Source organism: Silene latifolia, chromosome 2, assembly GCF_048544455.1.
Source record: "Silene latifolia isolate original U9 population chromosome 2, ASM4854445v1, whole genome shotgun sequence".
Lineage (NCBI taxonomy): Eukaryota > Viridiplantae > Streptophyta > Magnoliopsida > Caryophyllales > Caryophyllaceae > Silene > Silene latifolia.
The window spans coordinates 98159379-98231467 of NC_133527.1; the positions used below are offsets into that span (position 1 = coordinate 98159379).

Consider the following 72089-nt stretch of genomic DNA (forward strand, 5'->3'; position numbering starts at 1 on the left):
AATTAAATTGTTTTCAATGATTTGAATATGGAAATTATGAAGATTGAATTCGTCATTACGAAGGGTTAGAAAACCGTTTTAACCTTTGAAAGACGGTACGCAAATCGAAAATTGTGAGAATTTAAATCGTCATCGTGACGGCTTACAAAATCCAAATTTGATTTCAAAAACAAGATTTGAAATTTGGAAAGTTGCATGGGTTGAAATCGTCATTACGACGGTTTGAAAAACGTTTTTGTTTGAAAACTTGATTTCGAATTTTGAAAATTCGAGGGTAGAATTTTTCATGACGACGGCGTAAAAAGGGCGCTTTGAGAATGCAACGGTCGGCGAGGGATCGAGGTTTGAAACGGCCATTACGACGACGTAAAGGATATTTTGAAATGGTTTGTGAAAACCAAGGATTGAAATCGTCATTACAACGGTACAAAAAGGTGCATTTGAAATGGTTATAAAAACCGGGTTTTGAAATGGCCATTATAACGGCATAAAAAGGTGTATTAGAAACAGTTGTAAAAAACCGAGTTTTGAAAGTCGTCATTACAACGGCCTAGAAAGGCGTGCTGAAATGATTGTAGAAAACCGGATTAGAAAATCGTCATTACGACGGCCTAGAAAGGCGTGTTGAAATGGTTGTAGAAAACCGGATTTGAAAATCGTCATTACGACGGCCTAGAAAGGCGTGTTGAAATGGTTGTAGAAAACCGGGTTTGAAAATCGTAACGGCCTAGAAAGGCGTGTAATTTGAAATGCAACGGTCGGCGAAAGACGTGGTTTTAAACGGTTGTGAAAAACCGGGTTTGAAAATCGTCATTACGACGGTATAAAAAGGGTATGCAAGGGTCGGTAAAAGACCGAGGTTTGAAATGGCCATTAAAATGGCGCAAAAAGTGTTTTTGAAACGATTGTAGGAAACCGGTTTTGAAAGTCGTCATTAGGACGGCATATAAAGGTGCTTTGAAACGGTTGTAAAAACCGGGTTTGAAAATCGTCATTATGACGGCCTAAAAAGGCGTGTTGAAATGCAACGGTCGGTGAAAGACCGAGGTTTGAAACGTTCATTATAACGGCGCAAAAAGGTGTTTTTGAAAGTTTGAAAATGACACGGAAGGACTTATGAGCACATAGCACATAAGCACTCGCAATTTCATTATATTATGCATAATGTTGACACGGGTTTTGGCTTAATAGGGTGGGTTACATACCAACCAATTAAACCCCGATTTTCGAGAGGAATACCAATGCAAACAAAATGTGTAAGGAGGGTGCCCTAGCCTCGTCCTCAAACGTGATGAAAGCTCTTTGACGAAACATAAATGTGTAACGTCAACGGTATGCTTGACTCAATCGGGATTCGAAACGCAGGGATGAGAAAACTCACGCCGATGGAACGAGCTAATTGGTCGGAGAGGTTAGGTTATAGGCCCGGACAAGGAACCCGACTTATGACCGTAGTATCAATTAATGCACTTTAACCACGACCTCGTTCGAGTTTCACCTCTAAGGATCACAAAGACACAAGTGTCCTAGTTTTTTACTCAGCGGAGTCGCCAATCTGTGGACATAGGCCACAGTCCGGTCTGTGGATTTGGGCCACCTACCGATCTGCCGTCACGGGCCACCTGCACGCCAAGCCAATCTGTGGACATGCAGCGGTCTAAAAAGCCACGCTCGGTAACGTAAAAATGCTTTCGACCGGATCGCTTTAGATCGGTCGATTTCGTCTCGGTAAAGGTCTCGAAACGATAAGAGATGTTCGGAGTCGCCACAAAGCATTTGTGGGATTCTTGGAACCCGTTCGAATCCACTTTATACCTAGGTCAACCTAGGCAAAAAGCGGTGTTTGACATAGGTATTAATGATAAGGACTCGTCCCCCTTTTAGCATTATATGCCTAAAATGACTCTCGTACGCCCTGGATAAGGCCATCCACTATCCAAAGGATTTGAGTAAGGGGTGAGGGTATGTATTGGGATGCCGTTTAATCGGACACCCAATCCCGCCCGCGTAAGTGGCCCCTACTGATCGATCGTGGTTTTTTAAGTGCAAAAGTTGATAAAACGGTGTAAATGCATGAATGCACATCCAAAAGTTTAACCTAACATGTGAGAGCTTTCTACATCGGTTGATTTAATCCAAGTATCAACTATAAGATGTCAAGTTTGATTTGGATTGATTTGCATGTGAGAACGGAAATTAAACATCCATTTACCAAATTCGGGTTATGAGGCTTAACACGATCCGTTATTTGAGAAAGGGTGTCAAATGACAAAGTGTAAAAACATAAACTTGTCAATCTGATCCATCACATATTCGGATAAACGGTAATTGGAATCGTCCTAGACAAGTACCAAAATGGGACAGAACAGTGCCAGGCAGCCCCGTTGGGGCGCGAGCCTATTGGCGAGAGAATGGCTCTTCCCGATTTTTAGACAAGAAAGTAGACAGCCTCTTGGGGTGCGAGCAATGAGCCAACCCAAGGGGGCGTCTCCTGGTTCTTGTAAAGGTTATTTAAAACCGTATTTATGATGAAAGATTTGCAAATGTTGTTTGCATGACTCGGAATAATTACTATTGTGTTAGTAACATTCGTTGTTGGATTTGCATGTTTGAAAAGTATAGGTTACAAATAAAAATGTAAAATGTTTGATTTGAACTAATCATGTTCAGTTCATTTCTTTGTAATTAGTCAAATTAATCGTCGTACCCGGATTAAACCGACATGGTATAAACAACCAAGGATGATTATGAATTATGACTAATATATTTACAAATGTAAACAAATGAGAAAAATGGTAAATAAAATAAAAGGGGGTTAAAATACCCTTTAATTTGTAATTAACCAATAATATCATTGAGTCACGGAATAAACCGTCATGGTATAAAGAACCAAGGATGAATTTTGAAATGGTCAAAATATGTTTATCATAAAAATGAATTAGAATGGTAAATAAAAGAAAAGAATTTCCTTTAAAATGTAATTAACCAATTAATATCATCGAGTCACGGATTAAACCGTCATGGTATATGGAACCAAGGGTGATTATGATTTATGGTTAAAAAGTTTGTCATAAAAACGATTTAAAACATTTGAAATGGTAAAAACCGATTGCAAATAAGAAAGAAATAAAGAGGAAAGACATGAACAAACACGGATGAATCCGACCCGGACACCCACAAGAGGCGCGAGCTTCCCTGCATAGCAAGGAGCTCCTGTCTCAGGCCAAAACTCGGTTTTGGCTCGTCTAACCTATATTTGAATCGTGTTATGCATTGTTCGCGCTCATAAACTCATAAAAACAGTAAGTACATGAAATAAATGAGATATTTACACCCTCAAACTTACGTGTATTGATGTTTGCGAAATAGACGACTTTAGAGACGGTTTTCTCGCTGTGACTAATCGCGATCAAAGAAGTTTTAAAAGGTGCCTTAAAAAAGGATTTAGTTTTGAAAATATGTTGAAAATATGTTAATTAAAACATGTTGATTGATGAATTGAGTTGGTCAAATGGGTCGGTCGAATGCACGGCGACTGTACCAACCAAATGTGTAAGGCATGTGTTTACGATCGGTAGGTCGTAAACACGTGTCGATTTTGTGACTTAGGAAGTCGAGTATAGAAGTTTAAGGGAGATGTGAGGGGGCGGACTCTCGCGTGTGTATTATGGGGTGTGATGTTGAGTATTTATATAGAAATGGGGGTGGTAGCAAGTCGGTTAAGTTTGCTTGCTGACCAAGGGCGTGCCTTAAGAAGCGCGAGCTACCTTGAGATACAAGTGGGTGTATTGTCCCTTTCGCAAATTTGGATTTTGCATTTATTCTAACCAATGTTTTGTTGGTTGTGATTTTTGGTCTTTGAGGTTTGCTTAGCCATGTAAGCTTCCTCTTGGGTGATATTTAGGGTAGGTATGTTGTGTCTTTGACTCGGGTTTGACCCGTGTGAGTCGGGATTTGAATTTCGAGTCGGTTTTTGGCTCGGTGTCGGTTTTGACTCTAATTAGGGTCATTTTGATTGAAATGACATGATAAAGACATTCATGGCATTATTTTCGACATTTGAGATTTGGTTTGACTCGTTTGACTCAGGTTGACTCGAGTTGTGGGTTTCTGAGTCGTTTTTGGCCCGGTGTCGGTTTTGACTCTAGTTAGGGTCATTTTAATGGAAATGACATGATAAAGAAATTCATGGTATTATTTTTGACATTCGGGATTTGGGTTGACTCGGGTTGACTCAGGTTGACTCGAGTTGCGGGTTTCTGAGTCGGTTTTGGGTCCGAAGACGGTTTTAACTCTAAATAGTGTTATTTTAATGCAAATGAAGTTAGAAAACCTTTAATGAAATCATTTTTCATATTCGAGTAGTGCATTAAACCGTCTCATATTAGCCAATCCACGCACACATATCAAAAACACGTTATAGTCCGATCATCAGCGGGTGGTTTTTGGAAGGTGCGGATACTGGGCATCTACAAAACCCAACACAGAATTGAAATCCTGAGTATAAGCTAGTCACTCTGATGTGACCATTTTTTGAGCATATTTAGTCCCCTAATTTAGCCTATTTTGCATACTATTATGTCATTCCACGACCATTTTATCCGTTAAATGCTTTCTATTTTGCTTTCCTAGTGCATTTCGTATGTTTTGTAGGAAAGAAGATAATAAGGCCAAAATTCCCGTCTTTCGTGCGTATTCGGAAGCTATTTGACGATGATTGATGGACTAGTATGAAGAGGAAGCGAGAACTAAAGACCAATCCTACAAGAATAAAAAGAAAGTGAAGAAAAAGGATTCTGTCACAGAAGACGAGCGGCTTGCACACAAGACGCCCGTCTTGAAGTGGCAACCCGTGCGTCCAAGCAACAAAGACGCCCGGATTCCTCCAAAGAATCCGAGCGGATTCCCACGAAGACGCTCGTGCACCACCTCATGAATCCGAGCGTCTTCCTCCCTGGACGGACGGACCGCGACATCTTCCGCCGAGATGCTCATCCTTCCAAAAAGACTATCGTTTCCCTGCTCTAAACTCAAAGATGTAATTACTAGTTTAGCCTTAGTTAACCTAATGAAGCTCTACTATAAATACCCCATTTGTAAATAATCAAAAGAGAGTTTTTGGGGGATGGAGTTTTAGATTAGGTTAAGTCTCCATATTAAGAATCCTTCTTAGATTAGATTAGGAGTAGATTAGAATAGACTACTCTTTAATCTTTCACAAATCTCACATTAATCTCTCCTTAAATATTGTTCAAGTTTGTTACTTTTGGGTAATTGAAGATTATTGGGTTATTATTAAAGGATTGACAACCCTTCATCAATCAATCAAGTTTCTTCTATTATTCTTTGCTTTATTATTTGGTTCATCTCAAAGTTTGATATAATTCCTTTACTCTTTAATCTTTATTGTTTATTTCTTCATTCTATTATCATGTTTATACTTATTGTGATGATTGACACCATTAATGACATGTTTCCCATGATGATGAGTGAGTAGTCTTTTAGCTAGGATTAGTGGGTAACTAGGGGAAACAAACATGGGATTGATTAATGCTTAATCTAATATGTTCACATGATTAATTTGCTTGCTTGTTGTAATGTCAACTTTATGCACATGTTATGTTTGATGAAATGCCAAGCCTATGAATCCTTGCATTTACAACAATCTCTTATCTACTCAACTTGACTTGTAAGATATAAACCAACTCGAGTCTTGTTAGACCATGCATTGAAGTTGAATAGGAGGAAAGTAAGTCGACTTGTAGGTGTTGTACAATATAATCAATTCGACTCCGGGACCCAACTCTTCCTATGAACCGTAAGACATAAACCAACTCGGTTCCTCCACAACATTAATTGCTTGCTTATAGTTGTAAACATGTTTGTATGATCAACACCATGAATCCCCTATGGCCCCATGATATCCTATCACTTTTAATTATTTGTTCACATCCTTCCTTTTATTGCTTCTTTTACTATATTGCTTGCATTAGTCTAGACACAACTACAAACCCAAACAAATTGTGACACTAGCATAAATTGGGATAGATAGACTTAGAACCCAAAGCACATCGTCCCATGGATCGACCTCGACTTACCACTAACTAGTTGTATGTTGAGTATTATAAATGTGTTTTGATTGGGTGTACAACGACACGCTCACGTCACACTCGATCGAGGCATTTCATTCCTCTCGATCGAGTGATTCTTCAGCAATTCTTCTCGATCGAGCAACTATGGCTCTCGATCGAACACTTCCAAAATAGCTCAATTCGATCGAGTACAGCAGGGACTCGATCGAACAACTTCAACTACCAAATCTACTCGATCGACCTCAAAACCTCTCAATCGAGCAAATAGCCACTGAAAACAGCACGGACTCGTTTGGTTAGCTTCTAAGGACCTCCTTCACGCTTCCCGAGGTACGACTTTCTGCTCTAAATCTCCATCTCCTCAAAATGCATGCTAAGAGAAATGAATAAGGTACGATATCACCACTTTAAGGTCCATTCCTACAAATGAGACAAGACGAACCAAAGTAACCAATTCAGGGCATTTTGCAATACAAAGCAATGAAATTGATACAGAAATGCGTGCAATAAAAGGCCAAAAAGACTATATAAATTGCACGTATCAACAGGGATCTCCGAAATTCGATCAGTTGAAAGTTGTCTTAAGTTTGTTTTCAAAAGACGGTTTGAATTCAAGTTGGCTCTGAAAACAATGTATTGTTTCCAAAGGCGGTTTTTTGAAATTCAAAATTGTATGTTTTGAAAATCGTGTTCTGAAATGTGTGACAAGGTCTCAGGGACAGTGTATGGTCCTCAGGATTTGAAAATGTTTTGAAAAAGGGGTGTGTGCCTTTCTCGGGTTTTTAAAAAGCCATTGTGTCGGCGCGAGACGGGTTAAAATCCGTTTCTTGATGCGGCGATTATAACGGCGTAAAAAGGTGTTTTTGGAATGGTTGTAAAAACCGGGATTGAAAATCGTCATTATGACGGCCTAGAAAGGTGTGTTGAAATGGTTTATAGGAAACCGGGTTTGAAAATCGTCATTACGACGGCCTAGAAAGGCGTGTTTGAAATGGTTGTAGGAAACCGGGTTTAAAAATCGTCATTACGATGGCCAAGAAAGGCGTGTTTTTTTTCTTTTTCTTTGGTGAAATGTGAAATGTATTAAAATTGATAAGAAGGATTACATCAGTTCAGTCACCAATCATTGACAGTTACATCAAACTACATCCAAACAATAATACACAAACAGCAAAAATAAACAACTATGCTGTCTGCAGTCCTTCCCAAAACTCGTGTAGCTGAAATCTAGATGTCATAAGCTTCCCTTTACACCTGCGATGAATATCAGTTTTGACTTGCTGAATTATGAATCTAAGAGTAGACACTTTGGCTTCAAACAGACAATTGTTCCTAACTTGCCACATATGGTACCATAAAGCAACAATTGCCGCTAGAACAATCTGTTTCTTCATCAAGGACCTGCACCTCCATCTAACACTCCACTGTACCAGCTCATTCAAAGGGACTGTCACACCCAGCCACTCATTTAATCCCTGCCAGCATTTCTGACTATACACACACTCATAAAGCAAGTAAACATGATCCTCTGGTTTGTCTAAACAATATTCACACAAACCATTTGTAGGCATACCAAAAGCTTGTATTCTATCCTTAGTGAACAGCCTACCCTAAACAGCCATCCACCCAACAAAAGAATGTTTAGGCATATTGGTAGTATTCCATATCAAATGATACCAATCACATTTCTCCTGCACCCCTTGTAGCCACTTATATCCCCTTGAGACAGTATATTCACAAGAACTCTTAGTCCAAATGCCTTTAGTGTAAAATCGTTGTAGGAAATCGGGTTTGAAAATCGTCATTGTGACGGCTTAGAAAGGCGTGTTTTTGAAATGTAATGGTCGACGGAAGACCGAGGTTTGAAATGGTCATTATAACGGCGCAAAAAGGTGTTTTTTCGAAAGTTTAAAATGACACGGAAGGACTTATGATAACATAACACATATGCACTCGCAGTTTCATTATATTATGCATAATGCTGACATGGGTTTTGGCTTAAAAGGGTGGGTTACATACCAAGCAATCAAACCCCGATTTTCGAGAGGGATACCAATCCAAACAAAATGTGTAAGGAGGGTGCCCTAGCCTCGTGCTCGAAGGTGATGAAAGCTCTTTGACGAAACAGAAATGTGTACCGTCAACGGTATGCTTGAATCAATCGGGATTCGAAACGCGGGGATGAGAAAACCCACACCGACGAGACGAACCTATTGGTCGAAAAGGGTTAGGTTGTGGGCCCGGACAAGGAACCCGACTATGACCGTAAAATCAATTAATGCATTTTAACCAAGACCTCGTTCGCGTCTCACCATCTAGGGATCACAATGACACAAGTGTCCTAGTTATCCCCGGCGGAGTCGCCAATATGTGGACATGGCCCACCTGCGATGCCCAGCCGATCTGTGGGACGTAGCATCAGTCTTTTTGAAAGCCACGCTCGGCGGCGTAAAAATGCTTTTGACCGGATCGTTTTAGATCGGTCGATTTCATCTCGGCAACGATCTCAAAAAGATGCAAGAAATGTTCGAAGTCACCACCAAGCATTTGTGACGTGGAACCCATTCGAATCCACTTTATACTTAGGTCAACCAACGCAAAAAGCGGTGTTTGACATAGGTACTAAAGATAAGGAATCATCCCTCTTTAGTATCCTATCTCTAGAATGACTCTCGTAGGCCCTGGATAAGGTCGTCCACTATCCAAAGTTTCTGAGTAAGAGGTGAAGGTATGCCCAATACCGCCCGCGGCATCGGCCTCTACTGATTGATCTTGGTTGGTTAAATGCAAAAGTTGATCCAAACATGTGAGCTTTCTATGTCGGTTGTTTAATCCAAGTATCAAGTATTTGATGTCGAGTTGGATTTAATGTTAATTTTCATGCAAGATGGAAATTAAACATCCATTTACCGAATTAGGTTTATGGTGCATAACGTGCTTCATTTGTCTTAGTAAGGCGTTTTGCAATACAATGTAAAGTGGGCAGATTCGTCATCTGATCCATCCTGTATTCTGGTTAACCGAAGTCGGGATCATCCTAGACAAGTGCTGGAAGAAAGCAGGGTATGCATCAGGCAGCCTATATAGGCGCGAGCCATCAGGCGATGCAAACAGGCCTATCCTGATTTTAAAATAAGAAAATGAGTGGCCTGTTTAGGCGTGGGTCAACAGACGATTGAAGGACGTCTTCTGACCATTGAAAAGGTTTGTAAAATGGTTTGAAAGGAGGGTGTTTGAACCCTTCTTGATTTGAAAAGGTCGTTTAGACCACTTTTGTGTTGATGTGATGAACGAGACTTGAATAATCATCATTATTTTGACAATATTCAATGTCGGGTTCGACTTTGCAAGTTTGACATGAATAGTTTTGAAAATGAATATGAACTAATTGTTTTAAGTTCATTTGTTTGTAATTAGTCAATGTTTATCATCGTACTCGGGTTAAATTCGACATGGTATGTAGAACCAAGGATGATCTTGTATTTATGACTAGTGCATTTGTTTTGAAAGTATAAAGAAATGAAATAAAAGGTTTTAAAATGCCTTTTAAGATGTAATTAACCAAATATTATCACCGAAACACGAATTAAACCGTCATGGTATTAGGAACCAAGGGTGAAGAATGTTTCATGGCTAAAACTCGTAAAAAAATGATTGGAAATATTTGAAATGGTAAAAACCGATTACAAACATGAAAACAAAAGGGGAAGAAGAGACCAAACACGGTTGGATTAAGGCTTGAGAGGGTCTTTAGGCGCGAGCCTGTCTGCTATACAAGCAGCCCCTGTCTCGGGCAAAAATCCGGTTTTGGCTCATTTATCCCATATTTGGACCATGTTATGCATGTTTTAGCATGTTATAGTCATGAAACAAGTGAAAAACATGATAGAAGAGGATTTTTACACCCTCATACTTACATGCTAGGCTTGAGACGAGAAATTGACGAAAGTGTATCAACTTGTTTCGTCGGAAAACTTGGTTTGAAAACCGTTTTAGCAATGTAAAAGAGTGTTTTAAGTTTAGTGATGGTGGAGTTGGCCGAGATGGTCGGTCAAGCGATTTAATGCACGATGACGGTACCAAAAAATGTGTAAGGCTTGTGTTTTCGATCGGTAGGTCGGAAACACGTGTCGGTTTGTGACTTGAGAAGTCGAGTCTAGAATTTTAAGGGAGAAATAAGGGGGCGGACACTCGCGTAAGGCATTATGGTGTGTGAAGGTGGGTATTTATAGAGAAATGGGTGGCTGTGTACGTTTTGAGCGACGTGGCCGCATAGGCTGCTCGAAGAGGCGCGAGCCAATTCGCGGGTCTTCGTGGTGTCTTGTCACTATCACGCAATTGTAATCATGATTTGTTCTATCCTCTATTTTGGATGAACTTGATTTGTACTTGACCATGAGGTATTCCGGGAAATACTTAACATGGAAGTCTTGAAAGGTTTGTTTTTTTGTGTTTAACTCGAATTGACTCGCTATTGGAGTCGGGATTTGAATTTTGAGTCGGTTTTTGGTCCGGTGTCGGTTTTAAATCTAGTTATGTCATTGTGACCCCGTCTTCATGCATTAAACACTCCAGGTTCTTTTGAAAAGTTTGAAATATTTTATATTCGAAATCGTTTTAAGTTTTCCGACGTATAGTTGTACAAAACTGTCGATCAAACACTGCGATTCCTAAGCATGTTGTAGTCCGATAATCATCGGGTGTTTGTTGGAGACTCGACAGATACTGGGTATCTACAGTTAGTTGCATCATGGTATGTAGTTGCATTTTAGAAAATTTTTGTGAAAATGCCTATTTGGGAAGCTTGACAAGTGTATATAAGGCCCTTGTAGATAATTTTTCTCCTTCAGACTTTGCTTGCTAGAATACTCTCAAGACACCCTAGGATGTGTCATACTAGTATCCTTTGACCCATGGACTAAGGCCTAGTCAATAGTGCCTTGTGGTGTGATAACTCCTTGGCTACCGTTTATTCCAAGGTGACCCTTGATGTCATGCAACCATCCTTACACTTCTATCATCATATTTTGTGAACAAAAAGGGAATGGGCACAAAAACGTCAAATTGAGTTCAAGTTATCAAATGTCAAATGTTTGCAATTGCATCAAATGAAATGAGAAACAAAAATAAACTCTTATGCTTTTAATAGAAGTTGTAATACCCGCCCTTTTAGGGACCCTTTGACCATCGTTGACCGACCTTGGGAGCGGAAGTAGTCTTAGGAAAGTATGCCAAAACCTGTTTGAGCTGCGTGTTAAGAGTGGTACTCGATAGAGTAGGGGCTACTCGATCGAGTAGCTAGGGTACTCGATCGAGTAGGGGGCCACTCGATCGAGTAGGTTGGGTACTCGATCGAGTCACGGGTTTTCAAATGAGGGTTTTATATCGCGTTTTGTTAAATCCGCAAATCACTTCCGCCACTTTCCTCCTATCCTTCAATCGCCCCTTTCCCTTCCCTTCACCTCAAAACCTCCATGGAAGCCTTTTTGAAGATCTTTGAACCTTGGGAGGGCGTCACCGTGTCGGGTAGCGATCTCTTCTTTGAGTTTTCCCTAATAGGTATGTCACAATCATCATCTGTGTCTTTATCTCTTTAGTTAGGGTTTGCTTGTTAGTAATAGATAATTGTATGGTGGTTATAGGCTTTGCTTGGTCGCTGGATGTGTTATCTGTCGGCATGGATTGGTTGCGGTTGCTTAAAGGTAGGTTCGCCTACTCAGTTTCTGTAGATAGTCTAGTGTGTCGGTCGTTATGGTAGTATTGTGGTTGTTTGATATAGTAATTGATTGTCTTGTGTTTGTGGTTGTGATTGCTTTGGTGATGGTTCTCGAGATGCGTTCTCGGCTGAGTGGGGTCACTTGCGGGAGTGGCTTCACGCCCTAGTTTCGCCCTTCGTGGAACCCGCCACGGAAGGGGATGTGCACATTAATGGACAGGGTTATCGCTCGGTATGATGAGCGGGGCTTAGGTGGGAACGGCTGCGGTCCCCCATCGCAGGATCGGTCCAAAGGGACGATCGATGTGTTTTGGTTGGATTATTGTGATTGCGGTTGGGACTGATATCATTGTTTGTATTGTTGATTGTAGTTGCCATTGTCTTATCTTGTCTCGATCTTGACCTAGTGTGGTTGTTTGTTTGTTGTGTGTGTCCGCCGTGATCCCTTATGGTGAGCAAATGGTCTTAAGCAGTGTTGATGTTGTGGATAGTGAGTCCTGGGCGGGGATGAGTCTTCACGAGATTTGTTTATAGTAGCGAGTAGCTTCTGAGTTGTACCTTTTACATCGTTTGTTGTTTAAACCGCTTGTAATATAACTTAATAGTTTTCTTATTGACGTTTGATAATTACTTTCCTCGGGCAACCGAGATGGTAACGCCCTTATATGCTAAGGAAGGCCTAGTTAAGGCTCCTCTGAATATGGGGGTGTTACAAAGTGGTATCAGAGCGACGATTTTGGAACCTGTAACAAATGAACATAATGAACGTAGAGAGTCTAATAAAATGAACCTGGTGTATGTGTAATGGGAGCCCCTACCGATGTTAGATTTTGGGTGAGTAGGCGCCCTCATTTCAAAATCTTGGCCCCATGACGCTTAAGCCGACACATGGGATGGGAATGTGGAGTCCGTGTGTCTATGTGTGCTATGTATGTTAATTGTGCCGGAGCTACCTCCGGTTAAGTTTTGTTAGAATTAATAGAGGTGTGATAGTAATGTTTGGGCCGAGTATGGTAATTGTTGATGAGATTATGGAGTTCTTTGAATGATTAGTGAGCTTATATGACAGCTATGAGATTCGTGACGAAATTATACGTCATGGAGATGCGTGAAAGTGTGAAATCGAATGTGTAATATGAATAGTGAACACGTGGGTGTTTGCCATAAAATTAATGATGACGGAAGTTGTACGTGAGATTATAGATCCTACCGCGATGACTATAATGATAATTATAGTATAGATGAGTAATAATCCGAATCACGGTATGTGGTAATGTGTTTATGCTTTGCTATTTAGTTGAAATTTTTCCACTGCGTAGTATTTGATTTATGCAAGATAGATTGCTTGGGATGGAATGTAAGACATAATTGAATAAGTGGGTTGCAAAGTGTATAATTATGTGATAAGTGAAAGGAGGAATTAATGTAAATTATACGTTTCAATTTGAAGTAAACACGAGTTTAGTAATAGCACGTAAAGTAAGTTTAAGTGTAATAAAATGACACGACTAGGTTCATAAATGACTCCTATGACGTAGACCGAGTTGGGTAATTTGTATAACGTAACGTGATATGTCTCTTAATTGTTGAAGGGTTGTATTTTGTGTGACAATGGTTATAAAACGTGATTGAATGTGATAATTAGTGTCGAATCCCGAACTTAGTTTGGAATCGACACGCGGCGTTGTTTTGCAGGTATCTTCGAGTTACTTAGTGTTCGGACCGAGTACTTAACTATACTTGACCGAGTGCGAGTGCTTACTTGACCGAGTAGACCTCACTCGATCTAATTAGGAAGCTATGATGTCGGGATGTGGGAAAATTCCTGCAGTTACTCGACGATTTAGCTCCTACTCGATCGAGTAGGGTGGTACTCGATCGAGTACCCAAGGCACTCGATCGAGTAGGTTATTGTCGCAAATAATCCTACGGGTTTTCTTAAAACCCCTAATCTTTCTATTTCTTCTTCTTATTCCTCTATATTTCGACACACCTACACCTAAATCACTCTCAATTCCTTATTTCCTCTCAAATCCTCTCTTTCTCTTGGGTTAGTAGTGATTCTTGGGGTTGATTTCTTAGTTTAATTTCGTTTCTCTACTTTGTTCATCAATCAAGGTATGCTATTCTTCCTAATGTACATGGTTTATTGCTTTGAATGTGCTAGGAAAGTAAAACAATCTTAAATTTTCGACTATAATGACCAATTTGGTGCTTTTAATTGTTGAAACATGATTCACATGCCTTCTTTCCATGTTTGTTGGTAGTTAATTGCTGTAAATTAGATTAGAAATTGCAAAGATGAACCCGAAATTTCTAGGGTTTCCAAAATTGAAATCGATTTTTGGTTGTTTTACAATGGTTAGATGGTAGAATTGAGCCTTAAGTATTGTTTATATCATGTTGGAGGATAGATTTTGATGGTTTTACCCTTAGAAAGTTGCCTTAGAACTCCGTTTTAAAAGTGCCTTAAATGGAAATTCGTGATTTATAACTGAAAAATTGATGTTGTAATTGATAGTACAAGCACGAGTTGAACTTCAATATAGTAATAGAAACGATGCTTGATGAAAATATGCCAAAATTGTCTCAGCTGTAAAGACCGTCTGAAAATTTTAGTTGAGTTGTTGAACATAATATGAAAGTGATGATGATATGCCATAAATTATTCTTTCTCTTGAATTAGTAATATGTAATTAGCAATGTAAATAGAACGACCTTTAGAAGCATGCTAGGATATTCGAATTGCTGAGTATATGTGTTTACATGCCAAATTTTCATAATTGCGGTTTATAAGTGGCTACAAACTGAGACTATATGTTAAAATTGAGGAAACTATTGATGCAATGTGTGTACCTAGCTGAGCATCTAAGTTTAATGGCATGAGTTATGAGCTTCAAATATTGAACTGGTTGATGAGTTAGTGAACTTGCTAAGTATATAGAACTCAAATTGTATGAAGTATATGCCTACATGTTTTATACAAATTGTTTGAACTTATACCTAAAGCGAGATGCCGAGATCGAACCTTGGAACCCGCCAAAGTAAACGGGGGAGGGGTAACCCACCTGAGCTAGGGGAAGGAAGTGGACCTGTGGTACCCGCAGTCCCCGAATACCCTACAGTTGTTTTTGTTGACTTCAAGCAAAGGGAGCGTTTTGTAGCCTTACAAAAACGCAAAATGAGACCTACAAAGTGTATAGACACCAGTGTGTTAGAGGAGTTGGAGATAGAGACGGATGTCCGTCACATATTCGAGACCTTGGGTTTTACGGGTTTGTATAGGCTGAGGAAGCATACTTACCCTTTTCTTACCTTGGAGTTCATGAGCTCTTTTAACTATGACCAAATGGGTCGATCACAGTTTAGATTGATGAATACCGGTTTTACGTTGACCATGGAATTGTTTGCCTCTCACCTTGGGTTGGCCAAGCCTCCCAAGGACTCCATCACCGACATTCCACGGTGAGTGCGGCGTCTGCCGCCTAATGCCTTGCTTGACCGGGAAGCAAGCTCCCACCTCGAGCAACATGCTTTGATTAATGATGTTCAAGATATTACCTTGAGGGTCTTTCTCCGTTCTCTCTCGAACCTCCTCTATGACCGAAAGGATATCAGTAAATTAAATAACCATGAGGTCTTACTTTTGATGTCGTTCCTCAACCCGGAGCGGGCCAGGAAAGTGGTCTTTAATGCTCCTTCTATAGTCTGTGCTGCCCTTGCCTTGATGGCTTCTTCCTCTTCCCGGTACCTGAGTTGTGGTGTTATTGCCACTCGGTTAGCTGAAAAGCTAACCTCCTTTGAGGCTTCTTCGGCGTACGTGCCTCTAGCTACCCCAGTGCCTACCATGGATCGTGAGTACTATCTCGACCTGAAATGGTTGAGGACCTTGGCTGACGGTAGCCTAGCATGGAGGGTGTATGGGATGAGTTGGATGAAAATTCAAGCTCCTGAGCACCTCCCACCCACGGAGCCCTTGGAGCCGACAGTAGTGACGGTGGACTCCGATGACGAGGAGGAGGAGGATGATGACGGACCCCGCCACCCCTACTGACCTATCTCATCGACGACACCATCCTTGAGGAGATGCCGAGCCGACGAAGGGCGAGAATGCGGAAGTTCGGGTGGTAGAGAGACCCGAGTGGTGAGGGGACCCCGTCGAGTGAGGGAGAGGGCCTCGGAGACTAGGCCACGACCCGGTCGCACCACAAAGCAGCGGAAAGCCTTTTCCATGCTACCCTTACCTCGACACCCCGGAGACGCGATCCACTACTTGGCGGAGAGAGTGTCATCTACTCTGACACTCAGGAACATGCACGAGATGGCGTACACTCAGGGGATAGGGACCGAGGGACCCCACCCGGTTTGGTGGAGTGGAGTCGGGGACTACACAGGGGTTTTCCATTCCTACGGGGTGGATCAGTCGACGTGGGGGGCACCTCAGTCCTTCCCCTACGGTGGCTTGACTCCATGGTACGTGGGCCCGGGAGCAGGAGCAGGAGGTGATGCGGGAGTGGGTTCATCAGGTGCGGGTATGGCTGGAGGTGGTGGTGGTGATGATGAGGTGATGTTTGAGCAGCAGCAGCAGCAGCATGAGTGATACTCCTTGTTTCTATCTTCGTCCATGATTGTTAGTGGTAGTTGTTGTTAGTAGCGTGGTTAGATTTTTGGTTGTTTTAGTTGAAACTTTATTTATGAACTTGTATCGTTAGGCCATAAGGCCGGATTAGCTACTTTAACCGTTTGCAGAATGATTGAGAGTCGGGGCGTCATCCCGACTCAATTTATGTGACAGTCATGTTTATATATGTTGGTCTATAACGGGTTGTGTAAGGTACTTGACCTGCAGGTACTCGACAGAGTACCCCACACTCTATCGAGTAGCTGCAGGAAAGGAAGAAAGGAAACATTGTGATCTCGGGCTACTCGATCGAGTAGCCAAGACACTCGATCGAGTAGCATGGCACTCGATGGAGTACCGCTACATACTCGATCGAGTAGCACTGTTACAGGAGGTTTTGAAAATTAAAAAATGTTCAATTGTTTTATAATTGCGAGTTTAATGTTTAAAGTAGTTGTGAGTGCGTAGTAACGCCTTTGAACCGTTAATTTCATATATTACAAGTCGTGATTGAAGTGTTATAAGCATATTTGTCACAATTAGTGAAGCGGTAATGATTTCTGGTTACTTTAACATTCCATACGTCTCATTACGATCTATTTATCGGAGTTGTAACTTCACCTATATTTGTGCATATCATTTTAACGTGTGTTGTCAACGGTAACTAGTTATTCCGGTGACTTGGGTACGATTTCTAATTTAACGAGTATGTAGTTAGCGAGTAATGTCCACAACAAATAATATGGTTTCCTTTAATGTTAAGATACAAATAATAAGTAATACGCGTTGATATTTGGGTGGTGAACTTCGGGGACGAAGTTCCTTTTTAGAGGGGAAGAGTAATGTCGCGAAATAAAAAGGTCGCCTTTGAATAATGTTTTGCTTGTTATAACGTTGTTGGTAGTTGTTTATAATGTTGTTGGTATTATGTTCTGCTTTAATATAACGAATTACTTTAGTTATTTAAAGTGAAGGGGTTGTATGTTTCAAGAGACGGTCATGAAGAATAGTTATAGTGTGATAAATCGTATTCGAATCACGTTGCCAAGTAACATGGTGGCATTAGTTGTACCACGTGAAAGTTGATATGAGACATGTTCTAGATCGATAGTTTGATAGTTGTCACTGTACGTCGGGTGATCGTGGGTGGTGATTCGCATTGCGGGTTTGATGTTTATATGTATATAAAGTAACGGTTAACGGTAATAGTGCTTGCATGATAGTAGTAAAAGTCATTAGATATAAGTATAGACGGTGATGATGATGACATGGGGGGGAATGATATTTCCAGGGAGTAATGGGTTGAGCGGGAAGATGAGTGAGGACGTTTTGTTCTCGTGTCTCGAGCGGGAGATGGGTGAGGTGAACTTCGGGGATGAAGTTATTTTTAAGGGGGGGAAGACTGTAATACCCGCCCTTTTAGGGACCCTTTGACCATCGTTGACCGACCTTGGGAGCGGAAGTAGTCTTAGGAAAGTATGCCAAAACCTGTTTGAGCTGCGTGTTAAGAGTGGTACTCGATAGAGTAGGGGCTACTCGATCGAGTAGCTAGGGTACTCGATCGAGTAGGGGCCACTCGATCGAGTAGGTTGGGTACTCGATCGAGTACCGGGTTTTCAAATGAGGGTTTTATATCGCGTTTTGTTAAATCCGCAAATCACTTCCGCCACTTTCCTCCTATCCTTCAGTCGCCCCTTTCCCTTCCCTTCACCTCAAAACCTCCATGGAAGCCTTTTTGAAGATCTTTGAACCTTGGGAGGGCGTCACTGGTGTCGGGTAGCGATCTCTTGCTGAGTTTTCCCTAATAGGTATGTCACAATCATCATCTGTGTCTTTGTCTCTTTAGTTAGGGTTTGCTTGTTAGTAATAGATAATTGTATGGTGGTTATAGGCTTTGCTTGGTCGTTGGATGTGTTATCTGTCGGCATGGATTGGTTGCGGTTGCTTAAAGGTAGGTTCGCCTACTCAGTTTATGTAGATAGTCTAATGTGTCGGTCGTTATGGTAGTATTGTGGTTGTTTGATATAGTAATTGATTGTCTTGTGTTTGTGGTTGTGATTGCTTTGGTGATGGTTCTCGAGATGCGTTCTCGGTGAGTTGGGTCACTTGGGGAGTGGCTTCACGCCCTAGTTTCGCCCTTCGTGGAACCCGCCACGGAAGGGGATGTGCACATTAATGGACAGGGTTATCGATCGGTATGATGAGCGGGGCTTAGGTGGGAACGGCTGCGGTCCCCCACTGGTAGGATCGGTCCAAAGGGACGATCGATGATGTGTTTGGTTGGATTATTGTGATTGCGGTTGGGACTGATATCATTGTTTGTATTGTTGATTGTAGTTGCCATTGTCTTATCTTGTCTCAGTACTGACCTTGTGTTGTTGTTTGTTTGTTGTGTGTCTGCCGTGATTCCTTATGGTGAGCAGTCGGTCTTAGCAGTGTTGATGTTGTGGATAGTGAGTCCCAGGGGCAGGGACGAGTCTTCACGAGATTTGTTTATAGTAGCGAGTAGCTTCTGAGTTGTACCTTTTACATCGTTTGTTGTTTAAACCGCTTGTAATATAACTTAATAGTTCTCTTATTGACGTTTGATAATTACTTTCCTCGGGCAACCGAGATGGTAACGCCCTTATATGCTAAGGAAGGCCTAGTTAAGGCTCCTCTGAATATGGGGGTGTTACAGAAGTACCCTTGCTACAAATGGGGTTACTTTCAAAATGTTCAAAGAAATGCAAAAGTTGAAAATGCCAAACATCAGAAAATGGCATGGAATGTTCCTAACTGTCGAATGCTACAAAAATGGGGGGAAAATAAACCCAAAAGCAAACTACCATCATGAAACTCATATATTTGGAATCCGTTTTATCCTTGATGATCCTATCTTTGTTGCATGCTGGAGAAGGGACGACCCTTCTTCTTGTCTAGGCAAGAGGGAGAATTCCGCGATCCTACAGTGTTTTCTAACACCATGGGGAATTGACTCTTGACAAAAGCATTTAGAAATTATGGACAAAGGTAGCCTAGTTTAACATAACTTGGAGGTGACTTATTTGTATCCTCTTGGACTTAATAACTAGGAGAACTATTATCTATAATGGAGTTTGTGCCCTCGAATTGCTTCCCTTGTAGGTGATTTCCGCCAGTTAGATGATGAAAGTGAATATTCTTTTTGTATATCATCCTTTACTTGTTTTTGTGTGCTTAAATGTTTGGATGCATCGCCATTTTGGCAAGCCCCACCTTGCCTTGCAAGAAGGCATCTTACCTCATGGATGTATTATTGTGAGTTGAAGGGGCAGAGTGATACCCGCTAATTGTCTCACATCGGCTAGTAGTATTAATAAAGGTCATTGTTTTATTCACCTCTTTACTCGGGATGAGCAAAGGTTCGGTTTGGGGATTTTGATGTGACTCGTTTTTACGCACATTTAGTCCCTTAAGTAGCCTCGTTCCTATGCTTCCTAGCATGTATTAGGGTCGTTTTTATCTTAAGCTTCCTACTTTGCATATTCTATGAGGTTTTGTGCCCTTGGTAGGGAAGGAGCTCTAGCCTTACGTATATGGAGCAAAACATAGCTAAATTGATCACATCTAACGACCAAGCATCAAAGAGGAGACCGACACTAAAAGCCTAAGTAGATAGAACAAATAAATGGGCAATGATGAAGGACCCTCACGGCTCCTCAATTATCCTCACGGATCATGAGGCAGCCAAATGAAGAAGAAGGAAATCTGCATGGAAGGACGGGCAACCCAGAGCCGGACCAGGCGTCCCAATACTAAGGACGAGCGTCCCAAAGAACAGCCCAGGCGTCCCGAAGGCAGGTCGAGAGTCCTTTCAAGCAGCATGAGCGGACAATAGCAGCAGGTCGAGCGTCTCAAAGCAAGACTTTCAAGGCGTTAAATTCATTTTAGGGACTTAATCGTCATTTAAACCCTTAGTTAACCTAATACTTGTACTTAGTATAAATACTCTCTTGTAATAGAAGATTGGCATCAAGTCATTATAGTAGATTAGAGATCAATTACCTTAATTATATCTTAATCCTTCCTTAATTATTGTTGAATAATTCTTAGATTTAGTTGGGTAATTTGAAGATTATTTGGGTTTATTGAAGAATTGACAACTCTTCATTCATCAATCAAGTTCTCTTCTATTATCCTTTCCTTTTCATTTGTTCATCTTAAGTTTGGCACAATTTCCTTACTCTTTACTTAATCCTTGTTTTACTTTTTAATCATGTTTAGACTTGTTAAGATGATTGAAAGCATTCTTAGTATGTTCACCATGATAATGAGTGAGTAGTTCTTTAACTATGGTTAGTGGGGGATTAAGAGAGTTAATCATGGGATAGATCTTTACTTAATAAGTTCATATGATTGCTTGCTTATTGTAGTTTCAACTTATGCACATTTTATGCTTGATTGACAACCTAGCATGATTCTCTTATCCATTCAACAAGACTTGTAAGACATAAACTAACTCGAGGCTTGTTAGACCATGCATATAGTTGAATAGGGAGAATTAAGTCGACTTGTAGGAGTTGTAAGGTCTTGACCGACTCGGCTCTGAGACCCAAAACTTCCTAGGAATTGCAACATATAAACTAACTCGATTCCACTACAATAATAATTTGCTTGCATCTATGAAACTTGTTTATGTGATCTCACCATGATTCCCTTATGAACCCTTGATACTCTAGTGCCTTTTATCAATTGTTTACATTCCCATGTACTTTACTTTCTTTGTTACTTTACTTGCTTTGTTTTCAATTTGTTTACATTTAACTTGCCTAGTAATTTAGATAACCATTTCAATCCAAACTAAATTGTGACTCTAAGGCATAACTACTTGCATTTGATAGCTTAATCAAATACCTGTCCCTTGGGATCCGACCTTTACTTTCCGCTCTACTAAGGGTAATTTATGGAGACTATAAATATTTTTTGAGGGCGTACAACGACACGACCCATCATAGGTAGTCGGCCATAATGTAAAAGAGCTAAACCAGTTTCCACAATATGGCGATGACGCCTTTCGGCGTAGCCATTGTGTTCAGGGGTATGGGGGGAGAAGTAAGATGAGAGATACCATTAGATGCAAGAGTAGGTGTAAGTTTAAGGTTTTTGCCACCATTGTCGGAAAAAACTTGGAGAATAGGTTTGTTAAAGAATTTTTCGACGAGGGAACGAAACCGAGTAAAAACATCATGTGTATCAGATTTTTTATTTAAGGGATAAAGACAAGTGTACTTGGTAAAATGGTCAACAAAAATTACGTAATATTTGTAATTGTCATAAGATAGAATAAGGGATGTCCATACATCCGAAAAAATAAGTTCCAGAGGAGACGTAGTATTAAAACTTGAAGTAGAAAAGGGGAGCTTATGGCTCTTATTAATGTGACAAGCACTACAATGAGTATTCTTATTGGAGCTAATAGATAAAGAAGAAATATTATTAATTAAGCTAAGAATGCGAGAGAAGGGGTGACCAAGCTTGTGATGCCACGTTGAGAAGGAAGGAGCAAGGCTGAGGTGAGCAGAGACAGAGGACGAACATTGAGAAGAGGATGATGGACACCACACATAGACACCATTACTATAGTTGCTCTAGAGAATAATCGAGTCCGTCTTGAGATCTTTAACAATAAAAGAATTAGGTAAAAAAACAACATACGCATTATTGTCAATGCAGAAGTTGGAGATATAAATTAAATTATGGGAAATAGAGGGTACAAGAAGAACATTACTAATATTAAGAGTAGTATGAGAAGAAGGAATAGAAAAAGAACCGATATTTGAGATTGGAAGACTGGCGCCGTCTCCTATAATAAGATCATCGACTCCGTCATATATTGAGTGGAGGGCAAGGTTGTTGAGTTCACTGGTGATATGACGTGCAGCTCCGCTGTCAAGAACCCTGGAGCGTGGTGGTTGAGTTGTGGAGGCAGTAACAGTATGGGCTTGTGGTGGGTTATTGCGATGGTTGTTACGGTAGGCAGTAGAAGGGAATTGGAAGTTGGGAAACTTATTTTTGAAGTCCTGGCAAGAGGTCAGGTAGTGCCCCGTCACCTGGCACCACTGACAATGCCCTTTAAAGGGCGCGACAGTGAGGTCAGAGGACAAGGAAGAGGCAGCAGACGGGTTAGGGGTAGTGGAGGGAAGGGGAAGTAAACCAGTAGAGGTAGTAGATTTGGTATAGGGACGAGGGTAATTTGTTTGACGGTGTTGAGCATAGTGGACAGAAGAGGGAAGGGATAAGGCAGAGGATGCAGTATTGTGTGTAATTTCAAAGTTAAGAAGCTTCTCAAGTAGGCCTTCGAACGAGATAAGAGTATCACGAGCCTGAACTACGTCAATTACGGACTTATAGGTATTATAATCTAGGCCATGGAAAACCTTCGCGATGATGTCTTCATCATCCATAAGTATGCCCATGTAACAGAGTTCGTCCGTGGTAGACTTAATGGCCTGCATATACTCACTTATTGTCTGGGTGGACTTAGTGATAGATTTGAGACGTTCATTAACCTGCAATATTTGCCCCCGCGAAGGATTCGTGAAGGTATTAGCAAGAATCGTCCAAACCGCAAGAGATGTCTTGGAACGCAAGATAAGTGGAGACACAACTGTGTCCAGTGTGCCAACAAGAGCACCACAAATCGATTTATCCTGTCGAACTCAGGTTTTATAGGCAAGATTAGTGGTAGTTGTGTCCAGTGTGTCTCCTCTTATTAAGAAAAGTTAGATATTATGTATATGTCGTATATTTTGCCTTGTATCCCAAGCTTGCAATCTTTGTAATTCTATAGTATCTTGTAATTATTTAGTTTCCTTAGTCTTGCCATTATAGTTGTATATATACCGTGTTAATAATCAATACAAATTACGCTTTTCCTTGTACATACTTCTATATGGTATCAAGACCTACAACGATCCCTCTCTCATAAAGTTTCCTGCATACCTTCTCATCTTGCCAGTCATGTTTAGCGGCACTTTGACTTTGGCTAATCCTGCTGATCCAAAAACACCCTTCATCCTTCTAGATATCTCAAATTGTATCAAACTCGCCCCTCTCACTTACCGCTCTTGGGAATTCCAAATTGAAAATACTCTTGATGGCTATGATTTATTCAAGTTCCTTGACGGAACCCACCCTACTCCACCTTCTACTCTTACTTCCGACACAAAAATTTTCCTTAATACACAAATGGGCATTGAAGTTGCACATAATGCCATTGAAGTTACACATAATGTGCAACTTTAGTCGTATTTACAAATAGATTTGAAAAAAATATAAAAACAGAATATAAAATAAATTGGTGTTATAAAGTTGCACATAATGGGCATTGAAGTTGCACATAATGTCATTGAAGTTACACATAATATGTGCAACTTTAGTCGTATTCACAAATAGATCTGAAAAACTAAAAAATAAGACGAATTAAGATCTGAAAAATTACTAGATCTAAAGAAAAAAAATGTATAACAAGTCAAATTTACAAGACGAGATTTGGGAAAATAAATAATAAAACGATATTTGAAATACGAAATCTAAAGTTACACATAATGGGCATTGAAGTTGCACATAATATCACTGAAGTTATAAGTTTAAATACTAAATCTGAAAAATAAATAAATTATATAACAACATGACATTTTAAAATAAATAAATTATATAACAAGACGAATTTTAACAAGACGAGATCTAAAGTACCAAATTTGAAAAAACGAAATCTGAAAATTTGAAAAAAAACGAGATCAAAATTACAAACTTTGAAGAAAAAAATGACATCTAAAATACTTGGAAAAAAATTCTCACCAACCGCCATAAACAACACCGACACACATACCATTCCACCCATCCTTGTTTCCTCCAACCAACAACAACCCCACCACCAACAACAACAACAACAATATCACACAACATACAAACATTAGATCTGGAAAAAGAATCTGAAATAAAAACGACAACCCCAGCACGACACGATAAGACAACCCTACCCCACGACAGTAACAACAACACCCAACAACAACCACACCTACCCCCACAACAATGCGGCCGACCCAGATCTGAAAAGAAAAAAAGAAAAAAAAATTGAAATGAGGAGAGAAGGCGGGAGGGTTTTAGCCGCAGGAGGAGGGAGGAAAGGACGGTCAGTGGCGAAGGCGGCGGTGGCGGTGGTTAGGTCGGGGCTGGGTGGTGGTGGTGAGGTCGCGGCAGGTGGTGTGTGGTGTAGATCGGGGCTGGGAAGTTGTTGGTGAGGCGCGTGGTGGAGGAGGGAGGGCGGAAGGTGGTATGTGGCGGTGGCGGCAGGAGCGATTGCTGCAATTGGTGGTAGAGGCGGTGGTGGAGAAGATTGGTTGAGGTCGTTGGTGGTAATGAGGGGCAGAGGGAGGAAGGATGAGAGGATTTTTTTTTTTGGTTTTTTTTTTATGAGAGAAAAATGAGTGAGAATGAGAAGAATTAGAGAATGACTATTGAATGAGTGAGGTTTATTTGTGGCCATCCATTGAGATGAAATCCCATCTCTTCAGCCCCTTTCATCCAAAGGCCCATATAAGAACTTAGGGACTCAATGAATGTAAGAAAATTTAAGAGAACTCATCTTTCTTTCTTTCTATATATATATATATATATATATATATATATATATATATATATATATATATATAAGGGCGAGATCTCATACGAAGTAGAGTTCAATACGAAACGTACCAGCCCTGCTCATCTCTCATCCTCTCTTATCATTCCGTATCTTCATATAATAGCTTCTGCCGCCAAAGAGCACGAACGACGACAGCGAAGGACTGATCACTGCCAGATCAAGCGCACTGCCGGTGTCCATATCCGTGCACCACCAGTCACCTAACAACCCATTTTCTCCTAATACTTTCTTATCCCCGTCCACTACCATCTGACGACAGCCACCACAGCCTGATGCCAGCGTCACCCTCGACCACCCAAACGTCGAAGAAGTGACGACGACCTGCATCACTATTCTTGTCGGCAACCGCGAGCTTCTGTTCTTCTACCATTTTCATTCCTATCAATTTCTAGATTTAGGGATACTACCGACTTCTATGGGCACGGTGTGACCGGCGTCTATTGGAGGTTGATGTGAGTTGGTTGGCGGCGTTGGGTGGTAGCCAAAAACCAGATCTATTTTGGCAAATTGGAACGGTCCTCTTAGAAGAAGAAAGTCGTCTGGATTGGTGTTTTTGGGGATTCCGGTTGACAAGGTGGTGTTGGTTGTGGTCGAGCGGCGATGGTGGCAGTGACGCTGGTGTTGGTTATGGTTCTAATGGGGTAGCTGGTTGTGGACGGGGAAGCTCTTGGATGTCGCCGGCGCCATTTGACGTCTTTGGTGATATTTTCTGCGCCATCAGAGTTGTTCATTGATGTATCCGGTGCTGTCTGAGGTGGGCGTTGATATTATCGGTGGTTGTTAGAGAAGTCGTTGACCACTAGTGGTGGTGGGTAAGGTGGTGATGAGTGGATACACAAAAGTATGCTCCAGGTACACAAAATACGACTCTAAGATACACAAATTGATGGGTGTATCTGAATGTATAACATGTGTATCTAGACTAAGTAGTATGTGTATCGGGGTACTGTAGGCTTCAAATCAAAAGCGTTAGTGGTCGTTCAAATGGTCGATGTTACTGGTCTGCACAGTGAAAGTGATGGTGGTCGGTACAATAAGAGAGGCGGTGATCAGCGCATAGCGACCTTATTATGGATGATAGTGACGGTGTTTGTTGTTGGGTTAACTTATTGACGGAAAACCAACGTCTTTATTTGTTCCCATCATTACTATCATTCCATTAATTAGAATGTCGTCTATATTTTTTGGCTCATATAGTCATGTTTATGCGTTTGCCTTTTTATTTACGGTTTTCAAAGTGATTCGGTATTTTAACAACACAAAAACACAAGCATACAGCTCCACTTTGCGGTAAATTTATGAAAAAAAATATTGTAAATTCAACGGCTTAAAGTCCTTGTTATGTTGTTATGCACCACCGATGAGAACGTTAGCTAATGTTACGATTTAGATATTAAATGGATGTTATAAGTTATTTACACGGTTTGAATCCCGAATAAGCTTTTAAACGTACTATTGTTTGTGCTTTATATGAGAAAAATAGAATTTTCACAAAATAAGATTTGTTTTGGGTTATTTACGATGAACAACAAGAACGTGGAATATTGTATATACTCCGTATTATATTATGAATATTACGAGAATGTGGGAAATGTACCAAATACTAATACCATAGAGTAATGAATCTTTATCTCTATCGAAAATGGATTATTTTGGTCCAACTATTGGTAATATCAAAAGATTATTTTGACGGTGTATGTGTATTACACCTTAGTTTGTACGATTCGCACTGTAATTAGTCATAAGGTCTCAAATGCACTAATACAAACATATCATAATGATCAGGTGCTAAAATGAAGTACAAAGCAAGCATTAAATATATCTCGTAACTTAAAACAATGTATCTACCTAGTTACTTAAAAGAGTGTATCTAGCTAGCTAAAAGTATGTATCTAGCAACTTAAAGAAGTGTATCTAACTAACTAGAAGTATGTATCTAGCAACTTAATGGAGTGCATCTAGCTACCTAAAGGTATGTATCTAGCAACTTAAAAAAGTTTATCTAGCTAACTAGAGGTATCTATCTAGCAATTTAAAGGAGTGTATCTATCTATGGTATCGGAACGGGGGCATTTGGAAGAAACGTACCTACTATACATTGAAAATGAATCTAGGACTCTTTTGAAACGTACCTAGTAGCAAAAAACGTATCGAAAGAACGAACAAAATAAATTTGGTTGGAGTTGATAATGTAGAGATGAGCTACGCCTTTCTCGATAACTAATTGTGTGTGTAATGTAAAATACGATATGTATATAGCAAATTAACAGAGTGTATCTAACTTGATACAGGTATGTATTTATAAATTTAAAGAAGTGTATCTTGCTAACTTGAGGTATGTATCTAACAACTTAAACGAGTGTATCCAGCATGTTAATGGTTTGTATCTTGTAATTTAAAGGAGTGTATCTAGCTAGATAAAGGTTTGTATTTAACAACTTAAACGAGTGTATCTAGCTAGGTAAAGACATGTATCTAGTAACTTAAAGGAGTGTATCTAGCAAGTTAAAGGTATGTATCTAACAAGGTAGGGTGAACCCTTTTCGATTGTTTAAGTGACATTTGAAACCAACCCTCATATTTCCCTTGTTGAATGATAGTCTCGTACAATAACACTTGCTGACCCTAAATTGATCTTTCAAAACAAACATGTCTTAAAATCAATAGTATGCATGTTACACTCCAAATTAACTGTAAGACCAGTTAAATTTATGGTTTCTTAAAAAATAAGACGATGTAGATGTTATACACACTTCTTCCCAATTTTCGTGATTTTCCAGATTCATATCAGGTGCTTTACAGGACCTAAGAGGATTTCAACTATTAGCAAAGCAGCTGGCATGTTTGAAACTTAAAGAACACAACCTCTCTCACATGATGGTGCACCACCCTTTTTCCTCTATTCGTTGTGCAGTTGACTGCTGGTAACCGCTTTGATCTTTGGGGTTATATGTGAACTCAGTAGTATCAAGTCCATACTAACAGCATAAACATGTAAAAATCACAGGAAAAAGTGAGCAAGTAAACCAGAGTAAGCATGTTAAAAGTTTCACGTTGAAGCATGTTATCGACAAAAACTAATAGATGAATTTGGAGGGGTATGAAAGGAAATGGAGGGAATGCATTAATTACCAGTTATGACAATCGACAAGTCTCGGAAGTTTCTTCTGATGGAAGTATAACTCTTTATTCCATCAAGTTAATCATACCGTAAAGTCGTAAACAAAACACTAGTACATCAATACACACCAGTTCGGAACTTGACTACAACGAGAACTTAACACCCAACAAAGCTTCAGCTCCGTAATAGGATTGGCTGATGTGAATCATTGTCTTAAACGGTTAATGACAGTTATCAAAACTTGAGCAACTTCTTAAAATCTCACCTTTTTTACAACAGAAATACTACTACATTTAAATCGAATGCTTCTATTATCAGCTCTGACAATCAACAAATCTTAGTTCAAACATTGCACAAACTAAGCTCTCACAGGCTTCGGATGAAAGTGTAACTCAGTCAAACAATTACTACAATCAGAAACTATCAAATGTTTAATCAATTCTGAATGTTCCTGTTCTTTTGCAGGTATATTCTATTGACCTCGGCTTGTTTATGGCCTCATGTTAATGCTTCTTTAGGACCTGAACCGAATTAACCCTATCCAAAGTCGAAAAGGGTAACCCCAAGCAGACCCTTGCAAACATCAGACCCTATTTACACCAGCGACATCACCGGCGACCCTAGACGGCGCCGACGGTAATAGAGAACAAATGACGGTGGTGGAGTTGGAGACGTGGGGAAAAGTTGACATCGTCCCACGATCGCCACCCCTTAACCAACATCCTCCCACGACTACCACGAAACCACCACCCCAAATTGATTGAAAAAAACAACGAAACAGGGGAAATGGAGAAGAACAGAAGTGTATACCTTGTATAGAGAAAACGGAGACTGTGAGACGATAATGAAACCGATGACCTTGGTAGGTAGGAACACCAAACTGTTGGTAATGTAATGCTACAAGACGCACGAAAATAAGAAATTACTAGCATAATAACAGTAAAATTAGAGTTAGAATTTTGAGAAAACTTAAATTCGTGAATAAATTGGAAAAAACTTACATCAATTAACGAAGAACCGTGTAGACGCATGAAAGGCAACGAATGGGAAGTTGGTAACACCATTTTAGGGGGAATGAGGCATGAACGGAATTAGGGTTATATTTCTTCTAATTAAGACATATTTTTGGGGAAATTAAGAAAATGATGGAAGTAATTGATGAAAACAATGAAAATTAGTACGAATTATAAACTTACATGACGAAGAATCTCGAAAATTCGATCAAATTGGAGGAGTGATGTGATGAAATTGAGCGAAACACGATCAAACGTGGTTTTCTGCGAAATAGTCAGGTAGAGATTGCGCCACCGGCAAATAATCATCATCGCCGGAGGGCCACAGTCGGACAGCATTCGTACTCGGTGATGAGAAAGATTAGTGAAGATAGGATTAGTGAGAGTGAGTATCGTGGGATTGGGGTTTTGTTTGAGAGGATAAGGGAGTGTGATGTTGGTCGTGGATGAATTGATCTGAAGGGCTATTATTAAGTTCGTACGATTCGCACCCTAACTTAGTTCGCACGAGATCCATATTCTCTCTCTCTCTCTCTCTCTCTCTCTCTCTCTCTATCTCTCTGTAACACCCCCACATACCAAGGTACCTTACCAAGGACCACCCTAGTATGAGAGACTATTACCATCTCGGTTGGCCGAGGTTAGTATATCAAAGTTAACAATCCAAACACAATTATTATAGTATAAATGAGTAAAGTTTACCTGTTATCCAAAACCAAAACCAAAGTACAACTGTGAAAGTCTAACAACTAGAAATAAAAGCTAAGTCTCTTGACGGCGGAAGCTAGACTCGTGTGACGACTCCCCATGACTGTCCCATAGCTAAAGAACTGCATCACCTATCACAATCTGCTCACCATCCCCGAATGGATCACCACATATTTTATAAAACAACAGGGTTAGTTACTGAATAATCAAAGCAAGGCAAGTACGAAAGATAAACGCTGATCATCAGCCACCTCCAACTCCCAATCACAAGCCGGTAAGGGGCCGCAGCCACACCCACCAAGGTCCCGCTCATCAACGAGCAATAATCCCTGTCCCTTAATGTGCACATCCCCTCCCGTGGCGGGTTCCACGGAGGGCGAACTAGGGTGTGAAGCCACTCCCGCAAGTGACTCCACCACAATCATCTTAACACTAACACCAACACCAACACCAACACCATCACCAACACCAATACCATCACCAACACCAACAGATGATCACAACATCAATCATACAATGATTACCACATAAATCTTAATTAAATTAAACAGTAAAACTGAGTAGGGAAAACCCTACCTTAGCAACAACCGCAAGAGACACAAGCAAGGCAATCTAGAATGGCTCCTCTACGAATCCTTCACCTAACAACAATCACATAAACAACAATCACCATATGCAAAACCCGTTTTCCCCAATTCACAGTTCAAGCCAAACCCTAAAAGATTAATCAAAGGAATAATGAAATCAAAGACTTACCGACACCAACAATAGAATGAGAGATGAAGAAACTTGTTAACAATCACACACACACTAGGGAGATATTTGGAGAGGATTAGAGCGTCGTTGAAGTGTTTAGGTTTTGTAAAACGTAATTAGAAACTGATTAACGCGTTTTATATAACTCTAATCATCTCTAAATCAAACCGCGGAAATAACACCCGTCAGACCGGATACTCGGTCGAGTATAGAGGATACTCGTCCGAGTACTCTCTACTCGGTCGAGTATTCCACATACTCGGCCGAGTATTCCTGGGCAGTAAGCTGTCCAGGATACACGACACCCCTTACTCGGCGGAGTACCCGCTTAGGAAATCTGTAGTATTACAGTCTTCCCCCCTTAAAAAGAACTTCGTCCCCGAAGTTCACAATATACACACATAACAAGACCACAAACTCCCAACACAACCAACCAAACGACCCAAACACAACTAAACCATCACAAAACATCACTAGACCGACTCAGACTAACTCAAAAACAAACATGCGACCAGCTCCTACGCCCCTAAAAAGACAACGGTTACATCTCCGTAACCAAACATACCTGATAAAAAAGGGTGGATAAACGCTCTCTAATAGCCCTCTCGGGTTCCAATGTTGCCTCTTCCACATTATGATTAGACCAAATCACCTTGAGTAAGACGGTCTCACCAATCCTTGTCTTGCGTACTTTGCGGTCTAAGATCTCTTTAGGAACCTCGACATAAGATAAGGACTCATCAAGTTCGATGTTCTCAACCTCAAGCACATGTGACGGGTCTCTCACATACTTCCGGAGCTCTGAAACATGAAACACGTTGTGGACTTGATCCAAAGTTGGTGGTAAAGCTAACCTGTAAGCCACCTCACCTATACGATCCAAAATCTCCTATGGACCGATAAACTTCTGGCTTAACTTACCCTTATTTCTAAACCTTATCACTCCTCGCATTGGTGACACTTTCAAAAGGACTTTGTCACCCACTGCGAACTCGATGTCCCTGCGGTGCAAGTCGATATAACTCTTCTGACGATCCTGAGCTGCTTTCATCTTTTGCCGAATTAGCCAAACTTGTTCAACCATATCCTATACCATCTGTGGCCCTAAAACCACTGCCTCAGCGCTGTCATCCCAGCAAACTGGACTACGACACTTCATGTCATATAAAGCCTCGAAAGGTGCCATCCGATGCTAGTATGATAAGTATTGTTATACGAAAACTCGATCAAATCCAACCTGTCCACCCAACTTCACCGAACTCCATGGCACAAGCTCTCAACAAGTCTTCCAAGGTCTTGATAGTCCTCTCAGTCTGACCATATGTTGTAGGATGAAAAGTTGTACTCATCTTTAAGGTCGTACCCATAAATTCTTGCAACTCTTGCCTAAACTTTGATATAAACCTCGCATCTCGATCTGACACTATATCCTTAGGTATCCCATGTAAACGGACCACATGTTTCCTGTAACCCAAAGCTAGCTGCATCTTAGACCAGGTATCCTTCATCAGAATGATGTGAGCTGACTTTGTTAACCGATCGACGATCACCCAAATCATATTGTTACCTTGCTGTGTCCTTGGTTACCCTACGATGAAGTCTATAGAGATCGACTCCCACTTCCACTCAAGTACCTCAAGAGACTGAATCTTACCCTGTGGTCTCCGCTGCTCACCCTTGACCCTCTGGCCACCAAAACGTTTTCTTGAGGTCTTTATAGAGCCTGTCACCTCCTGGGTGAACCGAATAAGGAGTGAAATCAGCCTCTGTCGTGATTACCCTCCTCAATTTTGCATCATCAGGAACGCACCATCTCTCATCAAAATGAACACTGCCATATGTGTGGATACAAAACCTGGAAACTGTGCCACTCTCCACCCTAGACTTCCATTCTTGGATCTTAGGATCAAGCTCTTGTTTCCTCTTGATATCCTAATGCAAATCACGCTCGATCGTCATATCCCCGATGGTATCCCCTTTTTGAATCATGTGGATCCCCATCTTGGATATCTCATCCCTCATCTTTAGTAAGGACATAGCTATACACAGCGAATGAAACTCTTCCTACTCAAAGCATCTGCAACAACATTAGCCTTACCCTCTTGATAGATGATCTCCATGTCATAGTCCCCGATCAGCTCCATCCACCGTCTTTGTCGCATGTTAAGCTCTTTTTGAGTGTAGATATATTTCAGACTCATATGATCTGAAAACATGATGTGACCCATATTTGAGCACATTTAGTCCCCGAATTAACCTCGTTCCCATGCTTTATAGTGCATAATTGGGTCATTTACTATCTTTAGTTTCCCATTTTGCATATTCTTTGAGGTTTTGTCCCCTTTGGTAGGAAAGGAGTGCTAACCTTGCATTTACCTGGCGAAATGGAGCTAAATTCATCGCATCTAATGACCAAGCATCAAAGAGAAGACATTACTAGAAGGCCTAAGTAGATAATAAAGTGAATTGGGCAATGATGAAAGGATCCTTGCATCCTCAACACAATCCTTGTGGATTGTTAAGGACTAAAAAGAAGAGAAGTTGTCTGTCCCAGGATCCGAGCGGATTGCCACAAATCCGGGCGTCTCCCAACACCACAATCGGGCGTCTTGTGCCGGGGACGAGCGTCCCATAGCAGCTCAAGTAGAGCTTCTCCTCCATGATCCATTCGGATCACAAGTCAGAACCAACCGTTCAGCAACTCAAGACGTGCGGGTCGAGCATATTGACGCGGGACTAGCAAAACGGATATGCTCATTTCCTCCGAGAGGAGCATTTCCTCAACTTTTCTTAAGGGTCTTAATAGTCATTTAAGGCCTTAGTAACCCTAATTTATGTACCTAATCTTTAGTATAAATACCCCATTGTACTACATAGATTAGGAGGATCTATTAATCAATCTTTAATCCATCTTAATTAATTCTTAATACTCTCAAATTAGTTGAAATAGAATTCATCAATATTAATCACATCTTAATCTCTTAGTAATTTCTCTATTGTTCTTCATTTATTTTGGGTAATTAGAAGATTATTTGGGTTTTATTGGGAGATTGACAACCTTCCATCAATCATCAAGTACTTCTATTATTCTTTGTATTATTATTTTGGAATTTCCATAGGTATAATTCTCTTAATCCTTGTTTTAATTATTGTTAATCTTTCTTACTTGTTCATCATGTTTTGGCTTGCTAATATGATTGACAACCTTGTTATCATGTTAAACTTGATAATGAGTGAGTAGTTTCCTTAGCTAGGGTTAATGGGGAGGGGAAACCAACATGGGAAATGATTCATGCTTAATCTAATATGTTTTCATAATTTATTTGCTTGCTTGTTATGATTTCAACTTATGAACATGTTATGTTTGATGAAATGCGAGCCTATGAATCCTTGCATTTTTTTAATCCATCACCTATCTTTTCAATGAGGCTTGTAAGCTTATACACTAAATCGAGCCTCATTAGACCATGCATATAGTTGGATAGGAAGGATTAAGTCGACTTGTAGGTGTTGTACAATCTAATCGATTCGGCTCCGGGACCCAAACCTTCCTAAGGATTGTAAGCTTATACACCAACTCGATCCCATCACAACAATAATTGCTTGCTTATAATTTGAGAATATATTTGTATGATCAACTCCCATGAATCCCCTATGAACCCATGACACCCTAGTGCTTTTAATCAATTGTTTACATCTCCATTTTATTTACCTTGCATTTATTTTCATTGTTGATTAGTTTTAGTTGATCTCCTACCTGAACCCCAAATTGTGACACCCTAAGACACGACCACTTACAATTGAAAATCCTACATCAATACCCGTCCCTTGGGATCAGACCTTTACTTACCTCTTTACTAAGAGTAGTTTGTAGAGTTATAAATATTGTTTTGGTTGGTAGCTTTTGACGACGAAGTTTATAGCTGAGCCAAAAATGGCGCCGTTGCCGGGGACGGTGTTAACTTGATTTAATTTTCATTAATTGTTTTTAGTTGTGTCTTTCTTTACCTTTGGGAAGTAAAACTCCTCAAGGTGCTTCTCATCTTTTTCTCTTAGTTTACTTTACAAGATGGATATTATAGATTATTTTGTTGAGGACCATATGAGTATCACCTTCATCAAAGACCCTTTGCAAGCATTGAAAGCCTTAGAAGAAAGTGAGGCAAAAAATAAGCATTGAGAATTCGAAGTAGATTCACTACTACAGATACAGGCTATAACAACGGGTAAAAACCGTTGTAAAAACAAAAAGCGGACGTTGTTAATGCGGCCGTTGTAAAAGGTATTTACAACGGTTAGGTTATTTACTAAAACCGTTGTCGAAAGTATTCACCACGGTTAAAAGCCGTTGTTGTTGCGAGTAAGCCGTTGTGGAAAGTGTTTCAAAAATTTGGTGGGAATAATATAACAACGGTTATCATATAAATAACTGTTGTTGTATCTTTCCCACCAAAATTGTGAAGACTTTTAACAACGGGTATACGCTAAATAACCGTTGTTGAAAGAGGTAGTAATAACGGTTCTTCGTTTAAAACCTGTTGTTGAATATTATGCGCGGGTATTTTTGAAAGGTAATTACAACGGTTCTTATTTTAAAACCTGTTGTTGAATATAATGGCGGTAATTTGTGAAAGGTATTTACAACGGTTTTTGTCTTAGTAACCGTTTTTATTACGAACTCCTAATTGTTTTAAAAATTAAATTTGTTTCATGTCATTCAAAAACCTGCATATATCAGCAGCACCATATATCAACACCAGCATAAATCACAGATGGGTTCATCAGAACTCAATAGATTCAATTCATACACAACAAAGAATCATATATATATATATATATATATATATATATATATATATATATATATATATATATATATATATATATATATATATATATATATATATATATATATATAGAATTAGGATCACATGAGTCCACCCTATCTTTTTAAGTCTCATGAGGCCACTTATGTATCACACACTCTACACAAAAATATCACGATTTTTTTTTATGAAAAAAAAAATCATTTTTTTTTAATGTCTAAGCTGCGATATTGTTTAGCATAATCTGTGATATTGTATCTGAGTTTGTGAGTCCAGTAAAAGAGTATCACAAGTTATACAAAACAATATCACACCTTACAATAAACAATACCACTGGTGTACTAAACAATATCATGGGTTATACTATCCAATATCACACCACTGAACCTAACTCCGCCTTCCACCATCTTCATTATCAGTCATCTTGTCCACCATTGTACTCCGCCATTATTTGTGTTACATAGATCAACCCTATTATAGAATAGAGAGAGATAAGAAGACAAGAGGATTATCATAGTATATACTAACTAATGTATTTATATAATATGCATAAATATATAAAAAAAATATATACAAAAATAACCTTGAATTTGTAGTCTTGAGAGCTGGATATTACAACTAGGCAAGAATTGTTCAAAATAAAGAGAAAAAATGATGTGAAATAATAAATAAGTGGGAAGCAGGTTAATGTATGTGGGTATTAACAAAAATTTGTAGTCCTCTGTTATTGTTTGGTTCAATCAGTTGCTATCGAAAGCGAGCTTGTGCTCTTACACGTATTTATATACTAATCAAATAGTGGATTAACAAAAATTTCTTACACGTAATTAGTAATGATTGGAAATGTGGCAGAGCTGCTGTGGAACATATTATACTGTCACTTAATCCGTATAATTCTCATATACTATTTGCTAACAAATAATTATCCACTAAATAACATACATTGCGACATAGCCACATAGATCTCACTTAAGATTATCATATGGATCATGTTTTTTTATACAAGGATGATCGTAAAAGTTTCTTACAATCAGAGTGCATCTCGGGAAAGCGAATGTGCAAGATTGTTAAAGGTTAAAACAACACAATAAATAGAAAAAAAGTAAGAGATGATAGTTATTTTCGTGATATTCTTGTGTACAGCGTGTGATACATAAGTGGACTCATGGGACTCAAAAATATAGGTGGACTCACCGGATCTTACCTCTCTCTCTCTCTCTTTATATATATATATATAGAGAGAGAGAGAGAGGGAGAGGGAGGGAGGGAGGGAGAGAGAGAGAGAGAGAGAGAGAGAGAGAGAGAGAGAGAGAGAGAGAGAGAGGTCGGATCCAGTGAGTCTACCTAAATATTTGAGTCCATGAGTTCAAGGAAAAAATATCATGCACTATACAAAACAATATCACAATTTTTTTTTTTCGAATTTTTTTTTTGAAAACATTTTTTTTTTAGTGTAAGCTGTGATATTGTTTAGTATAACGTGTGATATTGTAAGATGTGATATTTTTTAGCATAACGTGTGATCTTGCATTACAAAACAATGTCACGATTTTTTTATGTAGTATAAGCTGTGATATTATTTAATATAACGTGTGGTATTGTATCATGGACCCACGGACTCTAAAAGATTGGGTGGACTCAAAAAGATGCAAAGGACTCGTTTGATATGGAGATCAAGTGAGTCCTTTGCATCTTTTTGAGTCCGTAAGTCCTAATAAGAGCCCTTAGATGAAGAGAATAGAGGGATGAGATTAGATCTCAATGAGTGGTCACAAATGAATCTTCTCTAATTATTTCCTTAACTCAATCATCTCCTCACTAATCATTCATCATCTCATTATCACAACATCCTCTTTTTGTCTCTATATCTCTCTTCTCCCTTCTTCTCTCTCAGAAACCCAAAAAAATCAAAAACCCAAAAAATAAAAACCCCAAAACCCAAATAAATTACCAACTCATCTTTTCCTCATTCACCACCACCCCACCCAAAACCACCACGCACCATCCAACACCACCGCTAACCCCACCACCACGATCTCGTAAGTTTTTTCAATTTTCGTTTTTTTAGGTTTGGTGTTAATTTTGATATTTGGGGTCGTTTTTTATATATATTAATTTTTGTTTATTTTATTTTATTTATATATGTAATCTCGTCTTATTATTTATTTTATCAAATTTCGTCTTGTTATACATTTATTTTTCAGATTTTGGGTTTTTGAATCTCGCTTTTATTTTGTGAGATCCTTTTATTTCGATCTTAGATCTACTAAATTGATCTCATATAATTTGTTGATTGTAATCTTAGATCTACAAAATAAGAAATATATTTTTTGAATAAATAATCGTATTATCTCATATTGTTGTTGAAAAAATAGTCGTGGTTGTTATTTTTGGTTGTTGAGTTGGTGTTATTGGTTACGGTGGTGGTGGTTGTTGGTAGACTGACTAAAGTTTCACCCTTAATTAACTAAAGTTACACTCACAAAAGGATTAAGGGGGTGAAAAACTAAGAGTTACATGCTTCCTCTATTGGAGTTACACCGTCATCGACTAAAGTTATACCGTTATGGACTAAAGTTACACTAAGACTGGAATTATATTAACTTTTCTTAAAATTACATAATTTCAAATTAATATATGGACTAAAGTTATGAGGTAAGGACTAAAGTTACACTCTTAAAGTACTAAAGTTACATAAATTTGGTCTAAAGTTACAATGTGATTTTTAATTTATGCAATTTTAAGACTTCTCTATGTATGGTTAGTCCAAGTTTATATATAACTTTAGTCCAAATTATGTAACTTTAGTGTTATACAGATATAACTTTAGTCCAAGTTTTATTCAAAACCTCCAAAGTTCACGTAAGTCTTTCATATTTTCTGAGTCCATAAGTATATTCTCAACCACAAGTTTAGGAGTTCCAAGGGATGTGCTTAAAGTTATTTATAAAGTTTGAATAAAGTTACATCCATAAGCATTAAAATTGTACCATTAAGGACTAAAGTTACACTCATAAAGACTGAATTACATAAATTTATCTTAAAATTACATAAATTAAAACTAATATATTCAAAATCAATAAAGTTATATTGCCAATTTAATGTAACTTTAGAGATTTACGACTGTAACTTTAGTCCAAATTTGTGTAACTTTAGTCCTTATTTATTAGTCCAAATTTAAATTTTCATATACAAAATGACCATAAAATACTAAAGTTATACTCTTAAAATACTAAAATTACATAAACTTTTTTAAAAATTGTAAAAATTAAAAGTAATATATTCAATGAGGAAGAATGTAACTTTAATGTCTAACTAGTATACACCATACTACCACCACCACACACCTTTTTTTAATTCCTCTAACAATTTAAACAATTTTAAGACAAGCCTATGCAACTTTAGTCCAAGTTTATGCAACTTTAGTCCAAGTGATAAGGTTATTTTCAGTCGTTGGCATATCAAAATACATCCTATTCTCAACTAATTAATAGCTAGCAGTAAGAAAGGGTCGAATCTACAGGGAGGCGAGTTAATTAATCTAGTTTGTTTATATTTAAGTTCGTCTTAAAGGTAACAATTTTATGGAGTTTTGTTTGTTTGATTTCTAAACTAATTGCAAGGTGAATAAAACAAATTCAAATATTTTAATAGAGTCTAGGGATTGGGTTCACTAGGTAGTCATACAAGGGTGAGATTTAATTCATTGATTGAACAATTTATATTGTTGAAAGTCATACGATCGGTCAATTCTAATATGTCTTTTTAGATCTAAACTTAACATGCGATTGCTATTATTAAGTCGGTCTAATTCAATTATCGTGGCCCATACTAGTCTTAACCCGATTGGTAAAAATCCTAATTTGCAAGACTAATCAACCAATTCTGATCAGTAATTAATTAATTAGATGTAAGACAATAATTGAACAACAATCAAAAGCCATTTAACAATCAATTCATTAATTAACCCTTTTCTAACAACCTAGATCCCCTTTCACCCTAGAATATGAAATTAGCTACGCATACTAATGGCAATAACAACAATAATAATTATAGAAGACATAATTGAAAGCATGTAAAGATGTATAACAAGCAATTGAATGAAATATAACTTGAGTTAATAAAAACTAAAGAAGGATTAGAGAGTACCGTAATTAAAGAGTGTTTTGATCCGGAAACAATAATAATAAAACTAAACTTAGAGTTTTTAAGAGAGTTTTAAGGTAAAATAAGACGTAGCTAGGTAAAAAAAAGCGTAAATAAACATAGGGTACGAACTGGGTATTTATAGTAAAATACAACCGACTTATGGGAATTGCGGAAAATCCCCCAACTCGATGTGTACTCGATCGAGCCTAGTTGCACTTGATCGAGTACAGTACTTCCTCGATCGAGCCTACTTGGGATTGATCGAGTATTATCCCGTTTCAGCTCTTTTCTTCGTGTTGTCTTCTTCACTTCTCTTCCTTTATTCTTATATATTCCCGTGCCATGCTTCGTGATATACTTCATGCCCACTCCGTGATGCCCATTTCATTCCTTTGCTCCTCAAATGCATCATTCCTGCATTAAACATCAAATAGCGGAAGTAACAACATTCTAACATAAAAGGCATGTAATTAATATAAATTAGCACAAAAACCGTATCAAAAGTAATTAAGGGGAGGCATAAATATGTATATAATTATGACTCTTCAAACTCCCCCAAACCATCCTTTTGCTTGTCCTCAAGCAAAGCATCACACATTACATAAGGCAATCATTCAAATGACAAACAAATAACTCTGAAGAAATGTTTAATGCATACAAATCCCAAGCTATCCATAACTCTAACAAAACAATGACTAAAGTGTACCAATAAAACAAATTCAAAGGTGGGGGTAATAGAAAACGCAGCTCAAGTCTCATGTCACCATACTATAGACAAAGGCCAAATACCTTTCGATCTTGCCGGACAAATTAGTCGGATTCTCGCGGATTCACTCATGCACTTATAAGTATGAGTGATTTATATGTGAAGATAGAAAGAAGTTGAAACACTCACTCAACTTATGAAACATGCATGCAATCTAATGTGATAGAGATTTCCCTAACTAATATGCACTCACAATGTAGACAAAAGTACATCTATCAAGGACAATAAGGATGGTAAATGGGCAAGGTAAAAATGGTTTGTGCCAAGGCGCGTTATGGATATGTGGAGCTAAGACGGTAATCGCAGCGCTAAACCTGTAACACCCCCTCATACCAAGGTACTTTACCAAGGACTACCCCAACAGGAAAGACTGTTACCATCGCGGTTTCCTGAGGTTAGCATATCAAAGTTACGAATTCCGAACAACCTTTATTAAAGTATAAAGGGTTAGTGATTACATGTTTTCAAAACCAAACCAAAGTATAACTGTGAAAGGTCTAACAACTACAAAGAATGCAAGCTAAGTCTCTTGACGGCGGAAGCTAGACTCGAGTGATGACTGTCCCATAGCTAAACATCGGCATTACCTGTCATAATCTGCTCACCATCCCCGAATGGATCACCGCAGGTTTTACAAAACAACAACAACGGGGTCAGTACCGTTCAATCAAGATAAGACAAACAAATATTGTAACCGACTGATCATCTTCCATCCCCAGTATCCCGATCTCACACAGTAACCGACTACACACCAAAGTGTGTAGCCCTGCCAGATTACCCATCGCAACAGGTAATCCTCGCCGCCAGTGGGTGACCGCAGCCAATCCTCACCTAGTCCAGCTCATCAACGAGCGACTAACAATCCCTGTCCCTTAATGTGCACATCCCCTCCTGTGACGTGTTCCACGGAGGGCGAACTAGGGTGTGAAGCCTCTCCCGCAAGTGACTCCACCACAATCACACACACAGCATCACAGCTGTCAGAACATCACAACCGTCACAACACAACCACACCAACTCCGTCAGCACAACACCCAACCTCCGATGATCAGCAGATAACAACAATTATAAAACATATGCACTCTCAATCAATTAACAGTACTGAGTAGGAGAAACCCTACCTTTCCACAATCCGCTATGCTGCAATCAATCATACAATGTGCATAACAATTACCACATCGTCACCTACAACAATGATAATCAACAATCACATAACGCAAATACTATATGCAAAACCCCATTTCCCCCAAATTCATTATCAAAGACAAACCCTAAAATAATCATCAACAAAACATGGGGATAAAGACTTACCGACGGAGGAATAAAGGATCGAATGTAATTGCTACGATTATCCACACACAGAGGAGAGATTCGGAGTGATTAGAGCGTCGTACGATGATTAGGTTTTATAAATTATGTTTAGGAAACTGCTTAAAGAAATATATATCGTTCTAATTACTTCCGAATCAAACCGCTGAAATATTACTCGTCAGACCGGATACTCGGTCGAGTATAGAGTATACTCGGCCGAGTATCCTCTACTCGGTTGAGTATTCATCATACTCGGCCGAGTATTCCTCGACAGAAGCTAAACATAACATACACTTAGCACTACTCGGCCGAGTATGCTCTACTCGGTCGAGTACTTTGCTTAATAAATTCTGTAGTATTACAGTCTTCCGTCCTTAAAAAGAACTTCGTCCTCGAAGTTCCAACCCAACCTATAACACATGGACACCTAACACTAACTCCACCAACCACGCTACTAGATAACAAATCCTCTCGATATAAACTCCATAATATTATCGAATAACCACAATATAATGTTGCCAACCTTGTCTCACTTCCGTAACACTCACTAGGAGCTCAATACCAAGACAATCCACAAAATAAGATCAACCATCAAAACGGAATGTTACATTCTACCATCCTTAAAACGAACTCCGTCCTCGAAGTTTACTCACACACATAAACATCCTCACACAATCCGTTACTCTCACTCATAAACATCATACTACTACGAGCACTGCCATTACCTGTAATAAAATCGGCAATCACACAAATCCATCCTTATTCTGCATCAACACTCAACTTCCAATTGCAACCTGTATGACCATCAAACTCTCTTGTCGCATCCTACTCCTCTTAAGATAAATGTTACGTCCTCGTAACTCACTAATACTAGGTCCTTTGCTATACCTCCCATAATCCTCATTACTATTGCATGACAACCATTCCTATATCCAGGACTCTCTTTCTTTAACAGTTCTCGTGCCTCAAATTATTCTTCACTCCCGTAACATATATCATAAAATCCTCAGTATGACCACTACTCCATCTCTTCTACATTACCACAACACGACATACCTCTATATACATATACACTCATCTCCACAATCTTATCTCACAATCCTCAAGTGTTACACATACTTACATTAGCTTCTCAAGTTCATCTTCTTTATTACCACTACTCCCTTAACTTGACATGATACTAAGTCCTAAAACTCCGTACTCCTTGTCCCAAGGAAAGGTGCTAAACCACTTGTAGTTTCAAGTTCAATACCACACATGTTCCACAATTTCTTTTCACAACTATGTCCACCAATGCCTCATCTAACACAAGATCAAAAGCACTCCAACAACCTCTCACAATGGTGTCACATTAACAGAATATTACTATGCCATGACATCAACAACACCATACCCAACTCTCTCTCATAACATACTCTATTTTCACTCCTAAGCTGACACTGGTAAGAAACATCGGGAAACAACACAACGGTCTATATGCCCCGACCGACACTGACAAGAAATAGCAGTAAACAAACAACGATCGAGACAACACGAAAATACTCGTATCAGAACACGAATTACCGTGACCAGTGCACAACACCACATCGATAGTCATTGCAACTCTTACAATCTCATAATACTGACTCAGCACCACTTCCTTGACCACAAGACTTTCTTAAAACTGCTTTACCAGATCACGACGCAGCGTATTAGATGGGATCACAAATACCAATCTTATGAATATTATCCATACCATGGCTCTTGAGGCTGGAACCTCACACCATCACTTACAGATATCATACATACACATATAAGTATAACATATGATGCGAAACACACACATAACGACTCGTAACTATCATGCCACACCATTACTCGTGAGGCCAGGACCTCACACAAAGTTTTACACACGTCATGGACCCATAATAGAATCTAACTAGCCAATCCTGACCACGTAAGTTACCACTTGACAATGAATACCTCTCATCCGGACATAACTCAGGTGCCTTTCATAACATATCCTCTCATACACACAATTATCACCCCTCCGACAAATGTAGCCATAACATTATTGCTCAACTTCCAGCGAGCACCTCATATATCTACATCTTATACTCCCTCACAACCAAACATACTAATCACCTCCACAAGATTAACCTCATTAGGACAGCTAACTTCCCTAACGTAACATCATCCTCAACCACTAGTGACAATACTATGACGTTAACATCCTTCATGTGATTACTCTCTTACTATCACTTCTTAATATAACAATCCGTTTCCTCCCTTTGGTTATCATCCCAAATAACAAACATTCAGTCCATCAACAAAATCTACCTCAGCATTATTCCCAATTCTATCCTTTATCATATCGTTACCTAACTCTCCACCAAAATCTCAGATCGTGCAAACACTCTACCAGCTTCTTATTCCCTTAATACCTCGAAACTCACGGCTAACATGTCGTCCTGCTCTTCTATATAACTATTAACCCACCCCTCTAGTGAGGCTATCGTACATATCCATAATTTCCTACCTTCATGCTCCATAACTCCAGTCAACGTTCTCTCAACTTACTTCCATCCCTCTTTCCCCCTTTTTACTCAATAATAACAATTAATAATTCATCTCCTTTCTCTTTCTACCTAATTCTTTAGTAATCCGATTACCTTTTTGTTACTCCAATACTCAAATTCCAGTAATTCATATCGATATCCTCTCTTTATTTCTTATCACTTATCTCCTCCCATCATACTATTCACTCGCACTTGTTATCATCAAGTCTACCCACTAACGGTTATTCTTCAATAAGCCGTATCTCCCAGTCGTATCTTTAGGAAACCAAAAATTCATCTCATACCGTTAATTGCCCAAAGAATTACACACTAGGCTCACCTCTTGATATTCCAAATTCCCAAATCAACCACTGTCTACTCATCGCGGCGTAACTTGACCTCACTATACACTATTCGTTTCCATCTCTCTATAGCGACCTTTTATCACATATATCCCTAAGCAACTCAATCCAAACCGTCTCCCTCCATAAATCTTTACACATCCCAATATGCCACTATTCGTATCCCTCATCTCAATCTTTCATTCTCACGTTTCTTTACACTTACATCACCCTTGCCCATATACACTTACTTTTATATTACTCAACCCACGACTATATCACTCATCATATCTCACCAACATGTTCCTTAACTTGATTAGCTCATCATTCCTCTCTTTCCTTTTTCCACTATCCCTCACAACCATATTAACACATGTCTTCCTTACCCAACACATGTCCTTCACAAGCCGGAATTCTCCTTGTCATAGCCTTTGGTAACTTATGTATCCAGACCGTCACATATATAAAAGAATGCGTTAAGACTTAAAACATACGTGTGCACATACCCCACGACTCAAAACAAATGTAAGAACATAGCCACCGACTTAAAAATTAAGGTGAAAATATAGCCACCGACTCAAAATAGCCGCCCATAGAGGTACTCGGTCGAGTACGTAGCATACGAGGTCGAGTACAGAATACTCGGTCGAGTAACTATATTACTCGGTCGAGTTTTCGACTCCAGAAGCGAACGCAATTATTACAGAGGATTACTCGGTCGAGTATTGGGAATACTCGGCCGAGTAGCCCTTACTCGGTCGAGTACCAACAAAATTCTCAGCATCGTCCAGGTTTCGTAAAACAGTCATATCTCACTCGTTACTTGGTCATTTTGGGCGTGTGACCTATCGTTAGAATCGTAAGAAGACAAGATATCACCTCCAATTGGAATCACAGCAAGATCATTTATAGAACTCGACTTATGACAGTTTTTAGACAACCCATCCATATTCGGTCTTCAGACAAATCAAGTTTTCTAAGCCAAAACAACTTGAACATGCATAAGGCAACAAAAACAACTTAATACTTCTGAATACCAGTACATGGATGAACTTTTATCATTCCCACATGAAAATTAAATACGACATTCATATATATATAGACGCATGACCTTAATCACATGCTACTACCAACAACCAAACATTAACATCATCATAATCATATACACATGTACCACTATCCTTTTGAAAGCCACATATTAAACAGGTGACATACTCAACATATTTCATGCTCAAGATCTATTGTATACGAATACACAATTCACCTTTCATATTTTACCATGTTCCAACACTTAACATGCCAACATATTCCATGCTCAAAGTTTTAACATCCATACATCGTCAATACATCTTTCAACTACTATCACATTCCACTTCTTTCCTCATTTCATCCAACCATGCACCAGATTAAAACTATAGGTATCAAACACACATGACTCAAACATACAACAATTCCCCCCCATGTGACCGGCTTGAGATCGTAAGGGCCTTAATGCGACTTCGGGACGTCTCCCAAGTCTTTGCGGTAGCTCCAAACAACTCTCCCCGGGTTCATTTTATTTAGACTCCCTAAGTTCATTGGGTTCATTTGTTTCAGGTGCCGGAATCGTCGGCTCTGATACCACTTTGTAACACCCCCTCATACCAAGGTACCTTACCAAGGACTACCCCAGCAGGAAAGACTGTTACCATCTCGGTTTCCCGAGGTTAGCATATCAAAGTTACCAATTCCAAACAACCTTTATTAAAGTATAAAGGGTTAGTGATTACATGTTTCTAAAACCAAACCAAATTATAACTGTGAAAGGTCTAACAACTACAAAGAATGCAAGCTAAGTCTCTTGACGGCGGAAGCTAGACTCGAGTGATGACTCCCCATGACTGTCCCATAGCTAAACATCTGCATTACCTGTCATAATCTGCTCACCATCCCCGAATGGATCACCGCAGGTTTTACAAAACAACAACAACGGGGTCAGTACCGTTCAATCAAGATAAGACAAACAAATATTGTAACCGGCTGATCATCCTCCATCCCCAGTCTCCCGATCTCACACAATAACCGACTACACACCAAAGTGTGTAGTCCTGCCAGATTACCCATCGCAACAGGTAATCCTCGTCGCCAGTGGGTGACCGCAGCCCATCCCCACCTAGTCCAGCTCATCAACGAGCGACTAACAATCCCTGTCCCTTAATGTGCACATCCCCTCCTCTAACGGGTTCCACGGAGGGCGAACTAGGGTGTGAAGCCACTCCCGCAAGTGACTCCACCACAATCACACACACAGCCTCACAGCTGTCACAACACCACAACCGTCACAACACAACCACACCAATTCCGTCACCACAACACCCAACCTCCGATGATCAGCAGATAACAACAATTATAAAACATATGCAATCTCAATCAATTAACAGTACTGAGTAGGAGAAACCCTACCTTTTCGCAATCCGCTATGCTGCAATCAATCATACAATATGCATAACAATTACCACATCGTCACCTACAACAATGATAATCAACAATCACATAACGCAAATACTATATGCAAAACCCCATTTCCTCCAAATTCATAATCAAAGACAAACCCTAAAATAATAATCAACAAACATGGGGATAAAGACTTACCGACGGAGGAATAAAAGATCGAATGCAATTGCTGCGATTATCCACACACATAGAGGAGAGATTCAGAGTGATTAAAGCGTCGTACGATGATTAGGTTTTATAAATTATGTTTAGGAAACTGCTTAAAGAAATATATATCGTTCTAATTACTTCCGAATCAAACCGCTGAAATATTACTCGCCAGACCGGATACTCGGTCGAGTATAGAGTATACTCGGCCGAGTATCCTCTACTCGGTCGAGTATTCATCATACTCGGCCGAGTATTCCTCGGCAGAAGCTAAACAGAACATATACTTAGCACTACTCGACCTAGTAGGCTCTACTCGGTTGAGTACTTAGCTTAATAAAATCCGTAGTATTACAAAACCAAAACCAATTCTAGACAAAAGTAAGCATGAATACAACCCAACTAGAGAAATCATCTCAACTTTACAACACATGAGAGCTTATGAAGTACTCTCCAAATATGCATTAGACTCTATTAAACATCATTTCGATCCTTGACATAACCAAAACGAAGCATCAATTTCTTTTTTTTTCTTTTCAATTCTTTTTCTAATTTTTTTTCTTTTTCTTTTTTTTTTTCCCTTTTTTCCTTCGTATTTTTTTTCCTTTTCCAACACAAGGACAACACAATTGCTAATAAAGTGCTTTTCCATACCCACATGACAATAAGTCCCAACCTAACCATAATAGCAAAGTAGACACGAAAAATAAGCAACTGCGACTGTTCCAAAAAGGTAGTCAAATTCTGGGATTGTAGCTCAAAGGATGCAATTTAAAGTTGGTTATAAGGGTTCAAACGGGCTAAACAAAAGGTAATGTAAGGGTTATTTGAACGGTAAGAACCGTCTATCCACATGTACTTAGTCAAATGAAAGTAATAAAAGTATAAAGAAATCAATGTCACACTTATACAGTTTGATATTACACATTCCACAAGGAGAAACCACACTCAAGCCTAAATAACAATGAAACCAGTTTATTGATGTTCTTGGCCTAGGAAGCTCAATAGACCTCAGAATTTAAGTAGTTTACCAACATAATTTAGTCAAATCTAGTTACCATAAGGCATGTCAATACAGTCAAGCCTTGAATTATGAGCTTTGTTTTCATGAATAACGGGTCAAAACGAAGTACATGGACAACTATTTGGGATTCAAATGCAAAAACAATGCAATTTAACATCATTGTTATTTAATTCACCAAGACTCGACCTAAAATAAAGGAAAAACATGTTTTTGTATTTTGAATTTTTTAATTGCTTTTTGATATAAATGCACACAAAAATAAAGTAAATCACGCAACATAAATAAAGACTCCTCCCCTAAACCTAAATGTCACGGTGTTCTCATTGTGACGCCTACAGCAAAACAATCACACAAAAATTTCCAGCAACCTAAAGGGCACATCTAACAAAAGGAATGAGAAAGAAACAGAGATAATACAATAAAAGAAGTTACAAGGGAAGAGAATACCGGGTAAGAGCGTAGAACCAGCTGCAAAAATGGGGGAGAAAGACCGACCGCGCAATCCCGTACAAGCCAGCCACGTTTTATACTCAAAAAGCAAGGGTACTCGATCGAGCCCAGCTGCAGTCGATCGAGTACCTATCCAACGGACCGTTTCCTGCATTTAAAAACATACACCATGCAAGGCATAATGAATACAACTTTAAGCACGCAATAGTAAATAAAAAAGTAGTGCATGTGCTACACACAGACATAAGTAGCACCAATAAATAGTCCAAGCAAAGAATGTAGGCACTGAATAAAGTTCTGACTCATTAAACTCAAAATCTAATATAAAATATGAGCAAGTATGCTCATTGCTCGTCAAATCATCTTCTTTGGGGAGGAGATGGGGCTCTTCATTCGTCATAGGAGCTTCATCAAAGACTTTGACAGGCTCCTATCTAAAAATCTCGGCCTCCAAGGCATCCAGCTCAGCTTCTATGTCAACATCATCATCAAAGCTGTAAACCGGCTCGGGATGAGGCTCATCTCCATAAATCAACTTCTATATCTCATCCACCTCCTTGCTCCATGGTCCTGACGCAGCAGCAGGGGCGTCAGACTGATTCCTATCAAAACACAAAGTAAAGGAATCATGAATAGGTGGATCAACAACATTAAGCATATAACATGGAGCTACTGAGTGGAGATGCTTTAAAGCGTTATCAAGAACAAATTTAATAATGTCATCCCCAACTCTTAGTGTCAAACTGCCATCCCTAACATCTATGAGTGCTCCTACAATGTGAAGAAACGGTCTACCTAGAATAATAAGGACTTGAGAGTCCTCAGCCATATCCATAACAATAAATTCAACGGGAATGAAATACTTCCGTACTCTAACCGATGTAGACACCTCGTTTCTACACCTCCCGCCAAACACCCAGTGATAATTGGGCCGCATGTTTAGCATATATCACGATTTTATGACGTTTTATAAATCGGTTAATAAAAGGTAACTCGTACACTTGTGTCTACCCCTTGGTTGTCATCTAGGTGTCATTACGGTCGTTTTGGCAGTAATTAGAGTACATTTGGAGTCCAGGTCAAAAACCGTCTTCATCTCCTAAAACCGTCAAATCCCGAGTCAAAAAGTAATGTGCTTGTCTACCTAAGGTTAGGATGCCATAAAATGTCATGAGTATATCTCATTTTGAGTCCCATGTCACTCCTTTGGGCTAAACTTAAAGTTTACATTACAAAATGTGCATTTCATTTAGCTAAAATGACAACCCAACCTTTAGGCCCGTTTTACGAGGTTATAACAACTTTTTTGGGTCTGGCCTATTTCACAGAAAGTTCTAGATCTTTCTCTTAGCTTTCCAACGCCTCTGAAATCACCTTAATCAGAGTCTTGTAGAGAAAGTTATGCCTAAAATACGACAGGCTGTCAAATGCGTTTTCTCGCGCAGAAGAACCCTACCCGAGAAAGGACGCAGTAAGTGCTGCGCTCTTCTAAGGGACGCATCACCTACTGCGCCTTTTCTCAGGGCTTTCTTTTTTTTCAAGTTTCTGTGTTTCAACCTAAGTCGGTTGTTTCCGGATCTTTCCTTCCGTATCCTATTATTACCATAATTCCTCCGTGTGATTAGTATAAATAGAGGCCTTCGCCTCACAATTTTTTCACGCGAGTGTCCGCCCTTCTCTTCTCTCTTTGCATTCTAGAACTTGCTCTAAGCTTTCGACGTCTACGTACTTGATTAATCGACCACGTAAGCTCAGATCATTCTGAGTACCAGTCACGTTTACATGACCGACCAATTTGACCACTACACAATTAATTAATCAATATTTTTAATTCCTTTTTCAAGGGCACTTTCATATTTGCATAGGTCGAGTTGAGTTACCACTAAAAACCGATTTAGTTAAATCTCGAGACGTTAACATGTAAGTTTGAGGGTGTAAAAACCAATTTTATTTATTGTACTTTTATTTTGTATCATTAATGTAAGATTTATATCAAAAGCACGTTCAAAACCGTCTTTAAAAAAACATTCTTTAAAACCGTTTTCACAAAACAGCAGAGGTCTGAGGTCGAGAAGAAACGTGGCAGCAGCTGCGCCTCTTCGAAGAATCGCAGCATATACTGCGCCTCTTCCAGAGGTTGCCGCTGTTCCTGCTCTTCTTCTTCTTCCTCCACCTTCTGCTATTTCCTATTTCTTTTATTTCTTTCGTTTTAGCATATAATCATGTTTTTAATTATTCCTTTCAAATTATAATGTTTAATTCGACATAAATCCCTTATAATTTAATATTTGCGGGTTTTCGTCATCTATTTCAAACCCGGATTTTAGTAACTCGATTTGTCCATATCAAGTTTCGGGGATTCGTATTTTGTACATACTTTTCATATTTTTTTCTGCTTTGTTTTCCAACCGTCTTAAATCCAAGTTTATTAAATAAATTAATTCCGACATCGTAAATAAAATCTAACTTGTTTTAATTCGTTTTAATCTATTTTTGTCGCTTTTATGACGGGTCCAGATGTATATAATCTGGTAAATCACTTTTACTCGAGTTCCCAATTAATAATTGATCTTAAATTCACCAATGAACATTAATAGACCGCGGTTCTGACTTCACAGACAGAGCCTAACTCAAGAACAGATGCAGGAGGAGCTGCGCCTCTTCCAGAGGAAGCTGCAAATGCTGCTCCTGTTCTGAGGTGGCTTCTGTCCCTGAACTCTTTCTCGCCTTGACGTAGCTTCTAATTACGTAATTAATCAACTATTATTTGTATTATCATTACTAATCTGACATATTTTCATATTTTTAATTTCATATTTTTTTACTCTAATTCTTTTATTTTCTTCTTTAAAATCCCGTCTTGAGCGTGATTTTGACGTAAATCAATTAAACATTGTAATCCATTGTAATTTTAATTATTGTAATTTATTAATTTATCGCCCTTGTATGATTTATTTACTTGATTTCCACATGTAATTTAATCTAACATCAACTTTGACCCAATTGTTTGCTAAATACGTGTTCGCCGACATAGTTTAATTCACATGCTAGGATTATTCCGTGTTTGTTACATTGCATGCATTACATCGACGACATATCAAATATGAACGACTTCCCTAATCATTAGTAGAGGCCGCTATCGAGGCGAGTGAGATTAGGTGTTCGAATTAAAGAGCTTTCTAATACATACCCTCACCCCTTACTCCAGATCTCTGTGAACATCCGTGTTCATTGACATCCACGAGAGCCATTCTAGACATAGAATGCTAAGGGTAACAAGTTCTTAGTGTTCATGTCACTACTTTGTGTCTTGACATAGCACGAGGTATTCGAACGGTTCCAATTTCCCATAAAAATGGGTGGCGACTCCATATATTCACGCTTATTCAAGCCCTTCCGCGCGCGCCGCGGGTGTCCCATGTCAACAACCGACACATCCTCTAACACAGCCATAGGCTTCTTTAAAGATCTATCAGCCATTTGCAAGGTCATATTAGTAACTCGGAGTTGACCCATATTTAACCTTTTGCATATTATATTGAATATGACATGACACTAACACTATCCCCTAGATCTAAAAGGGCTTTATCAATAGCTATACTAGCAATATGACAAGGATAGAAAAACTCTATGGATCCTTTAGCTTTGGTGGTGAGTTAGCTTGTACTGCGGCCGCGCACTCTTGAGTGAATGCCACAGTCTCAACCTCATCAAAAGACCGCTTCTTAGACAAGATTTCTTTCAAAAACTTAGCATACGCTGGTGTGGACATGGCTCACCTGTGTATGCCCAGCTGATCTGTGAACAACGGCAGTGGTCTTTTTGAAAGCCACGCTCGGCGGCGTAAAAATGCTTTCGACCAGATCGTTTTAGATCGGTCGGTTTCGTCTCGGCAAGGGTCTCGAAATGATGCAAGAGATGTTCGGAGTTGCCACCAAGCATTTGTGGGATGCTTGGAACCCGTTCGAATCCACTTTATACCTAGGTTAACCAAGGCAAAAACCGGTGTTTCACATAGGTACTAAAGATAAGGAGTCGTCCCTCTTTAGCATCCTATCTCTAGAATGATTCTCAACCACCCCGGATAAGGTCGTCCACTATCCAAAGTGTCTGAGTAAGAGGTGAAGTTACGTATTGGGAAGCCCTTTAATCGGACACCCAATCCCGCCCGCGGTAGCGGCCTCTACTGATCGATCTTGGTTGGTTAAATGCAAAAATTGATAAAACAGGTAAATGCATGAATGCGCATCCAGTAGTTTGAACCTAACATGTGAGCTTTCTATGTCGGTTTGTTTAGTCCAAGTATCAAGTATTTGATGTCGAGTTGGATTTAATGTTGATTTGCATGTGAGACGGAAATTAACCATCCATTTACCAAATTAGGTTTATGGTGCATAACTTGATCCATTTGCCTTAATAAGGCGTTTTGCAAATGTGAGATAAAATGAGCAGATTCGTCATTTGATCCGTCCTGTATTCGGGTTAACCGAAGTCGGGATCGTCCTAGACAAAGGATGGAAGGGAAAAAGATCCTACATCAGGCAGCCACAAGAGGCGCGAGCCTGTTGGCGATGCAAATGGGTCTGACCTGGTTCGAAAATGGAAAAATAAGTGGCCTGTTTAGGCGCGGGTTAAGAGACGATGTAAAACGTCTTCTGGCCTTTGAAAAATTTCGAAAATGCATTGAAAAATGGGTGTTTAAACCTGTCTTGATTTGAAAAAGGCCGTTTAGGCCGCTTTGTGCTAATTTGAGGAACAAGACTTGAATAATCGTCATTGTTTCGACAATATTCGATGTCGTGTTCAGTTTTGCAAGCTTGACATTAATAGTTTTAAAAATGATTATGAACTAATTGTTTTAAGTTCATTTGTTTATAATTAGTCAACATTCATCATCGTACTCGGGTTAAAATCCGACATGGTATGTAGAACCAAGGATGACTTTGTGTTGGTGACTAATACATTTGTTTTGAAAATGTAAAGAAATGAGAAAGGCTTTAAAATACCCTTCAAAATGTAAAGAAATAAAATAAAAGGCTTTAAAATACCTCTTAAAATGTAATTAACCAAATATTATCACCGACACACGGATTAAACCATTATGGTATTAGGAACCAAGGGTGAAAAATGTTTTATGGCTAAAAACTTGTCATAAAAATGATTTTTAAAATATTTGAAATGGTAAAAACCGATTACAAATTTGAAATGAAAATAAAGGGAAGAAGAGACAAAACACGGTTGGATTTAGGTTAAGCAGGGGGCTTTAGGCGCGAGCCTATGTGCTACATAAGTAGCCTCTACGTCAACCAAAAATCCGGTTTTGGCTCTTTCAACCCATATTTGGACCATGTTATGCATGATTTAGCATGTTATAGTCATGAAACAAATGAAAACATGATAAGAGAAGATTTTTACACCCTCATACTTACATGCTAGGATTGAGACGAGAAACCGACGAAAGTGTATTAACTTGTTTGGACGGAAAACTCGGTTTGAAAACCGTTTTAGTAAGTAAAAGAGTGTTTTTTTTAGTTTAGTGATAGTGTAGTGGTAGAGATGGTCGGTCAAGTGGTTTAATGCACGATGACGGTACCAAACAATGTGTAAGGCTTGTGTTTACGATCGGTAGGTCGTAAACACGTGTCGGATTGTGACTTGAGAAGTCGACTCTAGAATTTTAAGGGAGAAATGAGGGGGCGGACACTCGCGTAACTCTCAAATGGTGGCATTTGAGGGGTATTTATAGGAAAATGAGTGGTTGTGTGTGTTTTGAGCGACGTGGCCGCATGGGCTGCTCAAAGAGACGCGAGCCATCTCGTATGTCTTCGAGGTGTCTTGTCGCTATCACACAAGTGTAATCATGATTTATTCTATCCTAGGATTTGGAAGAACTTGATTTGTACTTGACCAATTAAGATTCCGGGAAACCTTAACATGGAAGCATTTGAAGAATTTGTTTTTTGTGTTTGACTTGGTCTGACTCGTTGTTGGAGTCGGGATTTGAATTTTGAGTCGGTTTTTGGTCCAGTGTCGGTTTTGACTCTAATTAGTGTCATTGCGACCCTGTCGTGATGCATTAAACACTCCAGGTACTTTTGAAAAGCTTTGAAATGTTTTGTTTTCGAAATCGTTTTAAGTTTTTCGACGTATAGGTGTACACAAACTGTCGATCAAACGCTGCGATTCCTAGGCATGTTGTAGTCTGATAGTCACCGGGTGTTTGTTAGAGTATCAACAGATACTGGGTATCTACAGAGCCCCCACTTTGACTGAGGCTTGGACAGGGCAAAAGTCAAAGTATAGCCCCCAGGTCAATCGAAGATTACAACCTGGAGACTGCAGCGACGTCGAGGCGGCTAGAAAGAATTCGGGCCAAGGACCTGCCGTCGGGAAGGGCGATGCCAAGGCGGCTCGAGGGTACGAGCTGAGGACCTATCATCGGGAACAGTTTAGAGTCTGTCGACTATCCGTGCGGGTCGTTTAAAGTCCATTAGACTACGTACAAAGTCTCGCCAACCATAAGAAGGAGTCATAACTGAGGCATCTTCGGGATATGTCATTGAATCGTTTCTTATTTGCGGACAAAGGCTAGCCAGCTGTGTTGCGGATATGAAGGGGCTCGCCAGCCACGGTGCGTATATGAAAGGGGCTCGCTAGCTCCGGTGCGTATATGAAGGGGGCTTGCCAACCGCGGTGCGTATATGAAAGGGCCTCGCCAGCCGCGATGCGTATATGAAAGTAGCTCACCAGCCGCGGTGCGTTGTAAGGCTCGCCAGCCATGGTGCGTTGTAAGGCTCGCCAACCATGGTGCGTATAAAAAAGGGGCTCGCTAGCCGCGGTGCGTTGTAAGGCTCACCAGCCATGGTGCGTTGTAAGGCTCGCCAGCCAAATTAAATGTGCGTTGTAAGGCTCGCCAGCCATATTAAATGTGCGTTGTAAGGCTCGCCAGCCATTTTGAATTTGCTGGTCGGTCCGCTTTGAGCTTAGATTTCGATTACTTGTCGTTAGGAGCACCTAGACCAAAACAATATTTATAACTTCACAAACAACTCTACTATTAGCAAAAAAGTAAGTAAAGGTCGGATCCCAAGGGACGGGTATTGATGTAGGATTTTCGATTGCAAGTAGCGGTGTCTAGGGGTGTCACAATTTGAGTTGAGATAAGAAGATCACTAAACTAAATTACAATTAAAGTAAACAAGCAAGATGACTAAAATGAGATGTAAACAATTGATTAAAAGCACTAGGGTGTCATGGGGTCATAGGGGATTCATGGGAATTGATCATACAAACATATTCTCAAATTATAAGCAAGCAATTATTGTTGTGATAGGATCGAGTTGGTTTATATCTTACAATCCTAGGAAGGTTTGGGTCCCGGAGCCGAATTGATTAGATTGTAAAACACCTACAAGTCGACTTAATCCTCCCTACTCAACTATATGCATGGTCTAATGAGACTCGAGTTGGTTTATGTCTTACAAGTCTCATTGAAAAGGTAAGTGATGGGTAAAAAATGCAAGGATTCATAGGCTCGCATTTCATCAAACATAACATGTGCCTAAGTTGAGATCACAACAAGCAAGCAAATAAATTATGAAAACATATTAAATTAAGCATGAATCATCTCCCATGTTGGTTTCCCCTATTTACCCATTAACCCTAGTTAAGGAAACTACTCACTCATTATCAAGTTTAACATGTTAACAAGGTTGTCAATCATATTAACAAAGCAAAACATGATAAATAAATGAAGATGATTAAAAATAATTAAAAAGGGATTAAGAGAGTTATACCTAATGATGATTCCAAAATAATAATGCAAATAATAAAAGAAGTACTTGATGATTGATGGAAGGTTGTCAATCTCCCAATAAACCCAAATAATCTTCAATTACCCAAAATAAAAGAGAACAAAAGAGAAATTAAGGAAATGAGATTTGTATTAATATTTGATTAGAAGTTGATTACAAGATTAAGAAGAGATTAGAATGATATAAACTACACTAAATATTGATAAGAAGAACATCATAACCTAATTAGACTAATGGGGTATTTATAGTGGGGATTAGGTACACAAATTAGGGTTACTAAGGGCTTAAATGACGATTAAGTCCTTGAGGAATCGCCCTCTCAAGAAAAGATGCGGGTCTCCTTTTTGCTAGTCTTCCAAAAATATGCGCATCTTCAATGAAGGGAAGAAGAGGACGTGTTGTCCTGTAACACAATCCGGGCGTCCGAGGGTCGAGACGAGCGGATTCTCAGGTGGCTGGACGAGCGGCCTTCAAGCTTGGATGCTCGGATTCTGGCAGTTTTGGACGGGCGTCCCGGTGGTTAAGACGCTCGGATCTTGTCCCAGCCTTCCTTTTTCTTCTTTTCTTCTTTCTACTTCCAACAATCCTCCGGGATCTTGTCGGAGATGCAAGGATCTTCTTCATCATTGCCCATCTATTACATTATGTACAAAGGCCTTCTAGTCTTGTCTTCTTTTTGATGCTTGGTCATTAGATTCGACCAATTTAGCTCTATTTGCCATGAAAATGCAAGGTTTGCACTCCTCTCCTACCAAGAAAACAAAACCTCAAAGAATATGCAAAACAAAGGATTAAAGATAGTAAATGACCCAAATATGCACTAAAAAGCATAGGAACGAGGCTAATTCGGGGACTAAATATGCTCAAATATTGATCACATCAAATATCCCCAAACCGATCCTTTGCTCGTCCCGAGTAAAGAGGTGACAAAAACTAGGACCCTTATTTAAACTATCTTACTAATATAGCCGACATGAGACAATTAGCGGGTCTCATTCCACCCCATCAACTCACAACAAGACAACCATGAGGTAGGATGCCTTCTTGCAAGGAAAGGTGGGTCTTGCCAAAATGGCGACACATCCAAGCATTAAAGCACATAAAATCAAGTAATGGATGAATCTACAAAAGAATAGCCACTTTCCTCATCTAAGTGGCGGAAATTATCTAAAGGGGAAGCAATTCAAGGGTACACACTCCTTCATAAATATGGTTTCTTCAAACTACTAGGCCTAGAAGGATACCAATAAATCACCTCCAAGTTGTGTCAAGCTAGGGTACCTTTGTCCTCAATCATTAAATGCTTTTGTCAAGAATAGACTCCCTATAGTGTTAGAAACACTGGAGGATCGCGGAATTCCCCCTCTTGCCTAGACAAGAAGAAGGGTCATCCCCTCTCTACCATGCACAAAAGTGGATACGATGGATAAAGGGATCGATAGTATTTGAGTTTCATTTGGGAGTTTGCTTCTGTTTTTGTTTTTCCCTCCAATTTCTTGTGGCATTTGACATTTGAGAAAACTTTCTTTTTGCCATTTCTTTTGATTTTTGGCCATTCAATACTAGACAACTTTTCAACTTTTTGCATTTTATTTTGAACATTTTCAAAGTCACGCCATTTGTAGTGAGGGTGCTTATATTTGAAGCATAGGAGTTTTTATTTTTGTTACTCCTCTTTTCTTTTGATGCAATTGCAAACTTTTTTTTTCTTTTTTTCTTTTCATTTCTTGAACTCAAATTTGAACAAATTTTGTGCTCATTCCCTTTTTGATGATAAAATGTATGGTAGAACATGGATGAATGATGGTTGCATGGTTTTAAAGGTCACCTTGGAATAAACGGTAGCCAAGGAGTTATCACACCACAAGGTACTCTTGACTAGGCCTTAATCCATGGGTCAAGGGATACTAGCATGACACATCCTAGGGTGTTTTATAAGCATTCTAACAAGCAAAGTCTTAAGAAGAAAAAGCATCTACTAGGGCCTATATACACTTGTCAAGCTTCCTAAGTAGACGGTTTCACAAAATTTTTCTAACATGCAAACTACATGCCATGATGCAACTAACATATATACATCCTAATGCATATGCTTCTACCAACTAATATGCCAAATAATCTAAATGCAATCCTAAATTCACATTGTTTATACCGCATCAATCAAAATAAAGCCATATAGTCATTAACATAAAGAGGAAAAAGGAGATTGGAAAGATCATACCACGCGGTCTTCAATATCCTCATGTCTCGGATGTGGCATAGTCAATCAATGTGAACAAGAATGAACAAACACAATATATAAAACACAATATATACAAGTCTACACTAAGAAGGAATGAACATGTTTTTGATTTTTTCAATTTTTCAATTTTTTTTGGATTTTTCGAAATTTTTGGTTTTTTTTGGATTTTGAATAAAAGTCAAGTTATAATTTCCCATCCCCACACTAGTATGGGCATTCTCCTCAATGGCCAATACGATAGGAAATTATGCAATGAATATGCATGATTTCTAAACTAAATGCAAATTATACTAAGCTACACTACCTGATGCATGTGTTTTTGTTATGGCGGAGAGCATAATTTAAATTAGCTCCCAATGCATATGCATGGACTTCCCCAGACCAAAATAGACGTTATTTCTAATGTCTTGAATTTCGGGGGAGTTTATGCACATGGAATGCAATGCATGAAACTAAAGATTGTCATTTTGGATTTTACAAGTTGGGAACAAAGATAAAGAACACCTTAATGAAGCCAAGGTGTTAGTCCTCCAATGTTGCTAGGACTCCACAAAATAAATGATCAAGATAAAATAAAAACAAGGGAAGTAGACAAACCATAATGGAGGTGTAAGAATGTAGGAGCCTCCAGAGTTTGCTAATCTTCACCCATCGTATCATCATCATCCTCCTCCTCCTCTTTTGAGGCATCATCAACTTCCATAGATGTGGAATCGCGTCCACTGTCACTTTCACTTGCTTGTTCTTCCTCACTTTCCTCTTCCTCTTCTTGAGCTTCTTCTTCTTGAACCTCTTCTTCTTGAACGCCACCCTCTTCAACAAGCATCTCCTCTCCACCCGGTCTACTATCACTAGGAATTCTAGGAAAGAATACTTCCCTATCCGCCCAACTAGCCAAAGGACAAGACGGATCAAGAAGTCCTTGCCTAGCTAGATGTAGGAGGGGCGGATATTGGGCCTTGTAAGCATCCACTCTATCATTGTAAGCTTTCTTGTGCATTTTCCTCATGAGTAGTGTCAAGTAATCATTTCCCACTTCGACATCCTTGGGTTTGAACTCTTGGTATTAAAATGGGTAAGGTAGGGTGATAATGGAGGAGGAGAGCTCGGCAATTTCGCCTCTTTGTTGTTGAATAATATACTCGGTCTCTTCGGAGAGTGGGAGAAGGTAGTTCGGTCGGTAAACATTCAATCAGCAAATTTTGGAAGGCAAGGTGAAATATCTAGCTTTATTGGTTAACCACCCATATTTGTCGTCAAGAGTGTCGTGTTTGACCCACTTGAACTTGTGAATCATGGTGTCCATATCAACAAGATGGCCTCCTTTAACCGACACATAGGTGTTGTTTTTGTTGAAATCCCGGTTAAAATGCTTAGCCAAATGGGTAACAAGTCCTCAATTTACAATAAAAGCGGTGCCTTCTTTGCCACAATCGACATTAAGCCACCGTTCAACCAAAAGTCTTAGAGCATTATATGGCTTTGTAAATTCCCTTCCTATGTTCAAGGCCGACTCAAGAAGAATACAATCGAGTTTGGTAAGGTGATTAGTGCCATTTCTTACTATCAAAGTATTCCCAATGACCTTATGCCATACTCTAATGCCCGGATGGTGGACTAAGAGAGCACGATAATCATGAAAACGCACGAATTTCTTCCAGAAAATATCCATCCAAAGAGGAGCAGGGTCATACTTGATAGGAGTCTGTATATTTCGGGTTATCACTAAAGCCTAATATCTTACCCAATTCGCCATAAGTTATGCGTCTATCAACATTTTCAAGACGAAAGTCGATGTTGGTTCGAGTCTCCACCCTTGTGACTGTTGAAGTATGTGTCCTCCGACAATAATGCGATCACAATTGTCGATCATATTGATCACATATTTAATTCTCATAACAAGAATACGAAAGGGATAATACATTAAATATATAGTCAACTGGTCCATACATATCGGTAATGATTGGCTGGCTAGAGTTTGACATTACTGTCGTGCGACGGTGGTGATCAGTTGATCCCTTGAGGTCACACCTAAAGGACGATTCCCTTAATTGAAAAGGTTAATTAATTGTATGTCGATACAGATTAATTAATTCCTTAAAATTGAACAAATTATTATCATAAGAGAGAAAATGACATCTTATTATAATGTGATTAAATAAGATTTTATTTAGTAATTTAAGAAGTTATATAACTAAAATTAATCGGTGTTTGCGAAACACGCGAGATGAGAATGATAAGTTAGTTATAATTACAAGATGTTGTGAATTATACTAACTAGTAATTAAATAACCATTTTATGTGAAAGTAATTTTGAATTACTAGTCAATTTGTTAAATGTGATTTATTTGTTGGAATATGTGTCCTCCGACAATAATGCGATCACAACTGTCGATCATGATGATCACATGTTTAAAATCTCGTTTTAAAGAATACAATTGGGAAGTAATATTTTACTGTCAACTGGTCCACACATATCGGTAATGATTGGCTGACTAGAGTTTGACATTACTGTCGTGCGACGGTGGTGATCAGTTGATCCCCTTAGGTCATACCTAAAGGGTAACACTCTTAATTGAATATTTAATTGATCGTATGACGATACGGGTTAATTAAATTACTTAAAATTGACGGACGATTTTGGAAGTAATATTTACGTATCTCATTATAATTTGATACGGTCTAAGTGATTGAATTATTTTATTACTTAGATGAAATTATTGTTTAAGGAAACAATTGCATTTGGATGAATAATTTATTATAGATACAAGATGTTGTGATTTATAATTGGTAAATTATTTTGGTTCAAGTAATTATGAATTACTAAGTCGATTTTGTGTATGACGTATTTTTATTAATGCGTTGATTTTTAATATATTAAAAATGCATAACAATTTTACATGACATGTGACATGTGACAAATTGACAAAGATAAAATGAAGTCCATTTTATCTTAAGTGGACCGAAATTAAGAGGGAATATGGTGTTTAAATTATGTTATATTTTTGAGTGGAAAACAATATAATTACACCTAGCCATAGCCATGCAAGCCTATGTTTTCTTGGATAGAAAAACTTGACCATGCATTGGCTCCCTCTCTCTCCTTCCCACCGGTTTTTGAAGGACAAAATAGAGAGTTTTCTCTATCAATTTTTCATTCATAATTTACACAATATTTCTAGTATAAGAAATAAGAAAGCTCTCTAAGAAAACTAGAGAAATAAAACTCCAAACTTCTTCCTCTCTTAACCGAAAATTAAGAGACTAAAATAAAGATTTTTAAGTCAATTTTATTTAAAATTAATATTGTTCTAGTAATAATAATATTGATTTTATTAAGTTGTTACCTTGGGTATTAATCCTTGGGAGGGATTCTACACTTGAATCCTTATTCTTCCATTTTGGAGTGCACAAGAACAAGTAAGAAGGAGATCTTACTTGTGCCCATAAAATCCGAAACATTCAATGTAAGATGATGATTTCTTCTTTAATTTAATTATTGTTTGCATGCATAAGATCAACATTTAATTTTATGACTAAATTAAATCAACACATATATGAATATGTCAAGTAATGAGATATAGATTTCTAACAAGCGGTCTCATGAGCCTTGGTTGTTTGCATGCAAATCGGTTATAGTTTTTCCGAGTTATACGATTAACATATAAAACTTGTAAATTTGTGTTATTATGATATATCACCAAATAATTTATGCTTGTTAAAGTTTCTGATCCTAAAATGTATTTAGGATATTTTGTTTAATTTATGGATTTTTATTGTTCATCTTATATAATAATGGCATTAAAAATGTGATTTTATGATTAAAATGTCATTTTCGGACTAAAATTAGCTAAACTTCTAATTTTACAGTGGTTTTTGGATATGTTTTTACATATATTATTTTTAGATGACCTGTAAATTTTCAGAATTTTTGGAGTGTTTATGCTCGAAATATGGATTTTTCATTATAAAAATCGAATTTAAATGAAAAATAGGTTAATATGAGAAATATTTCGAATATGGTCATATAAATTTAGTATGTTATCACCATGCAATTTTACAAGATGTGTGTAAAATTATAGGCTATAATGAAGTCTTTATGCATGATTTATGAATTTTTGATGAAAAATAGCATAAATAGTGACTTAATTAGTGAATAATTGCTAAAACATACTTCATAACTAAGGAAAAACATCACATGTCGCATTTTATTATCTTTTTTAGATCTAAAATTGAAAAGTTGATGAATTTATTTTTCCTCATGTTTTTATGATTATAATTAATAAATTCGATAAACCGCAACATTGTTTTTCCCGATAAATTTCGAAATTTTAACTTAAGTTTTTTCATTATGAGTGTCATGGTATTTTTCCAGAATGTTCATAAGTTTAAATTTCAAATTTCAAATTTATTTGAAATTTTTGTGATTTATTTGAAGTTTATAGCATTTTGTTGTAATTTTGAGTCCATTAATGAACAATTTTAAGAAATATAAGTTAATTATAGTCAAATAGTTAGTGGAGACTAATTTTGAGTCCTAAGTTGGTTAGGGTAATTAACTTGTGAATAAATATGATTTTATGTAACTTATTGTGATTCTAAAAGGTTGAATCACGCAAATCCGTAAAAACCGTTTAATATACGATATTGGCTCCTTAAAGGCGATTTAACATAAAATTGGGCATGTTCATACATATTATAATGCTGCATTTTATTTATGATTGTCATAATTTCATTTTATGTAATTTTTGAATTATGTAATTTTTACTTAGTATGGCCTTAGTTTTTAATTGGTATTACCCGAAATGTATGGGAATATCGATTCGGTTGTAATTTATTGTGATCTCGTATCACCGTTTTGTAATTTAATAGATTTATTTTATTTTAATTACATATGTATAATAGGAAATTATGTAATTTGTTATGTAATTTAATTATTCCGGAGTTCCTTGAAGACGGTGTCACTCAAGAAAGCGATACATAAAGACGGTGTTACCTCGAGATGCGTGCCAAGAACCAAAGTTCAAGGGACCAATGGAGTTGGTTTCCGAATATGTAATAGTTTATTAGATTTTCTTTTTTAGGAAGGCCATACTAGGATTTAATTTATGTTTTGCATTTTATTTATATGTTTCATGCATCGCTAAATCGCCATAACTAAAACATGCATTATTCTTTTAATCGAGTTTATCGACCGTGTCAATTACAATTATCGTAGATTCACCGCTTTAGTTCACTTAAAACGTGATAGATAATAAATTGACATGACCTCTCGCTAAAATAATCAATTGAGACTTAGCCTTACCAAAAAGTAGAAACCATGAAAACCTATTTCGTGAGGGAGTGCACTCGACCACACCGGGGTACAAACCTTGTTACGTAGGGGAAGTGGGTGATAAATGTCTATCCACCGAATTCATGTTGATGAGGGTTTCATCGGCCACACCGTGCCCAATTTAATGTTGGTTTGGATCATGGACACATTTATTCGAAATTTGGATTGAACTCAACAAAAGTTTTTTGATAAGGGTTTCATCGGCCACACCGTGCCCTTGTCGGATGTGTTTTGGGCTAAAGATAAATGTTAATGTAATTTTATCGACCAAGAGTTCTAAAAGTAGAATCGATTAAAGCGTTAATCCACCGAGTTATATTGATAAGGGTTTCATCGACCACACCGTGCCCAAGTTAATATGAATTTGGGTCTTGGAATCATTTATAATAGTTGGGTAGAGGTCACTATATAAATGCTCATATCTTGTTTATTTACAAGTATGATATTAAGAAGACAAATGTTAATATTTCCTTTTCCTCCATACTTGTAGTTCATTACAATGAATCCATCAAACGCTACCGCACCGATAACTATTGAGTCATACCACAATGTTTTTGACGACGTTTGCTCCAACAATGATTTCGACACTACTAGAGAACTTCATTTTGGGATAGGTTCGGATGGAAACCTTAACTTCATCACTTCTACTATACCCCCTACTACTACTAGATCTCGTGTGAGCCCGTCTCAGGAAGACCGCCTCATACAATCTATAGGATCTTTGTCTCTGGAAGATAAAGATGTCAAAACTAGTGGGAGCTCAAGCAATCAAGTTCTTGCTTCCAAGGGCAAAAGGTTCAAGAATAAGGGAAAGAAAGTGAAAAACTTCAAGCAAGTTAATGATGAGTGCCATTATTGCTATGGCATGGGACATTGGCTTAGGAATTGTCCCGTATATTTGCGAAATATAAGGGAAGGAATCATCGTTCCAAAAGGTAAAATTCCTAAGGAAATTTATGTTATTGATATAAATTATACTTCCACTACGACATGGGTACTGGATACCGGTTGTGGTTCTCACCTTTGTAATCATTTACAGGGTTTAAAAGACGTGAAGAGGCTTAGCAAAGGAGATGTGGATCTACGGCTTGGAAATGGAGCTCGAGTAGCGGCCGAATCCAAAGGAACTTATGTATAAGCTTTGCCTAATGGATTTGAGTTGTATTTACATAATTGTTTTTATGTGCCTACACTCTCTAAAAACATTATTTCAATCGCCATGCTGGACATGGACGGTTTTTGTTTTGTCATTAAGAACAATCGTTGTACTATTTCGAGGAATGATTTGGTTATAGGCCAAGCTTCTTCCATTAATGGCATTTACATTTTAGAAACCTCGAATCCGACTAATGATATATATAACATTCAATCAAAGAAACTCAAATCAAGTGACCCAATGAATCGTTCATTTGGCATTGTCGATTAGGTCACATAAACGAGAATCGCATCAAAAGATTAATTTCGACTAATGTGATTACACCATTTGATTTTCAATCATATGGAACATGCGAATATTGCCTTCTTGTCAAAATGATTCGAAATCCTTTTAGCGGTAAAGGGACACGAGCAAGTGAACTATTAAGACACATACATACCGAAGTGTGTGGACCAATGAGTATCACCGCTCGTGGAAATTATGACTACTTCATAACCTTCACCGATGACTTAAGTAGATATGGGTATATCTATTTAATGAAGCATAAAAGTGAGGCTTTTGAGAAATTCAAAGAATTTCAAAACGAAGTAGAGAACCAATTGAACAAAAGGATTAAGGCACTATGATCCGATCGTGGTGGAGAATACCTTAGCCTTGAATTCGATTCACACTTGAAAAGTCGTGGTATTATATCACAAGTTACTCCACCCGGAACACCACAACTCAATGGTGTTGCCGAAAGGAGAAATCGAACCCTACTTGATATGGTTCGATCCATGATGAGTCAAACCGAGCTACCAAACTCGTTTTGGGGATTTGCGATTCAAACCGCAATTAGATCTTTGAATAATAGTCCCACGAAAACAACCGAAAAGGCTCCATATGAGATGTGGACAGGAAGAGTTCCTAATATATCCTACATGAAAATTTGGGGATGTGATGCTTACGTCAAAACTAAGAACGACAACAAGCTTTCCCCAAGATCCGAAAAATGCATCATTGTAGGTTACCCTTTAACCTCTGGAGGTTACTACTTCTACAAACCTCAAGAAAACAAATTGTTTGTGTCTTGCGAGGCTGTCTTCTTAGAAAGCCAGTTTATTTCTAAGAGACAGAGTGGGAGAAATTTTGAACTTGATGAAGTTCAAGAGCCACAAACCGAGGTAGAGACGCACGAAGATGTTCCTTCGTTGTCTAGCACGGTTGTCCCTCCTCCTCTTAGAAGAATGGGCCGAGTTATTCGCCATCCCGATCGATATGTGGGACTTATCGAAGAATATGGAACACTCGATGTGTTGCTTATAGAAAGTGACGAGGCCGCTACCTACAAGGCCGCAATCTCTAGTCCAAATTCCTCCCTATGGCTTGAAGCCATGAAGTCCGAAATGGATTCTATGCATGAAAACCAAGTTTGGGACTTGGTAGATTTGCCTAAAGGGGCAAGACCTCTTCAATGCAAATGGATTTTCAAAATCAAGAATGGCATAGAAGGACATGATGATGTCTAAAAAGCTAGGCTAGTGGCAAAATGATTTACCCAAGTCCAAGGTCTCCATTATGATGAGACCTTCGCCCCCGTAGCGATGCTAAAATCCATACGGATTTTGTTAGCGATCGCCACATTTCACGATTATGAAATATGGCAAATGGATGTCAAAACCGCTTTTCTAAATGGGCATTTAGAAGAGGAGGTGTACATGATACAACCCGAAGGTTTTGTTGATTCTAAAAATCCTAACAAAGTGTGCAAGCTTAAGAGATCCATTTATGGTCTTAAGCAAGCATCTAGAAGTTGGAATCATCGATTCAATCACGTTATAAAGGAGAATGGTTTCACTCGAAGTGCTGAGGAACCTTGTTTATACATGAAATTTAGTGGGAGCAGTGTTGTGTTCCTAATCTTGTATGTCGATGACATACTACTCATTGGAAATGATATTCCAATGTTGTCTTCTGTTAAGAAGTGGTTAGGTAACCACTTCCAAATGAAGGATTTAGGAGAGGCACACCACATATTAGGTATACGGATCCATAGAGATAGATCCAAGAGGATATTGGCACTAAGTCAAGAATCTTATGTTGATAAGATTCTTCGACGGTTCAGCATGGACAAATCAAAAAGGGGTTTGGTACCTATGGTAACTGGGACTATATTGAGCAAGACTCAGTCTCCCTCCGAACCCCATGATGTTGAACGCATGAAGATGATCCCTTATGCTTCCGCTATTGGATCAATCATGTACGCCATGATATGCACACATCCTGATGTCTCGTATGCCTTGAGTATGACGAGTAGATATCAAGGAAATCCAGGTGAGAGTCACTGGATAGCCGTCAAGAACATCCTTAAGTACTTGAGAAGAACTAAGGATTCTATCTTAGTGTTTGGAGGAGACACCGAGCTACGTGTTAATGGATACACGGACTCGAGTTTTTCAAACGGATAGAGATGACATGAAATCACAAGCTGGTTTCGTTTTCATGCTCAATGGTGGTGCCGTTAGCTGGAGAAGCTGCAAGAAAGATGTAACTGCGGATTCAACAACGGAGGCTGAGTACATTGCAGCATCAGAAGCTGCCAAGGAAGCTGTGTGGATCAGGCAATTAACGGAAGGTCTAAGAGTAGTACCTACCGCCAATGATCCCATCACTCTCTATTGTGATAATAGTGGGACGATCTTCCAAGCTAAGGAGCCAAAGTCTAGTAATAGATCTAGACATGTACTTAGAAAGTATCATGTAATAAGAGATTTCATTGAAAGAAAGGAAATTGCGATTTGTAAGGTTGGGACGGATGACAACATAGCCGATCCGCTCACCAAGCCTTTATCGCAGGCCAAGCATGATGGGCATGTTGCGTCCATGGGACTTAAACGTGTACAAAGTTTTTGTAAGATTTTGAAATGAAATAAAAAGTGTTGTTTTTGTTCATGTTCATAATCACATTTGTCTTTCATCTTTTCTTTATACATTGTTACATCCAAACGGGTTGTAGTGACAATTGAACCCCGTTAAAGTGAACACGGATTAACATAGTATTTTCCCATAGTCACTTGTATGAGGTGACGTCTCGAAGTGACTATAGTGTGATGCGATTGATGGCAAGTTCAAGTGCCATAGAGTCATGTGAGATGACTACTCGATCACATAGGCACACTGTTAGGAACACTTTGTCGGGCCTTATGACCGCTTATAGAGTTCTGGCAAATTTATATAGCCTGGTCGTGGCGAGAGCTACTATAGTATCCTAATGAGTCGATTCTTTTGACTAAAGACTATTCGCCTAAGATGGCACCGTTTCAGACTAACTTTGATTTGTGTTACTACGACCTTCGTAAATGGGGTCAAATGGGCATATTTTGGGTTATGATGGATGTGGCTAGTCGAAGGGAATGAGTGCGATAGGAGGAATTGTCCACCCCTAGTCAGGGTTATAACAATATCTCAGGGCCACTCGAGGAGTAATGAACTGGAAATGCGTGGCCACGCTCGGAAGATATCTATGGTAGATAAATCCGGTCAATAAGTTATTCTCCAGATCGAGGAAACCACTCTCGATATGATCACTTGCAAGTACGACCTGAAAGACACCTTGCATTGAGTGGGAGATAGTAATAGGACAGGAGAATTGGTGATGCACACTTGTCGAGGACAAGTGGGAGATTGTTGGAATATGTGTCCTCTGACAATAATGCGATCACAACTGTCGATCATGATGATCACATGTTTAAAATCCCGTTTTAAAGAATACAATTGGGAAGTAATATTTTACTGTCAACTGGTCCACACATATCGGTAATGATTGGCTAACTAGAGTTTGACATTACTGTCGTGCGACGGTGGTGATCAGTTGATCCCCTCAGGTCATACCTAAAGGGTAACACTCTTAATTGAATATTTAATTGATCGTATGACAATACGGGTTAATTAAATTACTTAAAATTGACGGACGATTTTGGAAGTAATATTTACGTATCTCATTACAATTTGATAGGTCTAAGTAATTGAATTGTTTTATTACTTAGATGAAATTATTGTTTAAGGAAACAATTGCATTTGGATGAATAATTTATTATAAATACAAGATGTTGTGATTTATAATTGGTAAATTATTTTGGTTCAAGTAATTATGAATTACTAAGTCGATTTTATGTATGACGTATTTTTATTAATGCGTTGATTTTTAATATATTAAAAATGCATAACAATTTTACATGACATGTGACATGTGACAAATTGACAAAGATAAAATGAAGTCCATTTTATCTTAAGTGGACCGAAATTAAGAGGGAATATGGTGTTTAAATTATGTTATATTTTTGAGTGGAAAACAATATAATTACACCTAGCCATAGCCATGCAAGCCTATGTTTTCTTGGATAGAAAAACTTGACCATGCATTGGCTCCCTCTCTCTCCTTCGCACCGGTTTTTGAAGGATAAAATAGAGAGTTTTCTCTATCAATTTTTCATTCATAATTTACACAATATTTCTAGTGTAAGAAATAAGAAAGCTCTCTAAGAAAACTAGAGAAATAAAACTCCAAACTTCTTCCTCTCTTAACCAAAAATTAAGAGACTAAAATAAAGATTTTTAAGTCAATTTTATTTAAAATTAATATTGTTCTAGTAATAATAGTATTAATTTTATTAAGTTGTTACCTTGGGTATTAATCCATGGGAGGGATTCTACACTTGAATCCTTGTTCTTCCATTTTGGAGTGCTCAAGAACAAGTAAGAAGGAGATCTTACTTGTGCCCATAAAATCCGAAACATTCAATGTAAAATGATGATTTCTTCTTTAATTTAATTATTGTTTCCATGCATAAAATCAACATTTAATTTTATGACTAAATTAAATCAACACATATATGAATATGTCAAGTAATGAGATACAGATTTCTAACATTATTTAATTTGTAAATGATATTTAATTTGTTAAATATGCATTTTAAATTAAAACATGACATAAGACATGTCACATGTCACATGACATACAATTGTACAATTGACAAAAATAAAATGGACTCCATATTACACATATAAACCGAAAATTGGTGGGCATGTTAGAAGTTTTGTCTTTTTCCATTTGTCTTATTCTTTTGTCTAATATGCTTGATAGTAACATGACTATGGACAAAGGCTTACACAATTTGTCTTGTGAAGACAAAAAGGAAAAGGAAAAGGGGTCCTTATACTCCCCAAAACCCACCGGTTTTTGGTGTGTATAATTGAGAGTTTTTTCTCTCAATTTTTCACTCTCTTATGTTTTTATGAAAAATACTACCTTCTCTCTCTTGTTCTTCATAAAATTTATTTTTATGAATCTAATTTGTAAAAATCAATCACTAATAATACTAGTAGTAGTATATGAGTATTAGTAACCAATTTTAAGGTAAACCACATTACAAATATCTAGTACATATTAGTTTGTGGGATTTTGGGATAGTCTTGGGTGCTACTTATTGGAGGGCTTCTATTTTGAAGTCATGAATGTTCATCCATTATTGGAAAGCCCAAGAACTAACAAGAAGGAGATCTTGTTGGTGCCCACAAATGACCGAAATTTAGATGGTGAGAAATCGATTTTCTTATCTCTTCTTATTTAGTTTGCATGCATAAGATCAACCATTTATTTTATGACTAAATATATTAATTCATATATGAATATGTAAATTAATGAGATTAATAATATCTAACAAGCGGTATCATGAGCCTTAGGTTGTTTGCATGCAAATCGGTTATAGTTTTTTCGAGTTATATGATTAACAAATAAAACTTATAAATTTGTGTTTATTATGATATATAACGAAATCAATTATTCATGTTAAAGTTTCTAATCCTAATATATATTTAGGATATTTTGGTTAATTTATGGATTTTTATTATTCATTTTATATCATAACTAGTTTAGATCCCGCGCAATGAATGCGCGGTATTTATAGAGTTACTAATATAGACCTCGTGCAACATATGCACGATATTTATAGATAATTATTTTCTAGTGTATTATTTATAGAATTTAAATTGACAGTTCACTTATTTTTCATGTTTCTCCTTAATGTATCTTGATTGGAGAAATAAATTAAAATTTAGAACGTAAAAAGTAATAAAATGAGTATTTTTTTTTATTTTTTTATCGAGAAATTAATGATGTTAATTTACAAATATTTACTAATAACATATTTTTTAGCTTTAAATTTTTATCATAAAAAGTCAATGAATTTTTAACAAATATTTAATAATAACATATTTTTTTAGCCGCAACTTCTTATCATAAAAAGTCAATAAATTTTTATCATTAAGTTCTTTAAAAAAAAGATTTTCTTATCCTAAAAATATCGGAGATTAATTTGCGCAAAATGTGAAATATTAAATGATATAAATATTTAAATACAAAAGATTATGTCCATTTATAACTTATCATGTCCACACTTAAAATATATGTTAAAAATACCACGCACTATTTTAGGAAATATCTTTTAGGCGGGAAAAGTGGGAGTTTCGCTTATTCATTTAGTAAATAGGGGATGGCATTAAAATGTGATTTTATGATAAAAATGTCATTTTTGGACTAAAATTAGCTAAACTTCGATTTTTCAGGTTTTTTTTAGATATGTTTTCACTAATATTATATTTTAATGACCTGTAAATTTTCATAATTTTATGAGTTCTTATGCTCGAAATATGGATTTTTCATGATAAAATCGAATTTAAATGATACAATAGGTTAATATGAGTAATATTTCGAATATGGTCATAGAAATTTAGTATATTGTCACATGAAATTTTACAAGATGTGT

The 72089-nt window shown here is 38.3% G+C and overlaps 1 long non-coding RNA gene across 2 annotated transcripts; it reads right to left on the reverse strand.

Moving 5' to 3' along the window:
- Positions 1-27727: 27727 nt before the first annotated feature.
- LOC141642863 (uncharacterized) lies at positions 27728-29673 on the reverse strand. Of its 2 annotated transcripts, XR_012543494.1 has the most exons (4): positions 29415-29673; positions 29220-29326; positions 29029-29115; positions 27728-28075 (listed from the first exon to the last, which is right to left on the reverse strand). It is a non-coding gene; the product is annotated as an uncharacterized LOC141642863 (long non-coding RNA). The 2 variants fall into 2 exon arrangements; XR_012543493.1 differs by lacking the exon at positions 29415-29673 and having other exon boundaries at positions 29220-29405.
- Positions 29674-72089: the final 42416 nt, after the last annotated feature.